Genomic DNA, 72,089 nt, shown 5'->3' with positions numbered 1-72,089 from the left:
GTGAATATGCAGAGTTGAGTCGCATGCATGACAAGCCAAGCAGAGTTGTCCAGCTAAGGTCAGGAGAGAGACTCTGGGTCCCGACCAGCGGATTGGATCCCCGGGATGCATCTCACCTGTTTGTGGGTCACAGGCAAACACACAGCAGTTGAAGACATGCCAGGAGGGTGGGTCGCACCTGCTGTCACTGCCCTGTGGTCAGTCTCTCTATTCAAAACGTCCTGTACCCCAATTCAAGGTAATGTTATAACACAGTTGTTCACAATCTTCATTTAATCCCTGATACAGGGAAAAGTCCAAAGTCTTTATGCTGGCATGCAGTGATCCTTTAAAATCTTGCACTAGGCTGACTCCTATTATTTCTTACAGAGACCCTCCATCGGCAGTTCTCTAAGAGTTGTCTGGGTGACCTTGGGGTACCCGATATTCTTTTGGTACGCATGAGGTAAAAGCATGGATGGACAGAAGATCCATTTGGAGTGTGGATCTGGTTGAAGGATTCAACGAGAAAAGCAAAACCAGGGACATATATACACATATATGTATATATCCAGATGTTAATGTGTATGTACACACACACACCTTTTTTATTTTTTATTTTATTTTATTTTGCGAGAGAGAGAGAGTGTGTGTGTGTGTGTGTGTGAGTGAGGGGGAGGGGCAGAGGGAGAGGGAGAGAGAGAATTTTTTTTTTTAAAGATTTTATTTATTTATTTGACAAAGAGACACAGTGAGAGAGGGAACACAAGCAGGAGGAGTGGGAGAGGGAGAAGTAGGCTTCCCGCGGAGCAGGGAGCCCGACGCGGGGCTCGATCCCAGGACCCTGAGATCATGACCTGAGCCGAAAGGGAGATGCTTAACGACTGAGCCACCCAGGTGCCCCGGAGAGAGAGAATCTTAAGCAGGTTCCATGCTCAGCAGGGAGCCCAACTCTGGGCTCGATCTCACAGACCCTGAGATCATGACCTGAGCCAAAATCAAGAGTCAGACACTTAACTGACTGAGCCACCTGGATGCTCCACTCACACACATCATTTTTTGGTGAACTTACTACAGAAGGGGGCTGGCCAAGCAGCCTGCACAAGGCTGTCCCCCATCTGAGGCTGCTGGAACCCCCAGCCTACCAGCAGGCCATCAGGAAGGAAGACGAGGAGGAGGCCGGAACCCACAGGCTAGAGCTGAAGCCTTACTAGGAAAGACACACTGAAACCTGTGTCTGTTCATGCTGTCTCTGATCTTGGTGGTCTGGGTGTCCTGGGGAAGCCCCTTCCTCAGGTGACTACAAACATGTAACCCAGGAGTCAGAGAGACAGAGGAAGACCTGGGCGGGAGGGCCTCCATGGGTAGTATTTGGTTGACTAGTATTTGAATAACTGGAAGACAGAGCTACAGAATGATGGCAAAGTGGTCATCACCTCCCTTCTGCCTCTAACTCTGGGGAGAAAATTTCCCTTAAAGCTCATCCCGAGGGGACTCATCCTAGAATGGAGATTCTGGGAGTGGTGTTCACAAAATGGGAGATGGACCAGTTGATTTTCAGGGGAACGTGGTTCTACTTCTACACTGCACCTAATCTTGAAGAAACTACCACTTGTTGATTTTTAATATAGAATCAAAGAAAAATATCACAGCCTTTTTTGGCTGTTAAAACACACCTCTCCTTACCAATGATCTATCTTCACATTTTCCCCCTACATCAACCAAAGACAACAATTGCCACAGTTTTGCAATGCAGAAGCAGATGCAAGAATCCAGCTGCCTTTTAGTAAGCCAGACATAACGAGATTTGTTAAAATTAAAACAAAACTCACTAGGTTTTCTTGGTGTTTTGCAAAATGTAGGTATTTTTCATAAAGAATGGGTTGTGTTAACGCATGACTTTATTTCTAGGGTTTTAAAATGAATTAATAAAGATTTTTAAATTTGTCAGTTCCAACTTCTAATATAGTAAATATCAATGGTATGAGCCACATGAACAAATTCAGAACTTTAGTCATTTTCAGGAGTGTCAAGGAGTCCTGAGACTCTCCTTCTGGAGAACTGTCACCCCACACCATGGAGGAAGTCATCCATTTGGGTCTCCAGTCCAGCCACATATGTTTTTCCTTTGCTCCGGAGCCCATGTTGCCTGGAAGGTTCTCCCCTCCCCTCCCCTCCTCTCCCCTTAGTGAACTTCGTGGCATTGTTCAGGGCTCAGCTCAAGGTCATGAGCCCCAGGAAGCATTGTCTATTCTGTCCTCTGGTAGAGGTCCTTAGTTATACCTGCGGCACCCAGAACCCCATCTCACTTTACGCTGTTCATCTCTGCAGCTGGAACACATCACATCACAGCCCCCTGGGAACCAAGCTGCGCTGGAGTGAGCCCCCCAAAGGTGTGTTGACTGAGTAACCAACTGTGCCCTCAGATCTGTGCTAAAGCCTGAGGTGTATACAAGGGTTCTATTAAAGACAAAGATGGAGGACGTTCGTAAATTCAGGCCAGTGGAGCTTCCACCCAGAGAAGCAGGCTGAGGACAGTCACTTTTCCTGAAATGGAACACACACAGAGTCAGAGGTCACTGTTGTGAAGGAATTTGGCAGTTCCACCTGACTTAGGTGAGATCAGAATTGTCGGGTATTTTCAAAGAAGTGGTTTCTTCTCTTTCAGTCAGATTTAAAATGAGTGGTGCTTGATTAAATATAGTTCATAATAATTTGCAATCAGAATATCAGTTGTCCGAGCCTGGTTAGAGGCAGCCAACCACAGAGGCCAAGGGTTCTGAGGAAGCCGCCCTCGGGGAGAGTCCTCATTCCACCGTGAATTAATGTGCTACCCTGGGCACCTATCTGAATTCCAGGTCCTCATCTGTGGACTGTATGAAAGAATACACACCCTGTAGGGTAGTTAGAGCAGTTAAATGAAATATTACTTCGACCTGGCACACAGGGGCATTAAAAAGATTTTGGCATCCTCACTTCCCTTCCCTTCTGCTGCCCAGCCCCTCATTGAAATTGCAAACTCCAATTTGTGGATTCAGCATCTGCTTGTGATGTTGTTTGCATCCTCACTTGGCAAATCCAGAGGAAGTATACTAAAATTATTCAAGAATCCTGAGCATTGGGTCCAAATCAGTGAGGTTGTTCTGGATACAAAAAGAAAATCTTTAAAAATTGACTTTTGAGATACTTTTCTATTTTCATTCAAGTTTTAACTCCATGTCTTCATCTTACACAGTCTTTCCCAGTGGCCCTGACCTACACGTTTCTTTCTTTTCTCTGAGGCTCTAAAATATGTACAATCTACACTATACAATTTAGCCCCTAGTAGAAGAACTTGACGTGTTCTCTGTCCCAGTAAAATGCGTGTGCACGTGGATACTGCTCAGAGTCCTGGTGAACTGTCATCCATCCACCCATCCATGTGTCCGTCCATCCTTCCATCCATCCATCCATCCATCCATCCATCCATCCATCCATCCATCCATATGTTCATCCATCCATCCATCCATCCATGTGTCCATCCATCCACCCACCCATCCATATGTTTTCATTCATCCATCCATCCATCTTATCCATCCATATGTCTATCCATCCATCCATCCTTCCATTCCTTTATCACACAGATATTTTCAAGTACTACCTAATACATGCCTGGCGAGGTACAGGGCCCTGGTTGATACCAAGATAAATAAAACATGGTCCCAGGCTTCAAAGAATGGGAAAGAAAAATACATAAATGGATCTTTTCATTAAAAGGAGATAATTGCTATATTTTACATACAAAACCAAAGTAAGGCAATATGACGAGTCACAGAAATAAGGAGACTTATTTGACAGCTATATTAAAAGAGAGACAAAGTAGAATCCAAATTAGAGGTAGGGTGACTCTCAGCTTCTGGCTTTGGCACATGGGTGAGTCATGGTGTCCCTGGCTCATCAGGATTGCTGAGATTGAGCAGGGTCAGAGGCCATAGGACATGGACCACTGGTGCTATGCGGGGTGGGAGAAGGGCTGCTTGTTACATGGACAGCACATACAGCACAAGAAGGGGAGCCATGATCTGTTTCAGAGGAGAGTTATTTCTCATAATAACAATGTTATTATGTGTTGAATGTCTCTAATGTGCCTGGTACTTATGTATGTTCTCTCCTTGAACGTCCTCAACAACCCAGCATTTTGCTATTACGAAATGTGAGCGTCAAGGACATAAATTTCTTGCCATAAATCAAGGAAAGTACCAGAGCCTGTGCATCTCCCCACTCTGCACTGAGGGGACACTGACTTTGACATGGGTCTGTGAGTCGGCTGCAAGGATAGGGAGTAAGCGCACGGCCCCTTTCTAAGGGAAGAGATCATAGTCTTCATGGGATATCCCTGTGAATATTTAGAAAGTCAGAGAATTAGGAAGATAAAAATTCTGAATCAGGAGAAAGCTTCGACCAAGAGTAATCAAATATCAAATCCCACATTCAGTGGCCAGACCCCAGGAAGGGCAGCAGTGAGAATTCGGGGTCCCTCCGTACACAGAATGATTTCTCCCCTCTTGACCCCTGTGAAGGCCCTGTCCTGCCCCTCCCTGTCACCCTCCACTTCAGTACACACCGCTTTCTTCTCAGGCAGGAAGTGAAAGTGAGCAACTCCCTCACAAGAGGTGCTTCTAATGGAAAGGGCACCTCTCTGTAGGGTCTGTGAGAAAGGAAGGAGGCTGACGCTTTTTCTGAAGAACAGAACCTTTTTCAGGAGCCCAAGACTCCAGGCACCCTCAAGGACAAACCATAAAGAATTCAAAAGAACTACGGTCAAACCATAGCCAACATGAACAACATCACTCCCCACCTTAGCTAACCTCACCTCTTAAGCAGAAGAGGTCAAGGGTTTTGCAACTGTCCCTGTGCTTTGGAGAATTACCAGGAGCTCTCATCTCCCTGGTATGATGATCTCCATGTCTGAGCTTTGGGGAGCCTTCTCCGGGGGCAGCCCAGCACCCACCCTACACAGGATGTGGTTGTCCAGCCACCATTTTGGGGCATGGCACAGCCCCACACACTGGCCTTTACAGAAGCCAGGCTCCAATTAGAGGACTGGAGGGCTCCTCCACTGGTCTGTGGAGCCAAGAGCTGACTTCACTGCACAAAAGATCAGAGCTACCCAAACAGGCAGCAGCCAGAACTCCCTGGGTGATATGGAGCTCTATCTGTGTCTGCCAACAGGAATCACATGTGGGGGATGTTTCCACCGGACTATCCCTCAGGAACATAGGGAGCAGGGCACACCCCACACCTGCTATCCCACCATGTACCCTGCAGGTTTTTCCTCCTCACACACTCCTTTAAGAAATGAGTTTGTACTGTTGCCCTGAGCCATGACTGAGGTCCAGATCATTCGGGTCCTTCCCATCCCTTCCCAGGGCATGTGGACATCACTCACCTGTCCCCTTGTTCTCAGGAGGTCTCCTTGAAAATCCACAGTCTCTGTGTATATTTCACTGCTTTATGTATAAGGCTGACTCCAGAGAGGTCCTTTTATTTCTCAACTGGTAAATTCATTATGAAATAATTCTTGGAGAGATACAGGCCACTGATTTTCTGCAATTTGCAACACCACACTTTAACTTGTGCTGAAAGCTGAGCCTTTTGGTCCTCTGTTTTAGAAGTATATTAATATTTCTGTGACCTTTACTGGATGGCAGTTGAGACATAGTCTTTTAAATAACAAAACCAAGAAAACCAATAATTTAAAATACCTATTACTGACCCTAGTTTGATGAGCAAATTAGGAGAGATAAGTCTTTTCCTAAAGGAAAGAGAAAGTCAAGAAGACTAGTAAGGTTGAAGTAGAATGATTGTAGATACATGAATGGCTGGATGGATAGGTAGGTAGGTAGGTAGATAGATAGATGAACAGATCAATGGACAGATGGATGGGTAGATGGATGGATGGACAGATAGATAGATGAACAGAGAGATGGACAGATGGATGGATAGATGGATGGACAGATGGATGGACAGACAGATGAACAAATAGAAGGATGGATGGATGGATGGATGGATGGATGGATGGATGGATGGATGGATGATGGATGGATGGACAGATGATTGATGGATGGACAGACGGATAGAGAGATAGATAGATAAAGAGATAAACGGATGGATGGATAGACAGATGGATACTAATATTATCAGACATGGATTCAGATTCATCTTCTGGATATGCGGTAGCATTTTATATACTTTTAAGTTCCATACTATATCTTAGGTAATTTACTTGATTACACATTTAGTCTGTATCTGATGATGATGACAATAAATGTGAGAGCAGAAAGCCATCTGTGAGAGTGTCGGGCAGCTGCATTGCCATGGAGCATGTCGCCAGCTATGAGGCTGAATGCCCCTCCATTGGCATTGGTGTTGGTCATGGTGGTTAGTACCTTGTAGGCCAAACCTGCCCTCAAGACCTGGATTTATTCTGAAGCCATGAGCCTCCTCTTTGGTGGGTCCAAGTGGCTGAGTGCCAGTGTTTTCTCCCACCACGTCCATGTTGTGTGCAGAGTTCAGTGTAAGGTGGACAGAAGCCCCAAGACCTGAGCCCGAGTAGAGGCCACACCACCCAGAGTCATGGTGAACAGAGAGGACAGAAGGGCCAATGTTCCCTTAGAAACCAGCCTACATCCTCCCCAGCATCTAAAGCGGCTGTGATCTTGCCATTTTTGTCTTGCTTCAGTGTTTGAATGCGGCATCGGCAATTGCTCACAGTGGTCTCAGCGCCATCTCACGAAGGACACACAAGACACCTGGCTGAAAATGCGACCATGTAGGGACCCTATCAGGGAAGACTTTTGTTGCCTTTGTCATCTTACCTAATTGAGCATAGACGAGTGGCCCTAAACCAGTAAATGCTGGGGGGGAGGGGGTGGGTATTTACCCAACATGCCAATTTGGGTTTGGACACTCTGACCTGCAAAAATTAGACCACATGATTCCAGGACCTCCTCTTCCCAGTCTCTCTGACTGGGGTTTCCCTTGACTCTGCTTTGACCTGCCCCGAAGCTCACAATCCCACCTGGGGGCCCAGGGCTGGCCTTGGAACCGGACCATCCCACTCCACCTCAATCCTTCATACAGATCCCCTGGACTCTCCCTGCCAAGGACCCTAATACCCAGGGACCCTGCCCCTGCCCCTCTGTCCTCCCCACTACATTGCCAAGTCTCCTCTATGTTGTATCTCGTGGCTCTGCCCACAACAGGCACATAAAAACGGACTGCCAACACTGGAAAAATAGATTTCTACTGACACTTCATCGCTTTATCTCCAAACTGTGAAAGCAAGGAAGTAAAGCTGCTTTTGTTTACCGTTCACAAGGTAGAACCAGTGGGGTTTGCCCTGGAAACCTACTCTGGGTGACTTGTGTGGGGGTGACACTCAGGAGATCTTCCTGTGCATCATGATCAGCAGGTGTGATGAGCAGGCAGCGCGACCTTTCGATGTCGGTGTTCGCCCATGTATGAGGAACTAGGTTTAAGGGATGGGAAGTGCTCTGATAACAGCCCTTGTGAGTGCGTTCAAAACCCCATCAGCACACACAAGTGCTTTGAGAGAACTGCAGTAGAGCGTCTGAATACCATTCGGAGAGAAAGCCCTGAGATGTGGGGCCCGGATCAGAACACTTGGCTTCTTGTGCAGGTTTATAAAGAAGACTTTTGTTGCCTTTGTTGTCTTACCTAATTGAGCATAGACGAGTGGCCCTAAACCAGTAAATTCTGGGGGGAGGGGGGCGGTATTTACCCAACATGCCGATTTGGGTTCTTCAGGTACGCCTACTAGATGCCCAGCACCTTACAGATTAGCAGTTGCTGTTTCCGCACCCCAATGTAATGAAATAATTCCCCTTTTCAGAAGGATTATGAATTTGGGTAAACAAAGGTCTTTTATGGTAAAGATACAGAATTAATTCTACCGAATCATTCCTTAAACGTATGTGTGTGTGCGTGCGCAGAAGTACACCCCTCTTACGATAGGAAGTCATATTCTTTATTTTGAAAAATGCCGCCTATTTTTTTAATGCAGCATAATGTTTTGAAACAAAATCATTCCATTGACCACACGAGGGATTTAATTTGTGCATTTGTATGAAAGATTATCCATGCCGGTACTCTCCGTAGCCTCCTCAGTGCAATCAGTGTTTAATGACTTTATCGACTGCTCCCGTTGGCTTGTTGACCCAGACCCCACAATATTGGCGAGGACCCCATGGGCTCCTGACTGCAGGCCTGGCGCACACTGCTGTGTCTTGGGGTACTTGTTGAAGGACTGAGCACGCCCGGGAAGAGTGTGGATCACCTTCACATGTTATGTCAGGTAATGAGATTCTGCGTACTCTCGGGGCTACTGTTATGCCTGTGTTTATAATTGTAATCACACCACCATTTCCATCATTCTATCAGGCCAGTGTTATTTTTCTCCCAGAAGCTGTGGCTCAGAGCAGTGAAGCAGTGAACCTGGAGACTTGGGGCCCATTCAGAGCGACTCTGAAACCCCTGCTCCTAGCCAGAATGCCTCCTTGCCTCCTGGGGGTTACACGAGATTGGCCATGAGAAAGAAAACACCACCTTCAAAGCAGATATTTTAAAAAATTGATCCTGAAGCTATATATTTTCCTCAGTTAATTGTAGCTATTTGGCATGTTTCTTCTTTAGCAGTTTATAGACTGTAATGCAGAACGCCATGATTCCTAGAGATGAAAATAATCCAGTCTGCCTGGGTTTCGTGGAACGAGTGGGTGTAATTTAGAAAATTCTCATTTATTAGAACATGGTCCTGGGTGGTCAGGTTGTTCCTGCTACCGGATCACTGGCGCCTCTACCCCCAACCACCTGCTTCTGGCGACACCTTCAGGGCGGGAGGGTGACCGACCACGAAGACCCACCCCATTTGCACTATACTGTCCAGGCTTGGGTTTTTCCCTACCGCGGGTCAGAGCTCCATCTGGTGCGTGAAACACTAACAAGAAACACGTTCAACATTTCAAATGTGATGTGACCTACTGGTTTCCCCCACCAGTTGGGCATCTCCTATCACAAGGATCTTAAAATCGAAACAGAAAAATCTGAAACTATGTGGAAAGGAGAAAAAGCAGGTAGAGAACAAGTGGTTCTCAGACATGCCACTTCCCAGAATGACTCAAGAGGCTCCGTTGGGTATCGGTTTTGAATGTGGAACCCTGAATCAAGTTTGTTAGCATCTCTAAGTTCATGTACTGATTTAATTCAGCCTTGAGCTTCCTGGCAGGCATGTGAAAATGGAAGCACTTTCCATTTTAACATTTTCCACTTGGGGCACCCATGTAATTTCACACCTATCTATATTACAAACCACCGAAGTTTAGAAAAGATTGAGGTGGGTGGCTTACATAATTCTCACACTCACACAGCAGTTCTTCAGGAGGGGCAAATGTCTCCTTGGCACTGAATTCATTAAAGGAGAAAAAAAATCTGAAAAACAAAATCTGATATTGGCTTTTTATAACTTTAAGTTTTCCAATTTTAAAGAAATACATGTCGCTGTAACAGTAAAATATGCAATTACCCTTAACGTGTTTTATATCTCCCCACATTATTCTGTGTATACCCATTTAAAATTAAAATAGGATAATTAAATACATACTGTTGTAAAAATCTGCTTTTTACACTTACCAGTAATTGCATGTACATCTTTCCGTGATAATAGAGACTTCCGTTGTCTTTTTAACACGTATATTGTATTTAGTATATTCATGTACTGCAATTTATTAAGTTTTCTCTCAATGGGCATTAAGTTGTTTCTAATTTTTCTGTCATAAATTGTCGTACCTTCAGTTTCTTTATATAAATGCATTTGCTCACTGGTGTAATCCTTTGCTTGACAAAATCCTAAAAGTAAAATTACTAAGTTTGAACCTTTGCCACCTGGAAAAGTTCTGGAAACAGTGCCAACTGCCCTCTGGAAAGGTGTTAACAGTGTCAGGTCCTACTCCTGGAAAACAAAGCTGTGGATCTTTTCTTACCAGCACCGATCAGCAGGTGGAACATGAAATACGACAGTCATGTCTCTAATACTCCTCAGGTGTCAATATATCATCTGGTCTTTGGCCACTTATATTTCTTATTTTTGAGTGTATTTATTAATATCCTTTGCCTTGTTTCTATTGGTGTAATCTTTTTTTTTCTCATCATGGACTGTCTTTAGAGTGAGGATATGAATTTTTGTCTGACATATTTTGCCAACAGGTTTTTCTTTAAAAAATTTCGGTGGTATTTTTTAAGTTAAAATAGTTAATTTTTTTCTTCATAATTTCTGGCTTTGGGTGCATCAGGAAAAATTTTCCCCCACCTAATAAACCAATTCTCCTGAATTTCCAGGTAACCTGACTTAGGCTGTCAGTTATCCACTTAAAGCTCTATTCCTTTTGATTTATGGGAGAGACCTGGATGTATTTTTCTGTTTTGTTTCCAAACAGTTGTTTCTGTATCATCTATTGGAACAAATCTAACTTGTACTCTGGGGTTTGACATAATTTCTTTATCTGTTTATTTCTAGATTTCCTCTTCTCTGTCAGGAGTATCATACTTTCATATTATTGAGTTTGAGTAACATATTTACAATATCACATTGTAATATCCTTATCTTCTAGAATAAGCTTATTGGCTTGCATTTTCTCTTACGGGCGAACTCTAAGACTTTCAAACACTATCTTCCACCTAAGTTTTATGGAAACTGCAGAGGTTCTCTGCGTTTGGGTCATCCCTAGGGATAAATAAAAGCCCAGAGAGTAAAGCTGTAGGCAGCCCATGCTCTGGGGAGAGAAGGCAACGGGCAAGTGGCTAATCCAAGGAGGCACAGATATGTCGGCTCCCAGTGCATCAGAATGACCCAAGAGCAGACTTCAGATCTTGAAGAGCAGTTGCATATCCCTCAGGCGGTCTTCCTTGATTTTTACAATTTTCATCTGAACTGCTAACCAAGGAAACCCGAATAATACAACTGGGTTGGTACTTCTATGTTGGCCTTGGATTCGAGATCGTGGTGAGCAGGATTTGCTTTTCTCTTCACAGGAAACAAGTCAGAACTAGCTATGGGGCAAATGGAGAGCTACTACCTTTCTTCTGCTGGACATGGCCTGGGGATGCTGCAGGCAAAGCCAGCATTCTTGCAGAAACAGCTGTGAAGGTGCTCACCTCAGCTTTGAGAGGTGTCCAGTTACCTGCACTATCGAGGATGGAAATAATTATCTTAGGCTGCAGAATGTCAAGATCAGGTGCTACTAGAGCTCTACCACAGAAAGGCCCAGAACATTAAGCAGGTGCCTCTGATCTTGAGCAGTAACACCTCCTGACAAAGTGGCCTGCCAGGGATGTTTACCACAAAATGTAATCTCTGGAACCTGCATTAATCTACTTCCTGGACAGGGCTAATCCTTCCCGTTTGTGTTTGGGTGAGAATCTTCCAGAGATGAAGATTTTTGTTATGGTCTGAGTTTTATTTTTTAACAGAATTGCTTGTTCTGAAAATAATTAAGCTACAAGATTGGGTTCAGGTGAAGCCATTCCTTTTCCATGAAGGCAAATCAAGCTTCCCAGGATGAATGGGCACGTGTCTTCCTGTTCTTTCTGGCAGAGAGGCAGCTCCTAGAGAGGGTCCGAAGAGCCAACATCCAGATCTACGGCTATCAACTGAGGCAGTACCCAATCCCCAAACAAACATAGCTGATTTTGCCTTTCGAAGGGATAAGCAGGGCTTACACATTTGCTTGAAGTTCTGTAGGATCACTATCTCATTCAGAACCTCTTGGGAGAAGAAAGCAGGAGAGAGACCCTAAGAAATACTTCTAAAAAGTCTAGGAACATAGGAAGAATTTTTTTTGTCTTTTGTCCATTTCTGTTATCCAATCTGTAGAGAAATGGAGGCACGGTATCTAAATTTGGAAAGCCTGGGTTCTAGTTCTAAGCCTACTAATTATTAGTAGCATGACCTGAGATAAATACTTCACTTCTCCTTGCCTTTGGCTGTTCATAAAGTAGCAAGGTACCTGTGAAATGCTTGCTATGGGTTTGCAGGATCAAATGAGCTAAGGTTTGTGAAAACACTTGTAAACTCTGACAGGATCTATAGATACGTGTACACAAATAGAAATAAACTTCATGTGTATAACTAAAACTACATTTGCAGGGCCAGAGGGATCCCGCACAGCCTATGTTCACTCTTGAGTGACTCTGGAGCTGGTGCTGTGTTTGGCCAAGGCCCAGGTGGGCCACACACGGATGCTAAAGTGGACGTGACTGGTCACAACTGCCCCTTGAGCCTCATGTAGCCTGGGGATGCTTCTTTTTCTGAAAGAGAAATATTACAGCCAGGCAAGAGATGATTTTGTCCTTCATTATCATAGATGTTGTCCTTGTGTGACACCATATCTGAAAAGAACACCACCACTTTCTCTCTCAGCCACTCAGTCTTCCCATTAAGAACATATGGGGTTTTGATTGGATAGTCTGTGGTCACAAAATCTACGATCTACCCTCTGCAGTTATAATCACTGCATTAACATGGCCAAGACATGAAACCTCTAGGTAGACCTGGCATTCCAACTCTAAAGAGGAATCTTCTGGAAATACAATGGCTGCTACTGATGACTTCCAGAAAATCTTGGCTGCCATCAGGGAATAGTGGCTCTCCAGGGCCGGGTCAGGCGAGTGACTGAGGTTGGGGCCCAGGATACTCTGCCTAAGGCAGAAAAGAGCTGCAGACCTCATCCGACCTCTACAGACACACCCAGAACATGCCTGGGTCTTTTATTTCCCCATTGCACCATATGCAGTGCCTCCCCAGGGCTGAGGTTTATGAGTCCCACTTGGAGGGCAGGCCTTCGTCAGTATCCTACAGTTCCCTGATGCTTCTTATTGAAAGGATTGTAGGGTTTTACAGTTGTGACCATTCGAGACAGCGGTGCCTGGTGACGGAAGACATCAACTTCCATTTCTTTCCGTAAGATGCTATAAAGGGGGTGGAGAAAAAAAAGAAAAAAATGACCCATAAAATATACATAAAAATACATAACCTCATCTGTTTTCCAACTAACAATACACATGTTCAGGAGAGTGAATGAGGGTCAGGACAGCACATAACAGAGAGACTGGGAATGATTAATCCTTGTGTGCATTGTTTCATTTATTTCTTTTATTTGCATTGAGTCTCATTTATTGCATTACATGCATTATATTGTAATCGGTTTCATTGACTGAAAATCTACTCTGTGCCTAGAGTTACAGTAGGTGCTAAGAATAGATAGAATAGAAAATGTAGTTAAAAGGAGGTACTCAAACGTTACAACACAAAGTCCCTATACTGGCAAGCCTGGGGCAAGGGGCCCAGAGAGGTAGAGGACTCGATCCCAGGACCCCAGGATCACAACCTGAGCCGAAGGCAGACACTTAACTGACTGGGCCACCCAGGTGCACCTTTTTAATGCTATGATTATCATGATGTCAGAATATTTTATTGTGTGGTGGAAAACATCTGTTGAAGTACAAACTCAAGCTTCTGTTCAGGTGGCATTCTGGTGTGAAGGAATGCACAGGAAACTCCGGACTGTCCTAGAAACAGGAATGAGGAGAAACCCCCATGTGCATTCTCTCGCTCTCCAAATGGGAGATTGACAACATCAGTCTCCCCCACCTCCTCCACCCCTGCCCCTCACTTCAATCTCATCCACTAATCTCTTTCCTTGCTATTCTGTGTCTCATCTCAATATCAATCTTAGGCACAGGTGGTGTTTTGTACACCTTGCTCAAAATGTGTTACCGGGACCACATGGACCACAACCCCTTGGCATTGACATTCAAGGCCTTAACTCCTTAATCCCAGACTACTGCAACCTCCCAGGCACAAAGATCCATGGCAAATGCACCAGCCCACCCTCTGCATGAAGGGACATCAACGGTCTTCAGTGTTCAGCCTCTCCTGGTGGTCTTACCAGCCTACATCTGGTGGGCAGGAGCACTGTTGACTGGCAATGTCAGAACGCAGACTGCGAGAGGTTGACAGAGAGTGGGCTGGGAGGGCATGGAGGCAGACAGGGGAAGGGATGTTTGCCTCTGAAAGAAGCTTAGGAGTGAGAGGGAGGAGGGCAGACAAAGGGATGGCTGCTCAAAGGGGACACCTTTAATTTCTACAGCAGGGAGGTGGCTGGGGTGGGAGGTGGCCAGGTTTCTTCCCAAGCAAGAGGGAGGGAGCAGGGTTGAAGAGGATCCAGTGCTCAGACGGAAGGATGAACTTTTGGAAGAGCAAGACCTCCTCTTTGGGGGGAAAGGAGACAGAAGCAGTGGTGGGAAGAGAGATTCTAATGTTGGGGGCAGGGAGGGGAGAACCCACCAGAACACTTGGAGATGGGCTGCAGGCACAAGCAGCCTGCATGGCCCCCCAGGGCAGTGCGAGCCCCTCGCACCGGGGCTTACCAGAATACCAGAGCCTGGGCTCGGGAGCACCTCTCAGAAACAACAGGAAAAACGCAGCAGATCAGTCAGACACCATCAGGAGGAAGTCAGCTCACTAAGTTCTCATGATACCAGAGAGAGACCTTGACTCCCACTTTCACAGGGAATTTTCAGCAAAAATACATTAAATATAGTGTCACAAAAATTGAGAGCTGATGCTTCATGAAGGAGAATCTCAAAGGCCCGATGTTCTCTGATCTCAAGGGCCAGGGGGCCTCCTCGTGTTAGAGCTTTTTAAAGTCTGACCGCCCCACTGTGCTTTCTCGCTGCCAAGCCCCAGGGCCTGTTGGGCGCCGCTGTTAGGAGCGGGCACAGGGATAGGGGTCCGGACACCCGGCCCAACAGAGCTCGGTCGCTTCCTTGTGAGTGACCCTCGGGTTGCTGCCACCATCTGTCTCCAGAGCCTATGTGTACCCCAAGAATAAGAACCCCAGAGAAGCCACCACAGAGGGTCCTCAGTCCCCACCCTGAGACAAAATGACAGAGCTGTGTGCAGTGTGGGGGGATGGTGAGTGTGGGGCTCACCAGAGGTCAGCAATGGGCCTAAACCTGAGCTTGAGGGTGTGGCCAAAAGACTCGAGTCCTTTTCCCAGGAAGTAACAGCAGTAGGAACATTAGGAACAGCGGGAACAGCAGTAGGAACAGCAGGAACAGCAGTAGCAACATTAGGAACAGCAGGAAGAGCAGTAGGAACAGGAGGAACAGCAGGAACAGCACCAGGAACATTAGGAACAGCGGGAACAGCACCAGGAACATTAGGAACAGCGGGAACAGCACCAGGAACATTAGGAACAGCAGGGACAGCAGTAGGAACATTAGGAACGGCGGGAACAGCACCAGGAACATTAGGAACAGCAGGGACAGCGGTAGGAACATTAGGAACGGCGGGAACAGCACCAGGAACATTAGGAACAGCAGGGACAGCGGTAGGAACATTAGGAACGGCGGGAACAGCACCAGGAACATTAGGAACAGCAGGAACAGCAGTAGGAACATTAGGAACGGCGGGAACAGCACCAGGAACATTAGGAACAGCAGGAACAGCAGTAGGAACAGCAGGAACAGCAGTAGGAACATTATAGCATTAGTAACAGTTCAGTAACAGTGAAGGATGGTTTTCCACTTGGAAATACAGATTTCTTTGAAATATAGTAGAACATGGAACTGCTAGATCACGTGGCCGGGGAAACGTGCTAGACCCACCAGGTATCAGAGCTGTGGTCTGAGACGTATGGGGCGAGAAGACGGATCATGAAGGAAGAAGGCAAGGGATCAGGAATGTTCACATTTGCCCTGGGAAGACATAACTGGGTCTGTCCCCTGTCATTATCCACCCAGACACAGTGTATGATTGCATCTTTGTGGACACTACGTCTGAACAACAGACATCAGAATGCATTTAATTTTGCAATTGTTTCTTTAGGCCCATCAGTGAAATAAAATCCATTAATTGTCTAAATTTCCATCAGTCCTGCCTTTGCAAATGGATCTGTGACTTTGGAAAATGTGTCCTGAGAGAAAACTGATTGAATGCAAAATAGTAGCCTTGGAAGCCAATGTCCTCCTTTAAAATGTTTCTTATCAGGTGACCCAGAGGTTCTAAGCAATCAGCAAACCCAGAATTTAGATCAGTTGATGAAGCCCTCTGTCAGCAGGCACTTCCCTGTGCCCAGTCACTGCCTGAGGAACCAGGTCCTGCATACAGGGTGTGCAATGATCTGGGTGCCCCACACGGCCCTCTTATGGTTCCATGGTTGTGTGGTGAGGGGCTTCGCATGTGGGATCCCTGGAATAAGCCAGTCCTTCCACACACAGCCTGGCCCGCAGATATCTATGAGACCAAGGGTCACAGCATGAACCCCTTCCTCTGCGAAGCCTTCCTTAGTGCCCCCCACGTGGATCCATGCGGATCCCCTGAAATCTTCTGTTTGCCTCACTGTCCTGATCTGTAAAATGGGGAAACAAGAGCATAGCCCTCACAGGGTTTCTGGGTTGGTGAGATGACTTGGTAAGTACAAAGCACTTGGATAGCCTGGTGTAGATGAAGCGCTCACCCATGTGAGTGACAGTATTAGGGTGACATGCGTCATCCTCTACTATGGTTGTGTGTTTCTTGCTCACGGCTAGACTCTGAGCTCCTTGCAAACTGGGTCTAGTTCTTGTGAATTCCTGGAGAACCACGAACTTGGTTGACCCAGTGAAAGCACATACAAATGAACCAGTAAAGGCGTGAGTGAACAAGAGAATAAATAGCCCGTATGAACTGACCACTAGGGCCCACGAGGCTCTCCCCAGTTGCCCCCTTTCAGAACATGTAAGAAATCCAGTGGGATGGCTTGGACTCTGCCTGAAGGTCACCTCCTCAGAAAGCCCTCCCGGACTGCCAAGCTAACTCAGCACCCTGTCCAGGCCCTACCTACTACACCTCCCCACCTTTTCTCCTTGGCAGCACATAGCACTCTCTCAAATCATTTTATTTCTTCAATTACTTCTGTGCTTTTGTGCTGTCTGTCACACCAGAACGTAAGCTCCTGAGAGCCGGAATCACGTGTGCTCAGGGCCTTGAATGGTGCCTGGCCCAGAGTGGATGCTCAATAAATGTTGGATAAATGAATGGATTCTCTACCAAAAGGAGCAAAGGCACCCTTTGGGGGAGAACCACCTCCCTCCTCCTCCAAGACACACAGGGACCTCCCGGGATAGTTTATTTATTTGCAGGAACCAGCAACTGGACCCCTTTAAGACCGCATTTGCATTTTCAAGACTGTGTCATGTTATTTGCAAGCCCAGGACCTCCATCAAACATTTTCAGATTTGAGTTATAATGAACAATAATGCGTTGCTTCTCTCTGGCAGCCCCAAATAACGGAGTCCACAAGAGCCTTCCATCTGAGATCTCCTGCTTTCGATTCCTAAAATGGTGTTTAAAAATACATGTGACTTTCAACAGAATGTTGTCTCATGAAAACTAAGGCGGTGATTCACAGGGAGTAAATATGTGGCTCATGCGATGGGTTCCCAGCATCCACCCGTGTTCTGCTGGTCACGCAGAAGCGTGCTATGGGGGCAAAGCTGTAAGTCCAAGAGGTAAAGATGTCGCTCACCTAACACACTTTAAGAATCTTCGTAGGCTCCTTTAGCAACAGCAGGAAGATGAACGCTTCTGTCTTTTGGACTTGACACCCCATTTTTAAAAATGATGTAAATTTACTCTTCATATGTAATTGTTCTTTAATGGAATAACCATAATGATGATCCCTCCCCCGACCCCCGCCTGCCTCCAGTGTCTCTGAGCACACTGAGTAATAGGACTCAGACTTACCGGTGCACTTCTGAGTCTGGTGATGGGGTTGTTGATGGAATATCAGAATTTGCCGGGTGGCTGGCTGCGAAATGAACCTTCCCGGTGTATCCTGGGATATTGGCAGAGCTGAAGGAAAGAGTTAAAAGAGAGGGGAGAGAGGAAATGAAAAGAGGCATTTGTGAAATAGTTCGGGTCACCAGCACCCACACATGAAAGTACAAAGGGCGACTCTGGAAATCGGGTTGGCAAACAGGAAAGGGTAGAGGCAGGGGCACAGTGACTCAGAAATGCACACATAGCCGCTCTGCTCTAGGACTGAAAAAACTCATTTCCAGCCCATGTTTTTCCTATTATTTGAATTTGCAGGTATTTTACATACATGATTCACCGCCAAGCTGTTTCCTAGTAATGGAGGACACAGGTTCTTTATAGAACCGCAGACCTGTCCTCCACACATGACCCTGTCATGCTGACTCCAGTCCTAGTCGACACACAACTGTGTGGGCTTTTTTTAAGATATTGAGAGAGGGAGCAAGAGAGGGAGCACCAACGGGGAGTGGCAGGCAGATGGAGAGGGAGAAGCAGACTCCCCGCTGAGCAGGGAGCCCGACGTGGGGCTCGATCCCAGGACCCTGGGATCATGACCCGAGCTGAAAGTAGACGCTTACCCAACTGAGCCACCCAGGCACCCACATAACAGTGTTTTTAACATAATATTTTCTTATCACCATTGTTGTACTGCATTCCTGATGTCGCGTAATTTCTTGAAATTTCACAGACTTACACAAGCATGGGCTTGTTCAGTGCAACCCCACTTACTCTTCTGCCTTTCCTGTCCTTCTCCCACCAGCGAGAGGGGAGGGAAGACAGCACGGGAACATAGGGGAAGGTTCTTCACTGTAGATATAAACTCCCTCTCTAGAAAGGGAAGCAAATATTCCAAAGAAGTATTTTAATAGGCAGTTCAGAGGCATATGTATCCTGACTAATACTTTTTGCCATCTTCATAGCACACAAATGTTTGAAGTGAATTCTTTGCTGAGGGAGAGGTGGGGCTGAGCTCCGGGGCAGGGCTGTGTGGGCTCAGTCCCCAGTGCTGCTTACAACCTGTGGCCGTGGCCTCCCCAGAGCCAGGGATGGTAGGGAATTTAAACTGTATTTCAAGGAGCAAGAACCCACTATGTGCAAATCCTGACGCTCACTCAGCTAGTACGTGATCTTTGTGGACTTGAACTGCTAGCATCCTGCGGGTGCTAGAGCCTCAGCTCATCGTACGTGTTTGGGAGGGACAAGGATGACCGCCACCATCGTTCATAAACCAGGAGCGAGGAAAGGGCCAAGACAACGGGCTGCCACTTCTGCTCAGTCAGTGGTTGGCACTTCCCATCCCTGGGCCTTTTCTTCAGGAGCGTGATATTTCTCGGGCGCTGGTCCTCGTTCGAGACGGATGCGCAGACAAAATGCAATACAATGACAGCTGCAGCAAGGAAACCTCTGTCCAGGGCGAACGACCAGTTCCTCTGTGGGTCTCTTGCTTGCACCTGCGGCCTTCCCCACCCCCCACACACAATAAGCCAAAGAAAACGTCCAGGATCCATTTGCCTTAGGAGAACGTTTTGAAATAGGAGGCTTCAGGGGAGTTGGTTCTTAGAGCAGCAGGTGAGGAGGCGGATGGAGGAGAGTGGCATGGGGATGTGGGTGTGGGCTCAAGGGTCAGGGCTCCGATTCGAACCCCACGACTCCGCTCATTAGCTCACAGGACTGCACCACAGACGTGGAATCTCTCAGAGCCTTACTGCCTCAGCCACGCAAGGGGGTAAAGACAGCAAACTCAAGGCCTGATCGTCTTTGGTGGGGAAAAGGTACCTGTTCCTGGGGCAGCCCCTTGGTGTCCCTCCGTGCTGGATCGTGGATTATAGCGCAGACCTTGGTGTTCCCTCCGCACATGGATCGTGGCGCAGACCTTCGGTGTATCCCCGGGCGTGGATCAAGGCACAGCCCCTTGGTGCCCTGCTCCCCACTCGTGGACCATGGATTGTGGCACAGACCTTTACGCATGGATCCTTTTATGCATGGAAAGGGCTCCTGACACAGCCCCTCCATGCCCCCCCACATGTGGATCGCGGCACAGTCCCTCGGTGTCCCTCCATGCATGGTTATCTGTTAGTATTGGAATGTTAGAGAAAAAATTATGTACCAGGCAGGAGTTGTACTAATAAACCCCATCTGTGTCTTGCAAGTGACAAGTCATAGCCTTGCTGTGACTATAGGTGATGATATACCAGCTTCCAAGCAGCAAAACAGGGACACCTAATGCTAACAGAGTGAAGGGACCGTGCATCAATGGTAATTGCAGAAGAAATTGTACACCTTATTGGATCTTGGGAGACTAGGAAAATGAGGTAGGGAGAGAGCAGGGAAGCCCACTGCATGGGGAGCCGGGCCTCTCTTCCACTCCTGACTTGCCCCTTAACCAACTGTGAGTTCTTCCTCCAGGGACGGAAGCCCTCTGGACCCCAGCCCAGTCCCCCTGCAGCAGGGAGAGAAACCCATCCACCTCTTCAAGGCTCATCCAGGGTAGAAGGGGGTTCAATGAATGTGAAGGCGGCCAGCAAATCTTCAGCACTTAGTAGGGGCTCAACTAATTGTAGTTGAAACACAAGATTTTAAGAATTTAAGATTTTAATGAGAAATTTACAAAATAGGAGCCTGATAGGTAGAGAAGGTGAAGTTTATCCAGCACAAGCAGCCAAAAAGATATTCAGACAGTGGCTTCCAAATGTCACACTGAATAACTCATGGGGATTTTTCAAAGGTACCCATGCCTGACTCCCAGCCCCCAGACATTCTGATTTAACTGGTAAGTGGGGTGTGACCTGGGAATTGGGGTCTTCAAAAGCTCTCGAGATAATTCTAGATAAGCAGTGCATCGAAGTTTGGAAATCCCCATGTCAGAGCTACATTTTCAGGTTTGTTGGAGGGACCTGGGTGATCAAATCAGCGTTGCCAAATTCTAGGCAGTGCCCTTTAGGATTTCCTGGAATTTTCTTGAAGAAGTGTGGCTGTATGTCAGAGAGGTAACCAAAAACAGGGCAAAATTATTCATGTGTCTGTCTTTCCCCCAAACATTCTATAAAGCTTCCATGCATGTTACAGAGGAAATCCCCTTCCTCTGCATGAGATGTTTTTTCCACTGCTTCTGAAACACCTGCAGAATTGAAATGCCTCTAAAGTCACGGCCTTCCATGAGAGCAGTTAAGAAGCCAAGATGGAGGCGAGCGGTCTGCCAACTGGGAGGAGAGCCTGGCAGAGAACATCAGACAGCTCCGCGTGCCCCATGGCACACAGGTTACTGCTGCGAGGTGGTATGACACACCACGCTATCATGATGATACGATGTTGTGTTACCTCACATCCAATAACAACAAACCACGAGCCAGGAGACATTAAAGAGAAGCCACTTAGGCTTAAGAAATGAATTCAGTTGCATAACAAACCAATTTTGAAATTTGGCCAAATATTTGAAAGCGAAAGTCCTCACCCACGCCGCTTCTAAATCTATTCCATTTACCCACCCCCCCCTTTGCAGGGACATCACGGGGGGAATTTTTTCCATCTTCAGTGCAACACGTTGACCTCCTGTCAAGAAGAGAATAGTCTCTGGGGGACACTCTGCAGCCCTGCTGCTGAGGGGTGACATGGGCTTTTAAATGTATTTCCAGATTGGTTCCGTGTTCAAAGACCCCCCTCCTCCTCTTAAGGAGAGCAGAGAGAAGCTGGAACTCATTTAAAAATAAGATAAGTCTTCATTGTTTGCCTTTGCTCCATAGCTTCTAGGCCTTTGAACACCTTCTGGCGTACTCCGATTCCCAGAGTAAACCGGGATTCTCTTTGCTATGGGTAGGTGGGAAGACATTATCGCCTAAATATGCAACTAACTGGCTTTGTTAAACCCAGCAAAATAAAATAGAAAATAAAGAATTTTAGAATATAAGGAACTTAGTGGGCTTCTTAGAAAAGGGAGCACAGAGGGTGTGTAATTAAAAGCTAAACAGGAAATGAAGAAGAAGAAGCTGTGGGAAGAGCAGGTTGTGTGTAGAATACAGGTCGTGTGCACGTGGGCTGGGATGTCAGCCCGCAGAGAGCTTCTTCGCTGTTCCCTGGACGTGGCTCATGCTCACGGGACCAGCCGCTGTATCCCAGGCACTGTTTTAAACACTGGCATGAATTCACTTAATCCTCACAAGACCCCGTTTTGTAGGTCCTAGAATCATGCCTGTCGTGCAGATGCAGGACCTGAGGTTTTAGAGAGAGTCTAAGGAACGTGCCCCGAGCCCTTCGAGCTGGCGGGGGCACAGGACCACCCCCACCCAGAAGGCCCGGATGTAAGGGGTGCCATCCTTGCCTGGATCCATTTTGGACAACCAGGGCCCGCAGCAGAGGCAGGACAGCCCTGCTACCTCCGAGTGGTCGCATTTACTCAGGACACGGGTGCACATGCGAGTTCAAGTCAATTCGACGATCTTTCATTGAGAGCTGTTCAGTGTCAGGTACACATCCAGGCAGAAATCAGCCAGGCCTGCTCCTGACACCTTTCACTTAATGAGAACATTTTTAAATGCACATGTAGAGGTTTGAAGAACCCAAGTGGGGTGAAGACCGCCAATGCAAAGTAACGGGGAGGGTGGGAGGGGGCGTATGAGAGGGATACAGAAAGAGAGAGGCATGGGGTCAGAGGGCAGAGGGCAGAGAGGCTGGTATTGAACCCTGGGGCTGCCCCTACCAGCCATGGGACCTTAGACAACAGAACTGAAGCTCTGGGAGCCACACTGTGTTCTGGTCAGGGGACCTGTGCCTCCCCTGGAGGGGGCAGGGCAGGGGGAGGGGTCAAGACTGGCCCAGGGCAAGGGGGGTGGTGGGACAAAGGCAAGGCTGGGCTTTCGGGGAGGGCCGAGACAAGGGGGCTGCAGAACATTCTTGGGGTGCCCACAGCTAGAGGGGAAAAAGAAGGAGGGGCCTTGAGCTTGGATTTACTTGTTTTGACTGTCGGGCGAGAAATCTAAGTAAGACCACCATCATTTTGGACATTGGGTTGTGTTTCTCAGAATGGAAGATATTTGGGCCCCAAGATCTGTTCAGGAATTACATTTTATTACCCTCATTGAGTGCCTACACTTGCTTTTCCTCTGTTCTTAGAATGTCCCCGAAGGGAAGGGAACACAGAAATAACCCAGAGGCTTTGAATGCCAACAGGGCTGGATGGAGGCTTCCCCAGACGCAAAGGCATGTCCTTGTGAGCAGGGCATGAGCTTGCCCTGGGGGTTAGGTGGCCCGTCTCTCAGTCTCTCCTGAAATGAGTGCTCTGGGGCTCTTTACATCATGCCCTCCAGCCTCAGCCTCCTCATCTGTAAAATGGGGACCGTACCTGTTCCCGCGCCTCTGGCCTCATCACACAATTTTGAAAAACAAATGAAGGAGTAGATGTGAAAGTCCTCTGAAAAGGCAGAAGTGTCGGCTAAGGTAAGGAACTACTATTCATAGCCTCATTCTTGAACCTGGGTTGTGGTAAGGTTGTGTGTGCGTGTGTGTGCGTGTGTGTGTGTGTGTGTGTGTGTCTGTTTTTAAAGGTGCAGCATACCGCAGTGACTGACAGGAAGGCCCCGCCTTCTTCCATCTCAGACCTTGGTCCTCACCTGCCTGAGGATCCATTCTGGACAATCAGTGGTTATCTGCAAATGCTTCATCGCAGAGATGACTGAGGTGAAGACACAGTGAATATGAAACCGTGTAGTCTTGAAATGAAGGATTACAGCCTCGTGGAAGACAGCCCAGTGGGGGAGAGGGGGGCCTGGTGGGTTTGGGAAAACAGGCCAGTGGTGTGGCTGGAAAGCACCAGGTGTGGGGGCGGGAGGCACGGGTTCATGGCCGGCTTCCACTTCACTGGGCTGTGTCACCTGGGCGGGCACCTCTCCTTCTCTGAGCCTATTTCCCTGCTGGTAAAACCAGGGGCTGGGCCAGGTGAGAGGCATTACCTAAGACCCCAGGTCCATAGCTCCAACAGCTGGTCGTTGGCAAAAGAAAACCCACTTCCAGCATTTCCTTAGGAAAGAGCAGAATTTTATGCCTTTGGATCCTGACTTTGCACAGATACACTGTTCCATATCATTCCCACAGTTAGGTGCTTTGCACCGATGACTCTTGAATGCAAAGCATTTTGGAACGACATGGAATCACAGATAATTACTAAAAGGAAACAAACTTCTCATCAACCTTGTTCATTAAGCTCTTGCAAAGAATATAGCTCTTACATTCAAGAGAAGGATAAAAAAATCATATTTGGGGGGAAGGGGGTTTCCTTATGTTAGTTTTTGCTTTATTTTTTTTGCTTGACACAGATTCTAAGTGAGGAGTGACTTTTTTTTTTTAATTCCTGAAGAGTAACCTGATCCAGTAAACAGTACATGTTTGTTGAAGGGATGAAAAAGCCGTTTTTCCCAAGCTTTAAGATATCCTGTTGAACCCAATGGATATTGTGGATTCACTTAGTTCCTCGACTATTCTCAAGTTACAAGTGAGGAACTACAACGAAAACTGCATTAATATTGTGAGTTCCTTAACTGTAAATGTTTTGTAATAATCGGGCACTCCCACAAATTAGAAGATATTTCAATTTTAGTAAGAAAACACTGTTTTTAGGGATTTATTCTACATATATGCATGCATAATTGTGCAAAGGTGTATGTGGAGGTATTTATTGTTACATTGTTTACAATAGGAAAAATGTGTACTAAGTCCTTGGCCTCTGTAAACTATAATATAGCCTTGTTTGAATATCAGGCAGCCATTAAAAAGGTTTTAATAGTCCTGCATAGTGTCAGGGAGAATGTGTATTGTGTATTTCAGCTTTACACACACATGTATGCACACAACAGTACACAGGGACCTATACTTTTCAGACACTCATGTGTGTGGTGGAGAGTAAAAAATATATCAAGCTTTTAATTTTGGGGTTGAAAATGGAAAAGACATTTTACTTTCTGCACTTTAAAAATATTTGATTTATTGTTACAGTGAAAAGATTTGAGAGATTAAAAAAAAGATGTCTGGTAAGCTTTAACACTAGCATCAAAGGAGGGCACAAATACTAAGAACAAATACTTGTTCTGTAAATCTATATAAAATTTCCAAAAAAATGAGTTTGTAACATGCTTAAGAATGTTCCTGTGTTTTGACTGCAGAATTCACTTCGAGGAGTCTCCCTTAAGTAAAGATCCCAACTCATAAAATGAGTCACATAACAAAGTGCTTGGTGGCAGTATTTATCATAACAAAAAAATGCAAAGAATTTGCATATGTCACCAATCAATTGAGTGAACTAGTCATTGACAAACACATCTACACAAATAAAAATTATAATGAGTGCATAATACATGTAACTATGATGCTGTTGTAATGTTAAGGTGGTAAAAATTTTAAATGTAATATGACCCTAGCTAATGAACATATGAAAGCAAGACTAAAAGCTCATATGACTGATGGGACTATGTCAAAATCTTAATAATGGTTTGTGTGAGAGTGTGGTTATATTTATGACCAATGTCTCTATACTTTTTTTCCATAATGATCAGATTCGGTTCTACAATAATTTTTTAAGCTCTTTTTTAAACAATTAGTACAATCACCAGCAATTTTAAAAACCCTGGCCACGTCAGATGACTTGGTAACCAGAAAACAAAATCTGAAATTAAGGAAGGCAATTTGAAAGACAGTCACTCTTTTGGAAGACTGGTGATCCCAACAATGGAACCACCTGAACGAAGAGGCAGAGGCCTTGAGCATCTGTATTCTGGCTTCTGTTGAAGAAGTGGGGAGCCACAGGGCTCGCCTACCATGATTAAGTCTCACGGATCATGGGGAGAATCCTGAAGATAATATCATGAAGACAATTTCCTTTAAGAAAGTTTAAGATGAGGAAATAAGGGAAGAGTCATATTTGGTTTGGAATAAAACGGCACTCTATATTCTGAACTTGGCACAAAGGTAATTAAGTTCATGTGTTCCTGGGTTTGGGATTTTATGCAAATGGAATCATACGGTGTTGTCTTTTAGCTCAATGCGGTTTTGTAAAAACAACAAAGGATTTTGTTTAGAGATCTGTATGTATGTAGTAAAACTATCAAGCAAAGTAAGTGAAGGATAAACATGCAGTCTGATGGTGATGACTTCTGGGTTGGGAAGGGGACCCAGGTGATGAAGTTAGGAGGTACAAACAAGTGGCTTAAAAGATAATTAGTAAAATATTATCTCTTTATCTAGGCAGGAAAACACATGCATTTATGTGTTATTTTACTTTCTATGTTACATAGGACACTATATATTTTAGTATCTATCAATATTTCATAATAAAAGTGCAAAGCATTTCTTTGTGTTAAAAGGTTAAGATTACATGAAAAACTGAAAGCTGATGGAAAGAAGAAACTTTGCAAGGTTGGTGGCCCTCTAGTGCCCAAATCGCACAAATACAATTAATGTCTTCAAATCTTTTCCGAGATCCACTCATACTTTCATTTCCTTAAAAACAGAAATCAACAGCAAGACCAGGGAGAGTGGCACGGTCCCAGAGTTATTCAGGTTAGACGGTATGTTTTACATCAAATTCTTAAAATGCTGCCAGGCTGATTTTCACTGTCTTTGAAGAATGACCCAAGAGAGTATGTTTCGACTCTCTGGCAAGAATGTTTCATAAAATGTTTCAAAAATTAAAGATACATTTCAAAAGAAAAAGAGTATTAAATTTTTATACCTGTAGGATATTTTTAAATTGGTTTCATCCCCATGTCCTTCTTTTAAAATCTTTAGAATTACTACGTTTAATAGTACTAATTTCCTTACAAATTTTGAGGAAGAATCACACTAACGAATCCTTCAAGACCTAGCTCAGACGTCACAGGCAGCCTTTGGGTCCCACGGGTGAAAGACTCTCTCTGTGCACCTGAGCTTCGAAAACACGAAGCTAACATTTTCGGGGACTTACTTCATCCTGCTTTATATCATAATCATTTGTGTACAGCTCTTATCCACCCATCAGATGCTTGAGGTACGCCAGGGCAAAGTCTCTGTCTTTTTTATCTTTATGTTACCAGTTCTTAACACGGTACCTGGAGAATTTTATAGGCTCTTTTGTCTTTTCCTTTGGGTGCCTGATCTAGAGATTTAAGTGAGATAATTTACACAACTATATTTTAAAACTGAAGTTAGATTTGAAACATATGTTATAGTTCGGCCAAGCAGTCAAAAAAATTACATAGACAGAATGGATAACATAGGGAAATGTGAGATTATTGTAGGTTGGTTAGAGTATTGCATCTAACCTGCAACAGAGAAATGCAGCTTGTTTGCATCATGGGCACAACTGACATTTCGGAAAAAACAGGAATCAACTAACACTGAAAAATACTGTCGTGATTCACAGTTCGGCCTTGCATGAAATGTGCAAATTTGTCAGTCATCACAGAAACTGATGGGAGAATATCCATGACATTCAGCGACTCAGTGACATAATGAAAGGAGCACAGGATTTCAACATCCAGCAGCGTCTGGTGGATCCTAGGGAAGTAACTTCTGAGCCCTACTGTTCCCATTGGTAAAAGCAAATATATATACATATTATATATAAACATGCTACATATATTTATATAGCTTAATATATTATATGATAAATATATTTTTATATTTATATATGATATGTAGTGTGTATTATATAATATTATATATCATATAGTACATGTTTTACATACAATATATTATATTATAGCTTATAAGTTATATAACTTTTTTATATTATGTTTTATATTATATATGTTTTATATATGTTATATGTTATATTATAAGCATATTATATATAATAATGTATTATATATTACTGTATATATTATTTGTATATTATAAAAATATATGTGATATATTTATATTATATATTATATAAGATTATAGAAGAGTATAAGTATACATAAGTATATATATATAAGATTACAGAAGTGTGTAAATATATATAAGTATATTATTATACAATTTTATAATATATAAAATATATTTTATATAGATTATGTGAATATATTTTATATATCTATAAAACGTGGAATATAAAATATATCACATGCATGTATATCCAGGCACCCAGGTTAGTCAGTGCACAAAATTGTGATCTCATTTGTGACAAGTGCTTTCAGACAGCTGCTGTCTTTCTTCTTAAGCTATGTCCCTGGTGGCCGTCTTTTCTTTCTCACTTATGATAAAGCCCATCACCATGTTCCATCCTTAACGGTAACATAAGGGGAGTAATTATGAGTGGAACTCACCGACTTGTGTTTGTATAGAGCGTTTTAGAGGTCCGAGGCTTGGCGACAGATGTGATGTCTCCGAAGGGGTTGTCCACGTCATCAGCATTTGTGGACTGCACGTAACCGCTGTTTAATGACAGGGAAAGAAAACGTGGGTTTCTTTATAAGAAAAATGGACAAAAAGATCAACAGGGTCCTAACATCCAAAGGAAATCTTATTTGCTAAAATAGATCAAAAACTGAAAAAGCAAAATAAATTAATAATAATCACGATGATGGAAAAATTTGCCTTAAAAAAATAAAGGCAAGAGATTTTCCCATTTTCAGAGTAACAGTTGCCAGGCCCTCATGATCTTAAGTTTGGGCCAGAGTGGGAGTAACAGGTGGGTTGTGTTTTTTGGTGCCGAGAATCAGGCTGTCTCTGCAGCCCTGGGTTGGCTCCCTCACTGGAGAAGGGGATCAAGCCTGGGGTAGGGCAGAGACCGGCATCTGCCAGAGCCACTAGGGCTCCAGCTGGGGACAGAAACTTAGTTGGAAAGACTGGTCACCTCCATCATGGAGCAGTAATGAGGGAGGGGAAGGGCAAAGGTGAAAGACCCATCTTCTTGGATTCACTTTGTTCCATGGCCCTATGATCTGAATATTTATGTTCCTCCCATATTCCTATGTTGAAATTCTAATGCCCAAAGGTGATGGTAGGAGGAGGTGGAGGGAGCAGGAGGTGGGAGGAGCTCGGATCATGAGGGTGGAGCCCTCCTGAGTGGGATTAGTGTTCTTCTAAGAACACAGAGCTCTCTTGCCCCTTCCACCCTGGAAGGACAGGTGGAGAAGTCTGGGACTCAGGAGAGAGTCCTCTCCCCGCCAGGCTGGCACCCAGATCTTGGGCTTCCAGGCTCAAGAACTGTTAGAAAGACATGTCTGTTGTTTATAAGCCACCCAGTCAGTGACGTTTCAGGATAGCAGCCCAACAGACTCAAACACAAGGTTATTCCTCAACCCAAAGCGGAGAGGACCCCCACACAGTGGACGATGCAGGTCCTTGCCAACTATGGAAAGCCAAATTTAAATTTAGAAAAGTAAGAAGAGACATTTCCTGTACTTCAGTGTTAGCGAGCACATTGCATCTTCCGCATCGAGTATCAAAGCCTTTCTGGTTGACAACATCCAATATTAGTAACACCCAGCGTATTTTACTTCGTAAAATAACCAATTTGGGGAAACAGAAAAATACCACTCCCCCTTTCTTTCTTTTATCATAATCGTTAACAGATCTGTGATGGAAGTCCTGACATTAAGCAGGCTGTGTGCTGGCAAAACATTAGAAATCTGTTCGAAAGTATAAGTTGTCTTAAACAGTGAATTACAAACATGAGTGAGCTGAAGGCAGCTACAATTTAGATGTAAATCTAGTAATTTTTAAGACATTTAGAAACACTCTCACTTACGTATAAAGAGGAATGTATTTGCTTCTGGAACTTGGACTCACGCTTAGAAAAAAGAGAAAATAAGGACAATGGAGTTATTGACATTAACTTAATAAGCATCAAATTATTACAGTGTTTCTCTTATTAAGAAGAGCAAAGTGTTAAGATACCTCATGGGAATTAACCTCTAAGAGTTTGTAATTTTAAACTGAGGTGATTTAAAGATGTAGTTTTAAGTGAAAATCAAAAACAGAACAAATTGACTCCAGCTCTCAAGGAGTCGGGTTTGCTCTTGGTTTGCTCTCTGTAGCCCTAATTTAGAGCCTTTCTTCTTGGCTTTCCCTTTTGCCGTACGCTTCCTTCGGGACTGGACGGGCACTATCTGGCAAAGCCGGACCCCCGATTTTCTTAGACACACGGAATTTTTATGTTGAATGGCTCCTACTGACCATCCAGTCTAACTCTCCATGGTATACAGGAAGCAGTCCAGGGCACGAAGTTCTGTGACTCACACGAGATCACAGTTATTTATAGCATCACAAGGAGCTCCAGGTTCATTTTGTATTTTCCCTGCTCCAGCCCCAGAATCGGCCATTTCTTTAGGGGTCTCAAAATTTCTTTTCTTGGAGAGTGGTGATTAAAAGCCAACATCTGGGGGCACCTGGGTGGCTCAGTCAGTGAAGCGTCTGCCTTGGGCTCAGGTCATGATCCCGGGGTCCTGGGATGGAGCCCCGAGTCTGGCTCCCTGCTCAGGGGGGAGTCTGCTTCTCCCTCTGTGCATCTCCTCTCTCTCTGTCTCCCATAAATAAATAAAATCTTTAAAAAAATAAAAAATAAAAGCCGACATCTGGGTGTTGGTTATGCTTGTGGCTGCTGGGGTAGGTGTCCCTGCTCCTGGGTACTCCGAGTGGACAGAGCTGGGGACGGACACGAGTGTGGGCACCTCTACAGACCCACATGTGTGTGTGTATTTCTGTATCTGCTATCTGTATATAAATTACAGTAAGCCTGAGTTCATAGGATCCCCCCGATCAAATCCAGTGCCACAGGGTTCATGCATAGCCTTTCTTCCTTACTTATTCGTATTTTCTCCTGACAGTGTGAAACCTGCTTCCTGTTATCTAGCAAACATTTCGTTTTGTTCAAACCCATACATGTAAGCAGTGTTAGAATCACCAACCCATTTCCCTGGGGAGACGCACACACCATCTAGAGCATAGCACTTATATACAATTGGTTTCATCTCTAGCCTTACGTTATTCCGTCAAAATACTGTCTCCAAACTTATTTAGGACCATCCACTAAAGTGTAGTTACGTCACTGATTTGAAACATAGATTCTTTTGCCACCATCCGCATTCCATCCTGGATTCCCCCAACATCTGGCACGTATGGGTGCATATATGCATGTATTTATTTCACTTTGCATTCAGGAAAATTTGTTCTTTTTTTTATTTACAGGTTTTATTTATTTATTTGACAGAGAAAAAGAGAGAGAGCATGAGCAGGGGGGAGGAACAAGGGGGGAGGGAGAAGCAGACTTTCCACTGAGCAGGGAGCCCGATGTGGGACTCGATCCCAGGATGCCAAGATCATGACCTGAGCCGAAAGACGCTTAACCGACGGAGCCACCCAGGCACCCGGTGAAGTTTGTTCTTTTTAGTGAATAGTTCTATTGGTTTCACAAATACAGAGTCAAGTAACCATATAGAGCAGTTCACTACCCTAAATGTTCCCTTTTTAGGCTCTCTGTATTCATCCCTTTCCCCCCTTCCCAACTCCTGGCTGCCATTGTTCTATTCCCATCCTGGTAGTTTTGCCTTTTCTAAATGTCATATAAATGGAGTCATACAATATGTGACCCTTTGGGTCTGGCTGCTTTCACTGAGTAAAATGCAGTTAAGATTCACACACTCTATTGTGTGTTGCATTTGGTTTTTTCATTGCTGAGTAGTATGTCATTGCATGGGTATACTCTAGTATGTTTATCCAGTATGTGCTTTCCCACTGGCCTGTTGAAAGATATCTTGGTGGTTTCTAGGTTTGGGCATTATGAGTTGAGCCACATAGCCATTCGATTATAGGTTTTAGTGTGGGCTCCTAGGAGCAACATTTGCATAGAGGAAGGGTCAGGGTGAGCAGCACTCTCAAAAGCTTGGAGACATGGCAATACTGACTAAGACATACAGCTTTTCACTGATCAAATGATTTCCTATTTAAAAAGTGCAATGGGAGAAGACATCCAAATGGCCAACAGACACATGAAAAAGTGCTCAATATCGCTCCGCACAGGGAAATCCAAATCAAAACCTCAATGAGATACCACCTCACACCAGTCAGAATGGCTAAAATGAACAAGTCAGGAAACGACAGATGTTGGCGGGGATGCGGAGAAAGGGGAACCCTCCTACACTGTTGGTGGGAATGCAAGCTGGTGCAGCCACTCTGGAAAACAGTATGGAGGTTCCTCAGAAAGTTGAAAATAGAGCTACCATATGATCCAGCAATTGCACTACTGGGTATTTACCCCAAAGATACAAAAGTAGGGATCCGAAAGGGTATGTGCACCCCGATGTTTATAGCAGCAATGTCCACAATAGCCAAACTGTGGAAAGAGCCAAGATGTCCATCGACAGATGAATGGATAAAGAAGAGGTGGTATATATATACAATGGAATATTATGCAGCCATCAAAAGGAATGAGATCTTGCCATTTGCAACGACGTGGATGGAACTGGAGGGTATTATGTTGAGTGAAATAAGTCAAACAGAGAAAGACATGTATCATATGATCTCACTGATATGAGGGATTCTTAATCGCAGGAAACAAACTGAGGGTTGCTGGAGTGGGGGGTGGGGTGGGAGGGATGGGGTGACTGGGTGATAGACACTGGGGAGGGTATGTGCTCTGGTAAGCGCTGTGAATTGTGCAAGACTGTTGAATCTCAGATCTGTACCTCTGAAACAAATAATGCAATATATGTTAAGAAAAAAAAAAAGAAGAAGAAGAAGGTAGCGGGAGGGGAAGAATGAAGCAGGGGAAATCGGAGGGGTAGACGAACCATGAGAGACGATGGACTCTGAAAAACAAACAGGGTTCTAGAGGGGAGGGGGTGGGAGGATGGGTTAGCCTGGTGGTGGGTATTGAGGAGGGCACATTCTGCATGGAGCACTGGGTGTTATGCACAAACAATGAATCATGGAACACTTCATCTAAAACTAATGATGTAATGTATGGGGATTAACATAAGAATAAAAAAATAAATAAAATAAAATGTGCAATGGGGGCACCTGGGTATCTCAATCAGTTAAGCATCTGACTCTTGATCTCAGCTCAAATCATGATCTCAGGCTCGTGAAATCGAGCCCCACATCATGCTCTGTGCTGGGCATGGAGCCTGCTTGAGATTCTCTCTCTCCTTTTCCCTCTGCCCTTCCCCCCTTCTCTCTCTAAAAAACAAATTAAAATTAAAAATTAAAAAATTAAAAAGGCAATGGATTCATATAAACGGGAATACAAATTTTATCATCTGGGTGAACTATTTGCTATTTCACCACATGATATATAAATAAAAAGATGCTAATAGTGTTCTTATTAGTACTCGCATAATGTAAAAGTTGGCACCAATGATTTGCATCTTGGTTCTTTTATTTACTTATTTTTTTAGTTAGATAAATGTACTTTTAAAAAAAAAATATTTACTTATTTATTTATTTTTTGATGTCGTGTTCCATGATTCATTGTTTGCATATAACACCCAATGCATCTTTGTTCTTCTAAAAGATATTTGATTGTGACCACCAACAGTTTCAGCTTGCTATGTTTATGAGTCTTATATTTTGTGAGTGTCTTAATCTTTAAAAAATTATTACCTTTCAACTTCTACCTTGGAATCTATTTTTTATATTGGGATGTATTCCACATTTGGCAAAACATTTTAAATAATCTTTATCAAAAAGTTTATACATTATTTTTAGAATATGGCTTGAGAAAATCTACATTTGCTGACAAGACAACATTCTTCTCAATATTTTCACCATTTGCAATACCAAATGCAACAGTTAAACGTGATTATGATTCTGCTTATTTTCACTTCATTATTCTTTTTTCTCTTACTGATATAAAAATTCATTTCTAAAGGGCAATATAAGCTGGTTTTATTGACGTAGTACAAACATTTGAAAAATGTTGTCTTTGACATTATTTTTCCATAACTGAAATTTATCAAGAACTCTCATTAATTTTGCCGACTACAGTTAAATATCTCCTGGACTTAGCAATTAGTTGTGGATTAGGTAAATATAAAATTAAATGTACAAGATTAACCTTCCCATTGAGGTGATGATCGAATCTCTAGGAAAGAAAAGATAGAATAATCTCACTGTGGACATGTGCTTTTCTTATGCATTATCTTTGTCTTACATGATTCTTTATAAACATCTGCAGTATTTTTTGCAAAATACACAGATCTGTCTAGAGTTCCATATGATTCATTCTTATATTTTCTATTCTATTTAATTTTACAAAATGGTGGTTGTGACTCACTACCAATGGGTTGCAACCAACAGGCTACACTTTACTCATTAAACTACTTAGTAGAGTCTACTCATTAACCTGCACTAGGGTAATTGTTCAGTCATGTGGAGAAATGGATCCCTCATTCACACCCTAAACCTGAGTTGATTTCAAGTGGTTTAAAGAAATAAATGTGAAAAGCAAAGTGTTTTTTAGAAAAAAGTTAAGAAGAATAATATATTACTTCTGGGTAGGGAAAGATCTATTAAAAAGTCCATAAAAATAATAAGACATGGAAGAAAATATTGATGAATTCAGTTATATTAAAATTCAAAACTTCAGTTCAGCAAAGAGCAGTATAAAACAGAAAAGTCACAGATGAAAAGGAGATACTTTGATGCATATTACCAACAAAGAATTTTTTTCCAGAATAGTAAACATAAAAATTTATACAATTAATACATAAAAGACAAGGAACCCAACTGCAAATGGGGAAAAATATATGAACAGGTAAGTTAGAGATGTGAACACCCAAGTGAGTCGTAACCTACAAAAAATGATTATTGGCTATCAGGTAAATGTAAGTGAAAATGATAATGAAATACAATTTCATACTCATAAGATTAGAATTTTTTTAAACTTGAAATTCCAAATGCTGGCCATGATGTGCAGTGGTGGGAACTCAAGCGCTCCCAATGGTTTAGCCCATAGGTATAAGGCATCTGGAGCAGAATGTGCCGATCTCTAGATTATAAGGAAGGCACCCTCTTGATGCCGCAATTGTAGAGGTAAATATGTATATAAAATCTAGAAATATTTTTGTGCTTGAGTACATGAAGAAATGGGGACATTGTTTCCAACTGCAATAAAATCAAAAAATAATTAAATTACAAGAATGGATAAATAAATTGTGGTATATCCATACAACGCAAGACTATCCAGCAAGGAAAGTGAGCACCTAGAGATCTAAATGCCAACTTGTATAAATCTCACAAACACAACAATGAACAAAAATGTTCAAGTTGTATATATATATATAATGCCACTTATATTGAGTTTAGAACCATGGAACACAATGCCATATCTTGGTTAAAAAGAATACATGTGTTTTAAAGGATTATAGGAAGGTATGAAATATGAAACATCAAATCCAGAATGATAGTGATCCCTAAGGAAGAACAGAGAAGCTCTCCATTATGTTGGTAATGCTCTATTTCTAAAACTGGGAAATGCTACACAAATTGCATCATATTCTTATTTGTATGTTTTGTATATATTAAATTTCAATTATTTATTCAAAAATAAATTTAAAAAATAAAAAATAGATGATAACCTGGATGTGGGTTGTAGTGAGAACAAAAAATAGGAAGAAGTAGTGACATTTTCGAAGACAGAAACATCAGGCTTTTTTAGACTGCATGCACAAAATTACTTACGTGGAAGGAATAATAATAAAGCCATAGTTTCTAGCATAAAATAAAACACAAAATAACTGCTTGATGCAAAAGTTGATAGAAATGTTACAATCCTTTGAAGTCCATGGATTTCACAACATTATAATTCTTTATATCAACTTATTCATAAAGCACTCCTTATTTTTAAATGGTTTTAAATTTTTGTGGGTTTTTTTTTAAAGAGAGAATGTGGGGCGGGGGGCAGAGGGAGAGAGAGAATCTCAAGCAGGCTCCACGCTCAGCAGGAGCCTGATGCAGGGTTCAATATCAGGACCCAGAGATCAAGACCTGAGCCAAAATCAACAGTCGGACGCTTAACTGACTGAGCCACCCAGACGCCCCATTCATAGTCTAAATTGTAAGGAGGGTTAAGAGAAAACAAGAGAAAGCAGGCAACACTGAGCAAGTGAACGGGACTTGGGTTCTCTTTCCCGTCACAGGGATGGAAGTCTGAGGTCTCTGGAATGTTCTCCAGAGGATATGCCCCTCACCCCTTCTATAAGCCATGGATGGGAGCACCAGACGTATCAGTGAGAGATCTGTGATAGTGAAAAATTTACTGATGAGAACACAGGGGGATAAAACTTACAAAGTAACTGGCTTGACCGGTGTCAAGAAAGATCTTGTTTGAAATCTGTCCCAGAGTCCACCAACCATCTAAAATCAGCAACAAAATGAATGACATATTTAATGAGCAAATCACATCATGTCTTGTCTATAAACTCCTGTGCTCTTAACCATCCGCACCACATCATAGGCAAGCCCCAGGCTCCCAATGGAAAGCACTCTCCAAACCTGCTTAGCAACAGAGGGCTTTGCCCCAGAGCCCCTCCTGGTCTCTGCTCTGCCCTCAGACCCTTAGTTTCCATTAGTTTTCACACAGCTGGAATCTGCCTCATCATCTACGTCCTATAGACTGAAGCCCTGTGAAAGGTCTGATTTTGGTTTTCATCTCAGAACCTGTGGTCACTTGGCTCTGTTTTTGTCCACCCTCTGCAGCCCCAGGCTGTTCTCCCCTTTCCAGCCCCATCCAGACCCTGAGCTTTGAACTTCATCTTGCCAGGAAGGACTTTGGGTTCTGGCATAATTAGATGCCAAAGCATATGTTTAAAAATGATATAAAAATATTTTCAAAAGATATAATTTTCAAAAGATATAAAAATATTTTTAAGTAGTTGAGAGATCCTTAAAAACAGCTGTAAGAATCCAGGCACATTTTCTGTCCTCCGACTTAGTTTAGTTTCTATGGGCAAATCCTGTGCCAAGACTTTATATTATAGCCACATTGTTTCTCTCTTGCTGCCATTTTGCTCTGTAAAAGCTGACAAAGATTTTCAAAATAATGTGGGCTTCTTACCCTGTGGTTCTGAACCTCTTAGGAGTCCGTATTTAGCACCATATTTATATATAACCATTTTCCTCTTTAGTGCTATGTGTTTTACATAGGAAAGAGCTTTGTTATGAGAGGTGGTCCCCAGCCTTGTCAGACTTCCAAGGGATGAGGAACAGAGCGAAAGGATGAGAGATTCAATGCAAGTAGGAGGCGCTTTGCAAGCACAGAGCCAGGGTTGGGAGGGCAATAGTGAGGTCCCACATTAAGACCCAAAGGATTCATGGGACTTAGCCTGGAAAAAAGGGAATGCTGAAGGGAGTGGAATACTGTTTGTTCAGAGGATGGGGTTTGAGGAGCAAGAGGAACAGGAAGGTAAGGATCAGGCTGAGGAGGGGCCATGGGCAAATAACAGGACGGGGGACATGTCCTGTCAAAGAGCATGGATTTCACTTCCTCAAAAATGAAGGGTTTTAATCAGAGGAGTGATATGAAGCGATTCACACTTTAGGAAAAGTACCCTGGCTGGTGGTGTGGATACAAAAATTCACGTGCTGAATTCTTGATGTTTGGAAATGAACACAGAGGGGTGCCTGGGAGGCTCAGTCGGTTAAGTGTCCAACTCTTGATTTTGGCTCTGGTCATGATCTCAGGGTCGTGAGATCGAGCCCCATGTCAGGCTCTATGCTGAACGTAGACCTGCTTAAGATTCTCTCTCTCCCTCTGCCCCTCCCCGCCCTCTCTCTCTTAATAAAATAAAATAAAATAAAATAAAATAAAATAAAATAAATATGAAAACATACATCTGTGGAGACAACCAACTATGCTTTGTTTTGCTAGAAATAAGAGCTCTATGATTCATGGGTTTTCCCATTCTGTCTCAGAGTGCAGAGGTTAGGCTCAATTTCAAGAACTGTTCTCAACACAGGTTCTCTGATGGAATCATAATTATTTCTCCATCCCTCAGTCCTCCTTGTGCAGTTTTAAAATAAACACAGTCATTGCAAAGGACTTTTGAGACAGAGGTAGTTTTTAAATAAAATTTTAAGAAGTGCAATACAGGTAACATTGAAGTATTTGAGGTTATTGATGACTTTTTTTTTTTAAAGATTTTATTTATTTATTTGAGAGAGAGAGTGAGAGAGAGAAAGAGCACAAGAGGGGGGAGCAGGAGAGGGAGAAGCAGACTCCCTGCTGAGCAGGGAGCCCGATGCGGGACTCGATCCCAGGACTCCAGGATCATGACCTGAGCCGAAGGCAGTCGCTTAACCAACTGAGCCACCCAGGCGCCCTGATGACTTTTTTGATTATGGCACTTTCAAGTCTATAAATGTATATATTTACATGTTCTTTCCATGTTTCTTACAATAAAATGAATATTCAAGTTTTGGGCTTCAGTTTAGAAATAAATGCACTGTTGCAAAAATGCAACATTATATATGGGAAAAGGCATTATGCACATGTAATTGAGGTCCCTAATCACTGACCTGGGTTATTGATGGGGCCCCTTCATATCTTTTCAGTGTAAAACATTGTGAAATCAGGTCAGCAGCTTTTTCCACTGTTGTTTCTTCTGGGTCGGGTTTCGGTGGTAGCATCTTGTCCCAAGGAACAACTTCATAAGCTCTGTGAAATTATTAAATAAGGACATAGTATGAAAAATACATATTCAAATGGTATGAGTCCTAGCAGTATCATACCCTGTGGCAGGCAGAATTCGATGGTGTCCCCCATGACTCCTGCCCCCTGGTGTACATGTCATATATAACCACCTCCCCTCTGGTGTGGGCAGAGGAATGAGTATGACAAGATACCACTCCTGTGATACTTTGTATGTCAACTTTATATGGCCAAGGGATTGTGCCTATATATTCAAGGTCCCTAATCAGTTGAATTTGAGTTAATCAAAAGGTGGATTCTCCTAAGTAGGTCTGACCCAAACAGGTGAGCCCTAAAAAGAGATAAACATACGGTAGACACTTTGCAGCTGTCCTTAAAGAAACACCTCATGAGCGGTGCCTGGGTGGCTCAGTCGGTTAAACGTCCAATTCTTGATTTCGGCTCAGCTCGTGATCCCAGGGTCCTGGAATCGAGCCCCATGTTGGGCTCCGCACTCAGCAGGGAGTTTGCTTCTCCCTCTCCCTCTGCCCCTCCCCTTGTTCATGCTCTCTTTCTCTCAAATAAATAAGTAAAATCTTAAAAAAGAAAGAAAGAAAGAAAAAGAAACACCGCATGAGCCCCCCAGCTTTAATGAACTGAATTCTGCCGCGAATCCGATTGCTCCTGGAGGACAAGGACCCAGCCCCAGCTGACACTCTGATTCCAGCCTGAGAAACTCTGAGTATTGAACCCAGTCGGGGCACACCTGGACTTCTGACTGCAGTCATGTGGTTTAAAGCTGATAATTTGTGGTCGTCTGTTGCATGGCAGTAGAAAACCAATGCATTTAATTATATGCATCTTACAGTTCACACACAAAAAAATGCATTTGACCTTCGCAGCAGGGCAGAAAGACCATTCTTTAACTTACAAATAAACAAACTCTGGCTTAGAGAATAAAATTTATTTGCTTAAGGTTGCTCAGCTACTGGTGGTCGAAGTCAGGATGCTGATGCAGATTCTCAGCCCCTGAAGAGTGAGCCACATTCCCACTGCCCCACACCAATGATCCTGATTATCAAAGTCTGGGCCGTGGTACCAGGAGTCCAGCCATCTTAGCAAAAGCAAGCGTTATACACACAGAATTCGGATCTAAAGGTACCGTCTTGGATTTCAAGTTTTGAAAGTTTTGTTTTATTGTTTTAGACAGACACACATGACAGATACAGCTAAACAGACTCCAGTTTGATTCTGAAGGAAAACCAAAGCTCCCTCATTCACGTGGTGGCATCCGGACAGGATAGATGGATAGATGGCCATCCCCGGTGTCCAGCATCCTGCTCCTACCCTGCCCAGCCTTGGTGCAAAAGCTGAACGCTCCGTCCCACCCTGTCAGCCAGCCTTCTCCTTCCAAATAATTCCACTCCTCTCAGTTGGCAAACAATTACCAGTGATCCTCATTCCCTCAACAAATATCTATTCAGCGATTACTGTATTTCAAGCACTGTGCTCGGGGCTTGGGATAAAAGCCTGGATAAGAAACAACATAAACATTTTATTTACCACATAGGACTGATGTGATGATTCATTAAATTAATATTTGTGAAATTAAACACCATGGTGATGTCTCCACAGTGTGTTCACTGTTGTGTATATGTTTTCAACTCACTCACTCTGAAATTACCGTGGCCTAAAGAAAAGCTAACTCTTATGAAATACTTTTAATTGTAGCGAAAGCTTAAATGGTTCATTTGTCTCTCTCTTATTTTAAATGATTTTATTTATTTATTTGTCACAGAGAGAGACTGAGCACAAGCAGGGGGAGCGGCAGAGGAAGAGGGAGAAGCAGGCTCCTGCTGAGCAAGGACTAGATCCTAGGACCTTGGGATTATGACCTGAGCCACAGGCAGATGCTTAACAGACTGAGTCACCCAGGGGGTCCCTAAAATGGTGCATTTTTCAGACAGAATATCTGAATGGTATTGTCGTAAGAAATTCACCTGAGTTGAATTAAATTTTGCAAGATGCATCTCTGTTTGAGCCTCTGATGCATTTCACGAATATTTTATGGAATTTTCCATACAGGTTTCACAAGATTTTTTTCCCCTATGAAAACTTTTATATGCCGTGTTTTAAATAAGACTATCGGATAGTATGATTTCATACTTTGTATTGTCAAAAATCCTTATATTCTGAGCAAAGGATCATGAATTTAGCCAAATCAGCAACTTTTTCCAAGATGACCACTGGAATTTTTTCTGAGAGACACCAAGATAAGAATACGATAGGGAATGAAATAAAAACCAGAGAGGAAATTATAGGCCATTTCGTTAAAATCCTTCATTTTTAAGATGAGAAAGGTGAGAATTGGGTGTCTCACTACCCGCCCCCAGACTGCAGATGCTTTCCATAGAGCTCTTTTCTCAACTTGCTCTAAGACTCTGAAACACAGCTCCATACCCTGTTTCTTTCTTTCTTTTTCTTTCTTTCTTTCTCTTTCTTTCTTTCTTTCTTTCTTTCTTTCTTTCTTTCTTTCTTTCTTTCTTTTTCTTTCTTTCTTTCTTTCTTTCTTTCTTTCTCTTTCTTTCTTTTTTAATGTAAATGAAGTTTATTTTGCTTTTTAAGTAGTGCTCTTAAAGCATTGCAGCTTGGTAAATAGTGTAAATTAGTACTTGTTTTTTCATGACTTGCTAAAAAGATGCAGCCTGTTCTAAAGGGATAAATATTTTCACCACTTCACTTGGAGTTAATGAAGACTCACACATGAACAACACTCTTCCTAAGGAAAACAAGAAGCTGTTGCCAACACACCAACGAAAAGAACTGTGTAAAAATGATTGTTGCTATACTTTTCCAGTTGTTTTACAAGGAGGAGATAAGGCACACGATCTTGCTACAAACTTGCCATCCAGACTTGTAATACTTGTGGTCTATGCAGAGGGTTCTGTCCAAGGGACGTGAACTTCAGACAACGGGGCACTGTAACCCTAATAATGCATTTGGTTGACTGGTTATCTTTTCTTCTGAAATATGGGTTAGAATGAAAATAATTCCTCATTAAAAATTGACATTGTTTACAGAAAAAAGGTTGTATGATTTTGCATCAGAATCTCCAAGTATATGTTGAAATAGAATTTGCCTCCTCCCCCATCTCAGCCACAAAATGGGCAAGAAGTACAATTCTTTAAAATGCCTTAATTTGGGGCACCTGCGTGGCTCAGTCGTTAAGGGTCTGCCTTCTGCTCAGGTCATGATCCCAGGGTCCTGGGACCGAGCCCCTGTGTTGGGCTCCCTGCTCAGTGGGGAGTCTGTTTCTCCCTCTCCCTCTGCCCTCCTCCCTGCTTGTGCTCTCTCTCTCAAATAAATAAACAACATCTTTTTAAAAATTCCTCAATTTTCAACTTCCTGAAAACTAAATACAGATGATTGAAACCAAAGCTTACAGAATGGCAGGATATTTCACAGAACATTTCTTATACACAAAACACATAAAGGGCTACTAAGTGACATTTTCATTAACAAATTGGCATCATTTAGGTCAACAAGTATCCCAATGCTGATTTCTTCTGCTAAGGAGACTTGCAGAGAAAAAGGGAGAGAAAGAGAAAAGAGAGAGAAAGCATGACTTCTGATTTTAATCACACATTTCACATATATTCTTTATATTTTTATAAACCTTCTGGGAAAATATCTACTCCTAAGTATATTTCATGAAACTGATGGTGGGTGAGGCTGAAATGTGAGGCACATCTGCTGGGTTCAGCCCCTGGGGAAGGAAGGACTTTGGAGGGAATGAAGTGCTTTGCAGCACCCACACACATTGTCAGGTCCCTATGCTCACGGCAGCCACCCCCGGACCCCCGCTCCTCCACTCTCTGTGTTTCTGCTGATTTCAAAGCCCACTGGGCAACTGCAATCATCTCTTCTCGGGGTTGACTGTCCTTGACCGTTTGCACAGTTTCACTGCCTCCTCCCCGAACACCCTTAACGTGTGTCTGCCAATTCACACTTGTTGCTAAGCCATGACCCCTGCACTTAATTTCTCTAGCTGCTCTTCCAAACCCCAGACCCATACACCCTGTCACCTACTTGACGTAGCCACGTGGATATCTAATGAACATCTTTATATTCAGCAGGTCTAAAATGGACTTCTGACCTTTCCCTCCAAACCCACTCCCCTGTGTCAAAGTAATGGCAACCTCAGGCCATCTGGCTGCTTAGCCCAAACCCTTGGATTGTCCTTGACTCCTATTTCCTTGAGATTCATTACCTGCAAACTGGAAATTGTGTTGGCTCTACTTTCAAAATATATCCAGAAGCCAACCGTGGCTGACACCTTCCTACCAGCCTCCCCCAAACCGTCCTTACCTGACCTCTATAGACGCCAGCGGTACCCTGGCCTCCCCCTTCTGCCTCATCCGGTTGTCTGGGAACACAGAGGCCACCACGTTACTTTCTGAGAGTCTGATCTTGCCACTTCTCTGCTAAACCTTCACTTCCCTCAGAGAAAAAGCCCTGGTGTTTACAGTTGCTTAAAGTGCCCCTGGACGTCTGGTTCCAGACACTCCCTGCTTTTTCCCATCTTCTCTTTCTAATTCCCCTCTTGTACTCTGCTCTAGATACCCTGGCCCGGGTGCACCCCTGACTCCATGCACATTTCTGACACAGGTCTCTGCATGGTTCTGCATTCCCTCTGCCTGGAAAATGGTCACTCCAGAGATCTGCAATCACTTCCCTATGCCTTCTGAGCTTCTCTCAAATCCCATCACTGAGGAGGACCCCCCCCGCAGACCTCCTTCACTACTGAAACCTCCTACCCTTACACAGGATACCCTTGATGCTCTTATCCTGTGCCATCTTTTTTATGTTTCCATAGACTCATTACCTTCTAAGATATGAGCTATTTACGTGTTACGTTTGTGCTTATCGTCCATCTCCCTTTAGAATGAGAGCTCTTTGAGAACAGAGATCTTTGTCTGCTTTATTCCCTGATGAACCTCATAGCCTAGGGCACAGACACACAGCAAGAGTTGAAGATGGTTTTTGACTGAGTAAATGAACTCCTTCAGGCTTTCTCTGCTTTGGTTTTCTGTGATGCTATACTCTTATCTTCTCCTCTCTCTAACCATTTCCTTTCTGCTTTGGTTTTATTCTTCTATTAAACATAGATTTTCTTTAAGACTCTCCCTTGACCTCTTTATTTTAGCCATCAACATGAGTGAGTAAGTATCTGCATCTGATGCTCTCTGAATGACTCATTGAAGCCAGGACACTGTGGATACAAAGGGGATGTGTCATGAAAGATGACACAAATACTTTATTTTTTTAGTTTATTTTTTTTATTTTTTAAAAGACTTATTTATTTATTTATGTGGAGGGGGAGGGGCAGAGGGAGAAAAGGGAGATGGAGAGGGAGAATCTCAAGCAGACTCCCCGCTAAGTGCAGAGCTACACATGGGGCTCAATCTCAGGACCCTGAGATCATGACTTGAGCTGAAATCAAGAGTCGGCTGCTTAACCGACTGAGCCACCCAGGCGCCCCTAGAAGTACATTTTTAAATCAAAGTTCTATTGGGAAAAATGCTTACTTTTGAGTCGAGGACTTGTAAAATGAGTCCTTTGCACTGTATTTCCCGTTTGGTTGTAAAAGCGGTTCTCCATCCTCCTAGAAGGTGTGAATAATAAATTAAAGGAGATCAGATAACATGGGAAGTGCTCATGCTTTCTACGCATGTGGTTTCTTGTTTTCTCTGTCCCTACTTTTCTCCTGTCATAGCACCCCGTGGGTGGACCAGGTTTAACACTCCCCTACTTCCCTCAGTTGTCTTGAAAATTTACATTCTCTGTATAATCTCCCAGTGATTAAGTTAAAATTGACAAAATGTATATTCAAGTTAACAGAAAATCAATTCTTTAGGAGAAAGCTCTTGAATTTTAAATGTTGGCAAATGATGTTTTCAGCACCATGCAATTCAAACATCTTAAAATGTCTTGTCTCTCTTGTCTTCTAATGATAGAAGGACATTAGCTCTGCAATATTTCCCCCTTCCTATCTTTCATCTTATTTCATTAAAATGACTTCTTATTATAACTGTTGTCAGGGACTATTTATTTAAAATTTCCACAATATTTTATCAGTGGTTCTTTGCCTGCTTTTACTTCTTGTATTCTATTTGGTTTTTGTTTTGTTTTGTTTTAACCCTGTATTCCTGGTTCCATTCTCTTTGGCTGAAGTTCTATTTTCAGTCATTCTTTCAAGGATATGAGCTTCTTCTAGCTCAGTTTTTTAACTAACTCATCCTCACCTTTCAATACTGTTCCAGATGAATTTAGAATTCTAATTTAATGGTTATGTTTATTTAGTAACCTAAATACATTTCATTGACCTCTGGCCTGTTATCGTTACTTTGAAAGTACACGGATGATGATGGTCTGCAGGTATTCTGTGTCCCCCCATCCTCATCCTCTGGTAATATTTAGGATATTTGTCTTGGTTTTCCCATGAAGAAAATTTGTTTAGGAGAAGATCTATTTTTTTCATCTGGCTTAAGATGTGTTATGTTTCTCTAATCTGAGAATGCCTAACTTTCACCAATTTGGACAATTCTCCATTGTCCTCTTTACTGTCGGTGGATTCACTTTATTCTCTTATGAAGTGCCCATAGACAAATACTAGACTTTCTTGTTCTGTCCGCTTAGTGTCCTAACTTTTGCATCTCTTCATCCTTAACTTCCATTGTACCGCTATGCACTTTCCAGTTCATACTTCCTTCTTCCCCTGGTTCTAGTCTCTGTTTAAACCTGGTTGTTACATATTTTTTAATTTCACCAAGGCTACATCTAGTGAAATCATTGTAATGGTTCTGTTAGTAGGATGAATTATATATATATATTTATTTATTTATTTAGAAGTGTTTAGAAGTGTTTTTAGGGGCGCCTAAATTTCCTGTCTTGTGATTATGAATATATTCTCCATTATGTCACTGAGCACAGTTACAACAGCTGTATTAAAATCCCTGTCTGATAATTCTAGCATCTAGCATGTTCCCATGTGAGCTTATCCCATTTTCCACGGTCTTTGTGTGTTGAGTAATTTTGGATTGTATGTTGGACGTGGTACATTTTATGTTGAGGAGACTCTGGATTCTGCATTATTCCTGACTGTATTTTGGATAATAGTCGGATCTTAGATCAGTACCTTGTTTGCCTTTGATAGAACTGCTTAGAGTCTGTTTTGAGCAAAGACAGTCCAGGGATCAGGCAAAGACTTGGGATGAGTTCATACGTGGCACTATGGCTCCCTCCCCAGCTGCCTCCCGTTTTGGTTTCTTTCCTTTAATTCTTGGGTCATGCTCCATTCTTTCACCTCTTTAGGTCAGATAGACAGAGATTTCTATTGAAATTTTAACCACTCCAGTTTCCTGAATGTAGCCAACCTTCAGGCCACAAGGGGAAAATCACTCCGAGTTCATCCTCTAAGTTTCAACTCTGAAATTTGCCTGATTTTGTTCAATCACCAGAGGTCTTGACCCGATGGATTTGTATTTCATCAGAGTCTGGGGTTGTTACTGGTGGGAGGGTTAGGCTATTAGGAGCTTACTCTGCCACAGAGGACACAAAAATGTTTAATGATTTTTTTAAGAGAAATAATTGATTTTAAAGAATCTGATTTGTTTCCTTTTCACATCTGCCTGTTCTCCGTAAGTCCTGTTCTTTCCTTAGAAATTTAATTTCTTGAAAATTAATGTATATTCAGATGGTTCTATTATCTGAGGCTCCTTGGGAGAGATGTCCCCCTTCTGTTGTGCCCGCTGATATCCTCTCACAAGCAACCCTTTTCACATGCAGAGTATGATTTTGATGGTGGTTTCATCTAGGGAGCGCTATTTTCTTTGGAATGCTGCCTGTCAGTGCCACTTTGTGGAAGTGTTCCCTCGAAGTATTGCTTATTGTTTCTGGGTACAAAAGATTTTCTTCTTTTTTTTTTAATTTTAGGATGTGGTATTCCCACACTACATGTGTACTAAGAAATCATGATCCATGTATCCACGTGGTACAGACCAGAGTTTCTGTTTCCTCGTGGATAATATATTGTATTTTCCAATTTATTGTCTTGGTCAGGTGGCCAACTTCCCTCCCGTGTGTAAAGATTTATTCAAATTTCTACTCATTGCTGAGATAGCCCTTTGTGGTACCTGAATTTACACAGAAAACTCAATTCCAAATAACCACCATGAGATTTCAGATTTCCTATGTAGGTATTAAAATCCTGGCCCACGTACTCTTTGGCTTCAGCCAAATCCAGTTTCATTCCCCATTTCTACAGTAAAAGAAGCCCATTTTTATTTGGACCCATGACCTTAGATTAAAGATAACTATTTCACAATTCCTTTGTAGCTAGTGCAATATTGAGTTCTGCCAACATCATTTAAAGTGCTGTGTGCATTTTCTGGAACAAGTCCTTAAAAGGGGGAGGATATCTGTCTTTGATTTTGCTTCTATCCTTCTATCCTGATGCCCAACAGAATGAGTCTAGGAAAATATCATACACTAGAACTGCAGGCTAGTCCAGGACCTTTGGATTGTTAGGTAAAAGAGAAACTTCCATAGTGTCCCAACCACAGCATATTTGGGTCTCTGTTACCCAAAGCTATACCCATGAAAAACGTAATTTAAGTTGTACATCTATTTTTAGAACTGATTTTCTCTTCCTTTCTGGAGACTGGATCTTCCTCTCTCTTCTCTTGCCTTTGAGCTCAGCTAAGTATTGATTTTAAAATACATGTAGCATTTCAGTATATCTGTAGCATCTCAGTGTATCTGACGTGATAGAGAGGATTTGTGGAAAAAGCTCATTCTTTGACAATTCTGAAAGAAATCTTCTTAATCCTGAATTCTAGAATTAGGACATTTACATATAGGAAAAGGTATAGCTATTTACTGTACAATTTAATCAATCAGTTTGACTTAAATTAGAAACTCATATAACCAATATCTCAGTCAAAATACAGAATATTTTTGCCATCTCCCCAAATACTTCATTTCTACTTTCAGTCAATCTTTACTCCCCATAGGCAGCCACTATTCTATTTTCTATTACTAAAACTTAGTTTTGCCTGCCCTGCCTGATCTTCATGTAATTGGAATCAGGAGGTATGTATTTTTTTGAGCCTGGCTTTTTTGCTTACTAATATTGCCTTTTAAAAAAAGATTTATTTATTTATTGGGAGGGGAGGAGTAGAGGGAGAGGGACAGAGAAAATCTCAAGCAAACTCCCTGCTCAGTGCAGAGCTTGTCGCCGGGCTCTATCTCATGACCCTGAGATCATGACCTGAGCTGAAACCAAGAATTGGATGCTTAACTGACTGAGCCACCTACATGCCCCTTAATGTTGGCTTTTAATATTATTGAAATTCTCCCATTTTCTGGTCTATATCTCCCGTGTTCTGGTTTACTCTTTTTTTATTGAATACTATTCCGTTCTATGATCTGTTAATCCATTTTCCTTTCTATTGATTTTTTGTGTACATATTAATTAAGCTGCTACAAGCATTCCTGTACAAGTCTTTTTGTGGACACATACTTTGATTTTATTGGGTAAATACTTAAAAATAATATTACTGGGTCATGGTATAGATGTGTCACTTTATAAGATATGCCAAAGGTAAGAGAAGTCCAGTTGCTGTCTGTCCTCACCAACATATGATGTTGTCAAGCATCTTCTTCTTTTCTTTGAAAAAAAGAATTATTTCAAATTATACACAGATTAAAAAAAGACTGAGGCAAAGAATTGCTTATTTGCTCTCTTTTTACATAATACTATCTCCTTGATGGTTTTCAAGCATCTTAATTTTAGACATTCTGGTAGGTATTCAATAGTATTCCATTTTGGTTTTTATTTGCACTTCCCTCACAAATAAAAATGTTGAACACCTTTTCATGTGCCTATTGGACATTTATATATCTTCTTTTGTGAAACATTTATTTCAGTCTTGAGGATCTTAAAAATCTTTTTGTTATCAGGTTGTGGGAATTCTTTATATATCTTAGCTCACAGACCTTTCACAGATATTGCAAGCATTTTCTTCCAGTTTGTGGCTCATATTTTTATTTTCTTAACAGTGGTCCAAAGAGCAAAAGACTTTAATGTTAACAGAAGGAATTTTTTTCTAGACATAGTGATTTTGACGTCCTCTGTAAGAAATCTCTGCCAACCAACGTTGCAGATATTTTATCTTGTATTTTGTTTTAGAAGTTTCTTCTTGCTAGCTTTTCAGTTTAGGTCAATGACCAGCACAAAGTAATTTTTGTGATGGGATGAGAAAGGGACAAAGACTCCTCTTCCACATGGATGTCCAGCTGTTCAGAAACTATTTGTTGAAAATACTGTGTGTAAGCCATTGAACCGTCTTGTTACTTTTGTGTAAAAACAGTTTATTTCTGGACTCTCAATTCTATTCAGTTGATTTCTCTGTTATTACACCAAAACAATACTGTCTTCATGCAGCATTACTGCGGGTCTTCAAATCAGGTAGAATAAGTTTCCTACTGCACTGTTTTTTTCAAGATGTAAATTAATGTAAATTTCAGAGACAAAAGCAACTTTGCACAAAAAAAGCACAGAAGAATTCTGTTAGGGAAAGCACTGCAACTGTTTGGAGCTTAATTTGAATATTGGTATCTTAAAAAATACTGATTTTTCCACTCCATAAAAATAATGTATATCTGAATTTATTTAGATCTTCTTTTATTTGTCTCAGCATTTTGAAGTAGTTTTTAGTGCAGAGTTTTGAATGTCTTTTACTAAATTTTTCCCTAGTATTATAGTTTTAAAAATGTTATTGTAGTGGTATTTTTATAATCTTACTTTCCAATTTCTAGACACTAGAAAAAAGTTATTTTTTTTTGTATTTTGGCCAATCATTGACTGAGATAATAATTTATATATATATTAAAATTCTGTTAATAAAGTAAATCGCACTCATTGATTTCTGAAAGCTAAGCCAACCTTGCAATCCTGGGATAATCTCTATTTCATGATGTATTATACATTTTATATGTTGTCAAATTTAACTTAGTAAAATTTCCTAAGGATTGTTTTGTTTGTAGGCATATTAGACTGTACTTTCTTATTGTAATGTAGTTTATATTTCGGTGACAGAGCTCTATTGTCCTCAGTGTATTATTTGGATATGATGATATTATTTGTCCCTTAAATATTTGATCTTATTCCTTAGTAAAACTACCTCGGTCTAGAGTTTTTCTCTATTTTTCACAATTAAAAGTGTTCTGATAATCAACAAAACTATTTTCATAGATATAGGTCTATTGAGGATTTCTCCTTGTGTCAGTTTTGGTAAGCTGTGTTTTTAAGCCATTTGTTCCTTATATCTAAGTTGTCAACTTCATTGGCATAAAGTTGTTTATAATACCACTTTTTAACAAAAAATACATTGTACTGAGGTATAGTGTACTTGCAATGAATGTAATCTATTAACTCATACAATATGATGAGATTTTGCAGTTATATACAACCATGAAACCACCATAACAGACAAGATTCAGAGCATTTACATTTTGCTAAAAGATTTCTCATACCCCTTTGCCAGCCACATCTCCCTCTCCTCCAAGGCTAGGGCACCAGGTGATCCATTTTTTGTCAATCTGTATTGGTTTGCATTTTTAGAATTTCATTTAAGTAGAATCAATGGCATGTAATAATTTGCTTCTGACTACTTTCATTCAGTATAATGATTCTGAGTTTCATTCATCTTGTTGCAGGTATCATCAGTTTGGTCTGTTTGATTGCTAACCACTATTCCATTGTATGGATAGGCCACAATCTGTTCACTCTTTCACTTGCACATAAACATTTAGTTGGTTTCTATTTTTAGACTGTTATGAATAAAGCTGTTATCAATATGTATGTCCAAGTTTTTGCGTGGGCATATATTTAAACTTGTCTTGGGTAAATAGCTAGGAGTGGAATGGCTGGATATGGCTGGCATTGGTATATGACGACCATCCAAACGGTATTCAAGAGTTTCCAAACTAGTTGTACCATTTCGTATTCCCAGCAGCGGTGTGGGAGAGTCCCACTGTTCTGTATCTTTGTCACACTTGGAAGCTTCAGTTGTTTTAATTTTAGCCATTGTAAGGATATGTTGTCTTTTAAATTATATTTACTGATAACTCAGCATGTTAAGTATCTTTTCACTGTTTATTTGCCCTTCTTCTATTTTGTGTGTGTGTATGTGTGTACATACGTGAGTGTAAAGTGTCCTTTCAGATCTTTTGACCATCTTTCATCTGGTTGTTCATCCTGTTCTCTTTAATTTTAAGATGACTTTATATGTTCTAGATGTATGATTGTGGGTATTTTTCCCATTCTGTTTCATTTTCTTAATGATGTCTTTTAAAAATCCAAGTATTTCAAACGTTTTCTAATCTTAATTTTATGTTGAGGTCTATTATCCATTTCAATTTTTTTGTATATGGTAATGTAATAAAACTTGCCTTTTTTTCCCAAAAGGATACCCAGTTGTCTCAGTAATTTATTTTCTTCTCCATTGAAATGTCTTGGCACATTTAAAAAAGAAAATCAGTGGCAACATAGGTAGATGCCTCTGCTTCTGGACTCTACTTTCCATTGCTCCATTTGTTAATCACTTTGCCAATTGGTACTGATTATTGTAACTTTATAGTGAGACTTAAAATCAGGTAGCACAAATCCTCTAACTTTATTCTTTTTATTCAAAATAGTTTTAGCCATTTTAAGTTTTTCATTTCATAGAGATTTTATAATCAGCTTGTAAATTTCCACAAAACAGCTTCTTAGGATCTTGATAGGGTTTGCACTGAATCTACAGATCAATTGGAGAAGCATTAAAGTATCAACAAGTCTTCCTGCCCATGAACCTGTTGGTTTTCCATTTATTTATGTCTTTGTTAATTTATTTCACTCAGTAATGTACCAAAGTTCTCAGTGAAAAAAAAATGCATTTTTTAAAAATTAAATCCTATGTAGTTTTTGGTACTATTGTCAATGGAATGTTTTAAACTTTCATTTTCCAGTGTGTTTGCTTCTGATATGTAACATTACAATTGATTTTTGTACATTTACAATGTCTTTGCCTCTGATAAATTCAACGATTACGTCTAACAATTGCTTTGAAGATTTCTGAGGGTTTTTTGCAAATATCATCATGTCAGGAGCACCTACGTGGCACAGTGATTAAGCAGCTGACTCTTGATTTAGGCTCAAGTCCTAACTCAGGGTCATGAGATCAAGCTCCGCCATCAGGCTCCATGCTGAGTGTGGAGTTTGCTTGAGACTCTTTCCCCCTCACCCTTTGCCCCTCCTGCTCATGCTTTCTCGCTCTCTTTCTTTCAAATAAATAAATAAATCTCAAAAAAAAAAAAAAAACAAACTAAATATCAGCATGTCATCTCTACACGAGAGGGATTTCATCTTCCGTTCCAAAATTTATGATTTCTATTTCTTTTTCTTGCCTTTCTGCAATAACTTTCCCCTCCACTAAGTGGAAAATGATAGTGGTAATAGCAGGCACTTTTTCCTTTTTTCCTGATATTAAGGAAAAGACATTCGGTCTTTTTTCATTATTTACTTTAGCCTCAGGTTTTTCACAGATGCTCTGTATCAGACTGAGGATGTTCCCTTCCGAGTCTAATTTGCTGAGAGTTTTGTGCATAAATGGCCATTGATTTTCTCCCTTTTGTTGATAATACTCTTGGTCATTTCTGATACTTTGCTTCTCTGTATGTATTTTATAAAGAACTTGTCAAATTCCATAAAAATACAGCTAAGATATTGATTTGGATTTCACTTAAACTACAGAACAACTTAGTAAGAAAATAGGGATGATTTTCCCATCTTACACTTCTATTTCTATTTAACAGGGTTTTCTTGTAGTCAGCATATAGTTGGGTATTGATTTTTTATCCAGCATCAAAATTGCTGACTTTCAATTTCATTGTGTTAAATTGTATTTAATATAATACCTGACATAATTTGGTTTAAATACAGCTTTATTTACTGTTTGTTTCATCTGTTCTTTTGCCTTTTATGTGACTTTCTTTTGTATTATTTGAGATGTTTTTTTTTCTTTTTTAAATTTCATTTTGTCTCCCCCTATTAGCTTATTGCCTATGATTGATTGATTGATTGGCTTCTGTTATTACTGTCACTCTAAGACTTATACATCTTTAATTCTAGGGTTTAAAGTATAATATTACACCACTTCATGAATAGTGTAAAAAATTACAATAGCATATGCCTATTTTCATCCTGACCTCCCATGTACTTTTGTTACACAATTTAGTTCTGCATGTGTTATACCCCCAAAATACATTGCTACTATTGTTGGTTTAAAGAGTCAATGATATTTAAAGACTTTCAAAGTGAAAAATAGTGTTTTCTATTTACGCACATATTTAGCATTTCTCTTGACCTCATTTTCATTCCATTGTATAAACTCAAATTTCCACATACACCATATTCTTTTGACTAAAGAACCTCCTTCAGGTCTGTTGGCAATATGTCCCTCAACTTTATTTTCCTGAAAATGTCTACTCTGCCTTTCTTTTTGAAATTTATTAATGCTGCTTTTTAAAAAGAAGATTTATTTATTTATTGAGAGCACAAGCAAGAGAGGGGCAGAGGGAGAGGGAGAGAGAGAATCTCAAGCAGATTCCCTGCTAAGCATGAAGCCTAATGCAGGGCTCAATCTCAAGACCTGGAGATCATGACCTGAGCCAAAACCAAGAGTGGGACGCTTAACCGACTGAGCCACCCACGTGCCCCACTAGTTAATGTATTCTTAATTAACTTTTTTTGATATTTAAAATATGTGTTTCCATATTCTTCTAGCATGCACAGATTCTGACAAGAGCCTACTATCATTCTTATATGTGTTCCTCTGTATTTAATGTATTTTTTCCTCTAGCTGTTTTAAGATGTTCTTTTTATCACTGTTTTCCATAATTTATGTGCATAGTTTCCTTTATCTTTATACAGCTTGGCATTTGTTGAGTTTCCTAGGTCTGTATATTTATAATTAGTTAGGAACAACACGGGCCATCGCTTGCCCATTTTTCCCACTTTCCCTTTTTTCTGGGACTCCAGTTACATGTGTATTAAACAGCTCGATATCATCCCACAGCTAACTGATACTTTATTTATTCATTTCCTATTTCATTTTGGATAACTGTTGCTATGTTTTCAATTTCGTTGATCTTTTATCCTGCAGTATCTGACCTGCTCTTAAAACTATATCCATTTATGTGTCATTTTAGATTCTGTGTCTTTCATGTCTCAATGTTCTCTTGAGTCTTGTTTACATCACAAGTTTTCCCTACCTCCATGGTTGTGGTTTCCTCTGCCATCTGAATATATGGAGCATATTTGTAATAGCTGTTTGCACACATCCTTGTCTGCTTGTTTCTTCGTATCTACCACTTCCAGGTCCAGTGATAATGATTTATTGTTCCTCCTGACTATGGGTGATATTTTCCTACTTCTTGGCATGAAAATTACTTTCCTTTGAGTCCCTATTTTGGATCTTAGGTTATTGGTTGCTAAAACTTGTTTTGTTCTTAAATAGTGTTAGATTTTGCTCCAGCACAAAGTTAAGTAATTAAAAATCAGCGGGGTGTTTTGGGGGCTGCTTTTAACCTATTCAAGCAAGTCCACAGGAACCATTAGAGTAGGGCTAATTAAGACTGACTACAAAAGTGATATCCTTCTGAAGATTCTGCCTGATATTCTGTGTTCTACAAGTGGGGACCTGGACCATCCCATGCCCTGTTTGAGCTTCAGAGGACAATCATGATCCTGCAGTGCTCTAGAGAACATCTTTTCTCAACTTTAGTAGGTTCATTTTGTCAGTGCCCAGATGAGTGCTCACAGACGTGCACATTCTCTTGCCCAGCTCTCTGCAACTCCCTCCTCTCTGGTACCATAGTCTGCAAACTCCGGATGCCTTGGACACCCAGAACTCCAATCTCTGTCTTCTCAACCCAAGAAGGCATGGACTTCGCTTCCCTGGACTGTAACTCAGAAACTGCCTCCAGGCAGTAAGCTGGTGAAATTGTAACGTTCACATGGTTATTTTCACTCCATTAGACATTCCAGTCCTTCACTACCTTTTGTCCAGTGTCTGGAAACCATTATTTCTCATATTTTGTCCAATTTATTATATGTTCAAGGCAGAAAAGGAAATGGAGCACCTGATACTCCATCTCCTCTACTTCATTAATGTCTTTTCTTATTTTTTGTTTTAAATTTCTTTTTGTACTTTCTTTTGGTTTACTTTGCTGTTCATTTTCTAGCTTTGGAGAAGGAACTTTCATCCACCAGGAAGGGTGCTACCAGCATGTACTGGGCAGAAGCCAGAATGCTGCCAGTTATCCTACATTGCACACAACAGTCTCCCATGGCAAAGAACTGATCCAACCCAAAATGTCAATGCTGCAAGGCTGACAAACCCTGGTTGAACCTACTAATTCCATCCCGTTGATTTGCTTTTCTTCTTCAGGAATTCCATGCACATGTATATTGTTTCTTCTTCCATCTTAACCAGTTTCACTCAGATATTTTTAACTGACTCTTCATCTCTTTTTTTCTGTTGGATGCTTTCTTGCCTTTCCTCAAAGTCCCTTATTAAAAATTTTTAAAAGATTTATTTTAGAGAGAGAGAAAGAAGGTGAGCAAGTGTGTGAGTGGAGGGAGGGGAGCAGAGGGAGAGGGAGAAAGAGACTCTCCAGCAGACTCCCCATAGAGTGCGGAGCCAGACGCGGGGCTTGATCTCACAACCCCAAGACCATGACCTGAGCCAAAACCAAGAGTCAGATGCTTAACTGACTGAGCCACCCAGGTACCCCTGTTCCTTCTTAAAATTTTATTTGAATCTCTTTTCCCTTTCGCACAGTGTAATTCTTATTTTCTGAATGAAATTTCCATTTATTTTTTCACTGTCAATTTTATTTGTATTTATTTTTTAAATTTCTGTATGAAGACAGCTTTTCATATCCTCAAATGATTTTCTTCTGTTTTGTAGTTGATTTGGTATTTTGTATTCCTATTATTTTGGTGCTTATTTTGATTTTTCTTTTGACTCTTATTTTCATTAAAGTATTTTGATTTTTATTTTCTGTTTTGTTAGTTTCTTTAAACATTTATCTGGTTTTCGTCCATTCATTTGATGGATTTGGTGTGGTTTGCAATATTTTTAGTTCAATGCTGCCCCCTTCTGTCAGTGTAGCAAAGTACAGCACTTTCTCTAATGAAGCTGTTTTCTTATGGCAGGTGATTGTTACCAGAGGGGTTGTGTAACTTCTACTCAATTCATTCCTTCTGTCTTTCAGAATATTAATTGTTCCTCTTGCCCTCATTTTTTTTTTTCATCACCCAACCTCCAAACGGTGACTCTTTCCTTTAAACTTCTCTTACACAGTCAGTGCTGTTCAAAGACTGCCACCTCAAATCATGGTGCTTTTTAATTCCTTCTCTGCAGAGATTTCATTCTGTTACAACATATTCATTTAAGATTACATATTTTCCTCTAGGCATTATTGTACCTCATTCCCATACACTTTGCTACTATATCACTATTATCATTCAGTTCAAGATATTTTCTAGTTTCCTTTATGATTTTTCTTTGGCCCATGACTCATTCATAAATATATTTTTACATTTCCAAATACATGATTTTCTAGGGTGTTTTGATGTGTCATAATGGTCTTCTGGTCAAAAAACATACTCTGTATGATTTAAAATATTTGAGTGATGTATACAATTGATGAATCACTATATTGTACATCTGAAACTAATATAACACTGTATGTTAATCACACTGAAATTAAAATAAAAAAATAAATAAATATCTAAGCCAAAAAAAATTTAAAAATAAATATTTGAAAAATTTCTCATTGTTTTATGGTACAGTATGTGGTCATTTTTATTAATGGTCCTTGCAAAAACATGTATTTATATATGTCTATTAGGCCAATTTGTTAATTGTGCTGTCTTATTCTACTATATGTAGTTTTGTCTATACTAAATCCCCCAATATCCTGTTCTCCTGTTAATTGCCACACAGTTTACAATGACTCCTATCAGCAAGAGTCATGAACAGATATTTCAGTGCCTTTACAGATTAAAAAAAAAAAAATCTATGTTTAGCATAGAGGTCACCCAAATCCATCTAACATTTTTAATGTTATATCCTAATAAGTATTGAATCCTTGCCAAATCAACTGCTGCTACATGATCGGTATAATTTCCGTATCTTTTCTGGAAATCACATATAAACATAAGTAAGAATAAGAGCTATGTTAGAGACAGAACGAACAAGCAAGTAAACCAATGGATCTACTGTTAAAAAGCTTTTGCACAGCTAAAGGAAACAGTCAACAAAACCAAAAGACAACCGACAGAATGGGAGAAGATACTTGGAAATGTCTTACCAGATAAAGGGCTAGTATCCAAAATCTATAAAGAACTTACCAAACTCAACACCAAGGAACAAATAATCCAATCAAGAAATGGGCAGAAGACATGAACAGACATTTATCCAAAGAAGACATCCAAATGGCCAACAGACACATGAAAACGTGCTCAGCGTCACTCGGCATCAGGGAAATATAAATCAAAATCACAATGAGATACCACCTCACACCAGTCAGAATGGCTAAAACTAACAAGTCAGGAAATGACAGATGTTGGCAAGGATGCGGATAAAGGGGAAACCTCCTACACCGTTGGTGGGAATGCAAGCTGGTGCAGCCACTCTGGAAAACAGTATGGAGGTTCTTCAAAAAGTTGAAAATAGAGCTACCCTATGACCCAGCAATTGCACTACTGGGTATTTACCCCAAAGATACAAATGTAGTAATCTGAAAGGGCACCTGCACCCCAATGTTTATAACAGCAATGTCCACAATAGCCAAACTATGGAAAGAGCCCATCAACAGATGAATGGATAAAGAAGATGTGGCATATATATATATATATATATATATATATATACACACACACACACAATGAAATATTATGCGACCATAAAAAAAATAAAATCTTACCATTTGCAGTGGATGGAACCAGAGGGTATTATGCTAAATGAAATAAGTCAGAGAAAGACAATTTTCATATGATCTCACTGATATGTGGAATTTGAGAAAGAAGGCAAAGGATCATAGGGGAAGAGACGAAAAAACGAAACAAGAAGAAACAAGAGAGGGAGACAAACCATAAGAGACCCTTAATCTCAGGAAACAAACTGAGGGTTGCTGGGAGTGGAGGGGGGTGGGAGGGATGGGGTGGCTGGGTGATGGACATGGGAGAGGGTATGTGTTGTGGTGAGCACTGTGTATTGTGTAAAACTGATGAATCACAAACCTGTACCCCTGGAACAAATAATACATATATGTTAATAATAATAATAAAGAAAAACAAAAAAATCCCAATGGATCTACTGTCAAAAAGAAGGGATATAGGAATACAAAATCACATCAATTTTTCACTTCTAAAAAGTATACTAAATTAGAATTGACAACAATTCTTTTAAAATATCTTTTATTGTGAACTTCTCAGCAATTCACAAGATTTGTCACATTCACCTGTGTCCTGTGGGTATTGCACTGATACAGTTGCTGGATAATGTGTGGATAAGATTGGTCCTCCTCTTGTAGAGACAAAGATTCTGAAATCTGTGTGTTCTTACTGTTCATCATCAGGGAGACAATTAATTCTTCTGAACCTGTGTCCCAATCTTCTCTAGCAGTATCTGAAATTTATGCCTCCTCGTTTTCTGGTGGTTCATATTACTGTTCATCATCATTTTGGTTTATCATAGATACCATAGTATAATCTTTCATTGGTGTCTGGATTTTTCTTCAATACACCATCTTTTCCACTTCCTGATTAGTCTTTATAGGCTGCCACTTCTATATGTTATGTATCTTCAATTTCTTTATGAAACGTTTGTTTTCAGAGCCTCAAATCTATCATTTACACCATTTTCTCAATTACACCATTATCTCAAAGTAAATCTTTATAGTAGCTATTCTCTTGCTGGTGTGTCTTTTTTCTATTTCTGTTCTCTACATGTTTAGTAATATTTCATAAAGAAGGGACTAAATTTGCTATTTAACTTCATCTTTAGTGTTCTTGGAATCTGATTCAATGGGAACCTCTCTACTAATATTCCTCTATTCTATCTCTAATATCTGTAATATTTACCTCTGTGGTAAAATTAGGATGGGTAATCATGAAGGAAGAGATGGGGAAAGTAGAAATAAATCTAACACTACAACCGCAGATAAGTTCGCAGGCAGATCAATTTTCGGAAGGGACATACAGAAATGGAAACTGATTCCTTAAAAGTGTTCATATCTTTATTGCTAATGGGTATGGGGTTTCTTTTGGGGGTGATGAAAATGTTCTAGAATTAGATCGTGGTGACATTGCTCAATTCTGTAACATAAGAAAAAACACTGAACACTCTAAATGGATGACTTTTGTGTGTATGAAATATATCACAATAAAGTCATTTTTTTTTAGGAAAGAAAAACCTTGAGATATCTGTATACCCCTTGGGGTCTTCAAGTCATTTAAATATCAGGCTTTAGAGACTATACAATCCACACAGAAAAATGGTTAATAACACAATCCTTAAATTTAGAAAGATGCCTAGGTTTAAATTTTGGTTTCATACTTACTGTGGGGTTAAAAGTCAATTAGTTAATGTCACTGGGCATTAGCTTTCTCAGATAAAGTGGGGATAACAACACTGCTTTGTCCAGAAGCAGGGATGGAAACAGGATTTTTGCTCAAGTCGTACACTATAGGAGCACTCTAGGTGAAGAGTAGGGTAGAACCAGGGCAAGAGGCTAGTGACAATGTGGTCTCAGCAGGATCCAGCTTAGATTTAGATCTGTTTCCTCAAGGAAGTCGGTCAGCCGTGGGCCAAAGTCTGAGGGGACATTGGGGCAGGATGCAGTCCTCCAGGCTGGTGGCTGTCTGCTGTTGTGTGGCCACCACTCAGTGCCCCTAGAAGAGGATGCCCTTGCCAGTAAAGGGCGTCTGGGTTGGGCACTACCAGCATTTACTACTCATTCCTCCCCACAGTTTCGCTGTAGGAAGGCACAAGACGAGACACAGTACACCATCACTGTGAAGGTCCACACAGCTCCTGGCACGTAAGAAGTACTTTATAAATGGCAGCTATTTTTTTGCAGGACATAAAATATCAGACACACGGACAAAGAAATTAATTACAAATATTGTATAGCGCCATCCAGTCAGGAAATCTTACCGTACATGTTGCTTCTTCATCAAATGAGAACGTGTGATTTATTGAGCATGCTTCATGACGAGGTGGTAAAGGAGTAACTTTGAGTGGGCTTGTCCAACCTGAAAACAAAGATGCATGTGCTTTGGGTTAAAAATGTGATAGAGGTTTTTTTTGTTGTTGTTGGTTTCTTTTTCTTCCACCAGAAATATTTCCTATGAGAAAGCCACACTGTGTGATGTGAACTGACATTTCAATGGATTATATAACAACTTTTCTTAGCAGTGAGAACTGAATAGCTCTGGAATTTACATGTTAGGATAATGGTAGTAGTGCAGAATTATTTGTTACTACTCATTATTTGAAGAAGTCTGTTGAGTACTATGAATCTGCAGATGAGCATGTAGGGGATGTATTAGGGATGGTGGCACCACAGAGGAGTCTGGTTACTATGCAGATAAGTTATCTAATGATAGAAGTCCTAAGAGACTAGCGAATATGCACACAGACTACAACAAATATTTACTGTGTTGTAAATGGAAGTAGATGCGTACACAAAGACAGAAGAGGGGGTTCCTGGTTTTGAGGTGCTCATGAATAAGTGGAAAATACAGTCATGTTAGTAGATAGCTTCAGGGTCGTGTAGCAACTGTAATAATACTTGTTCTCTGCGCGCTGTGGGAGTGCAGAGGAAGAATACTAGCCCAGCTGGATTGTGGGGAGTTAAGAACATCTTCCTGAAGATAATATTTGATCAAACCTTGACAAAGGGGAAGTCAGGAAGATTAGAGTCTGAGAAAGCCTCGATACACCACTGTTGACTTGGAAGACAGAGGAGGCCGTTTGCGAAGGGGCACAGGTAGCCTCCAGGACGAGGGTGTCCCTGGCTGTCCGGGACGGGGAATCTGACACCTCCAATGCAAGGAACCGGGTTCTGTACAACCTGAATGAGCCTCAGGTAGATTTTTCCCAGACACTGCAGGTTTGGGCAGTTAGATCCTGAATAGAAAGCCAGTTGAGCCTGCCCTGTCTTCTCACAAAACTGGGAGCTAATAAATGGGTTCTGTGTGGGGCTGCTGAGTCTGTGGTACCTTGTCACAGCAGCGAGGGAAAATAGAGGTAGAGGCAAGAGGCGAAGGCAAAGTGAGAGAGGCAGTGCTGAATCCCACGATCATTCCAGGTTTGAGAATAAGGATAATTCTGTCTGTGATCCAGCTGACTGAAGGAAACCCTCAGAAGACTATTGTGCCAACAGCAGCAGGATGGCACTTTGAGGTTCCACTGAAGCAGCTGCTTTGGAAAAGGAGGAAAATAGGAAAACAACAGAACCTAAAATTTGATTTTTAGGCCAGAGTAGGAGATAGGGGGATAGGGAACAGGACATTGAATTACAGCTATGCACCTCAGGGCAGGACATCCATGCCTAAGTATGATGATGTCATTTCCCTTACCTCGTTTCAGTGTCTCCTGCTGCCAAACAAAGCACGCCAAAGCCGAGCATCTTAAGCAACCATTCGTTGTCTCCCAGTACTCTGAAGCTGGTCTGGGTGTTGTAGGTCATGTGCTACAGCTTGGGATTGCTCAAGAGGCCCAAAATTATCTCACTCACTGGCTGGCAAGTGGGTGTTGACTGTTACCAGGGAGCTGAGCTGGGTCTGCTGACCAGTGCCTTGTTTTTTGTTACTTTTCTTTCCCCCTATGGGCCTTTATAGAATTTTCACAAAATAGTGACTGAGAATCCAGAGGAAGATCCCAAGAGGTCCAATCCCAATTTGCAAGTACAAAAAAAAGTCTCCACTTGCAGCATGGTTGCTAATATAGGTGAGAGCCCAGAATCAACATGGGAAGGAAACAGACCTCACCTCATGGTAGGAGGGTGGCAGGCACTCACAGGAAGGAGTGAGCTGCCAAGGGTCACCTTTGGGACCAGCAATTACACACCTCCTCCTCATAATGCACCATCTCACTTCACCACTTTCACGCCACCAAACAAATATCAAGTCCTTTGTAAAGGGAAGCACTGTGCTATTTCTTCACTTATTAGAGATGTAACATGTTTGAAACTGATATTTTCATCGTGAGTTGGTTTTGTATGTAACCCATGAAATTGAGTGAGTTTGGAGGGATCTGCCATGAACACTATTTTTCCATAGGCCCTATTATTTTTATTATAAAACATTTCTACAATGTTTTAAAGAAACAAAACTTTAACAGAAAGATTTAAGGACTATTCTATGTATATTTTCTTATTCATGTGTTTTCCCTCCTCTAATGGTTAGAAATACATTTTTCAACATCTAAAATACCGTTGTTAGTGGTCTTCTCTGAGTTTTCTTTCTCCATATAGCTAAAGATAGGTCAATTTTGTTATTTTCGAAGAACCAGGTTCAGGTTTAGTTGATTTTTTCTACTTCTCTGTTCTCTACTTTATCTATATGCACCAAACATAGACCTTCAATATATATGATGCAAATATTGACAAAATTTAAGGGAGAAGTAACTCTACACTAGTAATTGGAGACCTCAATATTTTACTTTCAGTAATGGATAGAACAACTAGACAAAGATCAATAAGGAAATAAAGAACTCAAACAAAAATCTGTCACAAAAGACATATACAGAACGCTTTATCCAACAGAATACCCAAGCAGAACACATATTTTTCTCAGGTGCACATGGAACATTCTATAGAACAAATTATATCATAGGCCATGAAATAGGACTTTATAATTTTTAGAAGACTGAAATCATGCAAAGTATATTTTCTGATCACAATGGAATCAAAGTAGAAATCAACAAAATGGAATGAACTACAAACCAATATATGAAAATTAAACACCACACCCCTGAATAACCAAAGCAGAAATCACATGGAAAATTAGATATCTCGAGAAAAATGAAAACAAAAACACAATACAACAAAAGTTATGGGATTCAACAAAAGTAGAACTAAGAGGGAAGTTTATTGGTATAAACACTTATCTTAATGAAGAAAGATCTCAAATGAACAACCTAAATATAACTTAAGGAAGTACAAAAAAAAAAAAAGAAAGAAAGAAACTAAACCCAAAGCTAGCAGAAAGAAGGAAATAAAGATCAGAGTAGAGATACACAAAATAGAGAAGAAAAAAACAATAGAATCAATGAAAGCAAGAGGTGTTTTTTTAAAATATAAAAAAGAAATTGACAAACATTTAGCTAGATGGACTCAGAAAAAAAAGAGAAGACTCAAATAAACTAAAATCATAAATGAGAAAGGGGACAGAACAACTAATATTTGTTGGAGGAGTCGTCAAGAGGATGTGACTACCTGTGAGCTGGACTCTGGCATGGGAGGCTTCTCACCCACTCCCCTGTCCTAGAAATGTACTTTCTGCCCACCGTTCCCCCAGCAGGAGCTGTTTCAAGAATGTAGCCCAGAGTAAGGTGTTGTTGAGACCATCTGGATGGTAATATGAATGAACCCTGTTAAGGTCTTTATACAGACTTTTAGGATTCCAAAAGCCAGGTGTGGAGATCTACTTGTCTTGCAGCCCCCAAGACAAGCCTTGTATGTAAGTTCTCTTTCTTATTAAACCTGCCACTTACCCATCTGGGGTGACCTGCCTCTTTATTTGTTCTCTCTCTGCCCTCCACGTATGAGGGCCAGTTTTAGATTTCACCCAAAGAACTCCTGAGGTTGCAAACTAACAAATTTACAGAAATAAAAAGGATAAGAATGTACTATGAACAACGCGCACCAACAAATTATGTAACCTAGATGAAATAGACAAATTCCTAGAAACAGACAACCTACCAAGACTGAATCATTTAGAAACAGAAAATATGAACAGATCTGTAACTAATAGGGAGAATCAATAATCAAAAACTTCCCAACAAAGAAAAGCTCATGACCAGACGGCTTCACTGGTGAATTCTACAAAACATTTAAAGAGAAATTAATACCAATCCTTCTCAAACTCTTCCAAAAATACTGAAGAGAAGGGGATGCTCCCAAACGCATTCTATGAGGCCAACATTACCTTGATACCAAAGTCAGACAAAGGCACTACAAGAAAACTACAGATCAATATCCCTGATAAATACTGATGCAAAAATCCTCAAAATACTAAAAAATAGAATTTAACAACACATTGAAAGTATTATACACCATGACCAAGTGAGGTTTATTCCTTGAATGCAAGGAATTGTATTTGTGCATTGTTGGTGGCAATTTAAAATGGAGTAGCCACTATGGAAAACAGTATGGTGGTTTCTCAAAACATTAAACATGGAATTACCATGTAATTGAGCAATTCCACTTTTGGGTATTTACCCCAAAGAACTGAAAGCGGGGTCTTGAAGAGATTTACACCCCTAAGCAGTATTATTCACAATAGCCAAAAGGTGAAGCAACCCAAGTGTCCACCGATGGATAAATAAACAAAATGTGGTATATACATAAAAAGGAAAATTATTTAGCCTTAAAAAGAAATTCTGGTACATGCTACGACGTGAACATTTTTATTCACGAGGACATTATGCTAAATGAAATAAGCCAGTCACAAAAAGACCAATACTTTATGACTTCACTTATATGAGGTTTCCAGAGTAGCCAAATTCTGAGACAGAAAGTAAAATGGTGATTGCCAGGGGCCCAGGGAGAAGGGGAGGAGATAGGAAGTTAGTATTTAATCGGTACAGTTTCTGTTTTTTAGATGAAAAGTGTTAAGGAGATGAATAGTGGTGAAGATTGCACTTAATACCAATGAACCATACACTTAAAAATGGTTGATTGTTATGGAGTAAAAGTTTGTATACCCCACCCCCCCAATTTGTATATTGAAACTTTTACCCCCAATGTGATGGTATTTGAAGGTTGGGCCTTCAGGAGGGAATTAGGTTTAGATAAGGTCTGGAGGGTGTGGCTTATATGATAGGATTACTTTCCTTATAAAAAGAGGAGGAGAGACCAGAGCTGTCTCTCTCTCTCTGCCTGGGGAGGGAACAGCAAGAAGCAGGCCCTCTGCAAGCTAGAAAGAGGGCTCTCACCAGGAACCAAGTTACCCTGTATCTTGATCCTGGACTTCCCAACCTAAATAAATGCCTGCTGCTTAAGCCACCCAGTCTACGGTATTTTGTTTTAGCAGCTTGAGCTGAGACAGTAGCTAAAAAAGAAAAAAGCAGGAAGATACACAAAGAGTTATAAGTGTTGATCTTAGGAAGCTGAATACAGGAAAATCAAGGCTGTGATAATAGGCAACCTCTATTTTTCCTGTGGTAAGGAAGATGTGTCATCTCCTGTAAGGAGAGGCAAAAAGACCAAAGAAAGGTTTGAATATAATTAGGATAAGTTTAGAGTACTTGATTAGTGTATGAGAAAGAAAGCCAACTAGGAACAAAAAAGTACCGAATCCAGTTGTCTAGACAAAGTTGGAATAAAGCAAGAAATTGGCAATATAATCTTTTGTGATATCGTTTTGGTATTTATGAAAGCCCAATGAAAAGCATATTCATGTGTGATATAGTTAATTTTACAAAGACATTCTTAGAATGTATTCGAAATTATGTGTATTTAGATTTGCTAAACACCGAAAGTACTTATTATTTATAATTAATGATTATTTCCAAGATCTACAAAATCACTGAAAACCTAGGACAAATTATATTGAACCAAATCATGGACCACCAGTATTACTCTTTGAAACTGTAATAGCTAATATTAACAGCTACTATTAATTGAATGCTTTAACCAGGTTCCAGGAATTTTGTTAAGTGCTTTACATGTCTTAATTCTTTTAATCCTTACAATTGTATAAAAGAAGTACTCTTATTGCCAAGGAATTGAAAATTCTGGACTTTCTAATAGCTAACATTTATTGGTGCATTCCTCCATGTCAGATATCTGTACGTGAATTATATTAGTCTTCACTATTACCTTATGAAGTATTACTAGTATGTAAATTTACAAATATGGATACACAGGCATGAAGAGCCCTGGGTCATAGTGCAAGTAAGCCTTCTACCAGGACTCAAGCCCAGAAAGTCTACTGAATTCTGTTGTACTGATCCAGGTAGTGAGTACTATACTTGGTTCTGAATTGTTGGTGCAGTCTGTTAACCCTGTTTTCATTTTACGTTAGCTTTAATAAATTATTTCTTCAGCCTCTAATTTGTTGTAATAATGTTTTGAGAGTCCAATCTTAGAAAAACTTACAAACCAAAAATATTGTTCTTAAAAACTACATAGGCTAGGGTTTACTGCTTACAAGCAAAGTGGTATACTTGTCTAAAATAGGACTACTAGAAAAAACTTCAATTCCTTTAAAGACATATTCCTGACAATGACTACTATTTTACATTGAAACATTACCAAAAGAGTGAGCTCAAGCTCTTTTCTTCACATACTGTCCCCTTAGGCCTCTAGTCTATGGCCAGATGCACCAGTGGAGGGGGTGCGGCCTCTGGCATAGACAAAGCTTAGCTCTTGCTACAGCATTTGGTCTTTTCCTTTCCACATGCTCAGAGATGTTAACCTCCCTGTACTTCCTGCTTGCCAGACACACCTCCATACAAAAATACACCATGAGGCTTTCCTTTGGAAGTGTTCCTTCCTTTCTGGACCAGGCCTGTGACACTCTCTGGGAGTTCTCACAGAGAAACCGTAAGATATAGCTATCAGTAAGGGGTCATCAATTCTGTGTCCAGGACTGTGGAAGGGTTGCTTCCTAACAGACCCCCAAATCTACTTTCAAGTACCTTCCCATTTCATTTCAGCTCCTGTGACCTCTTTATAACCACCAGCAGATTTGGTTTTTCAAGGGAGACAGATAGATATGGAAGCATGCTACACGATTATCAAAACGAAACATATATGCCCTTCTGGAAAAATTAGGTTAGCCATAGGTCTAGAATAAATTATCTGATACACACTTTGTGTTGGTCACTTATCCTAATTAATGCACTTTTTAAAAAACTTTTTTTTTTACGAATAGGTTTATAAAAGGCTAATCATTCTTACTAGTTTTTCCTTACAATCTATAATTTAAGAGTTCCTTATTCACTTCTTTATAATTTTATGTGAAATTTACTGCTAAATACTCAGACTTATATCCACACTCTTCTCCCTTGTTTGAAGGTTTAAAAATTATGAAGTCCATGTCACTTTACTTACCTCCAAGTCTTGCTCTGATGGAAATGTCTGGTATTGCCCTGGAATTCCATCTCCTGTCCTGTTTTAGTTCTTCTAATAAAATGTTTTGCCTTTTCAGTGTTGTTTGAAATCCTGTGTCTGGCCTGGGAACTCGATGTTGCGGTTTCACATCACTGGAATCCACCAGGCTTGGTATGGTTCTGCCAATGCCGGGCTTTAAATCAGCATCGCCACCAGGACTCAAAAACCCGGAACAGGCATCACCCAAGGGCACATCATCCCGAAGTGGAAATAATGGATAATCTCGCCCATATGGTGGGGGATAAGGATAGTGTAAATGGTAGTCTGGCAGGACGGAAGGGGGATAAGGGTGAAATTTAAGAAAAGTAGGGTTGCATTTCTTTTCAATTCTGCCATAGTTATGTCTGTCTTCAACTCCTTTCACAAAAGGCATGTTCATTTTCCTTAAGAGATTATGGTAGTGTGGGTAATCTATATTCTCAACAGCCTTTTTTCCTGAAAGGATGGACCTTTCAGAGATACTTATCTTTCCAGGTTTGGACTGTGAATCCATATCCATGGCCTTTCTCTTTAGAATTTTGGATGACTGTAAATTAAGTGCTTCTGAAGACTCCTTTCTATTTAACTATAAAACTTATTATGTCCAATAATTGAGGATTGGTTAATCTAACATAAAGTTACTGAATTGGTTTTATAAATGTTGATAGTTTTTTTTTTTTTTAAGGTAAATATTTTTTCTCTACCAAAAGAAGTATAGGGCAGTAAGGGACCAGGACAGAAAAAGCAAAACAAGAATCCTTGTTGCTTGGCAACAGCTAGAACTCTAACACATTGGACCATTTACTATATACGTCATAATTTAATTCTTAGGAAAAACAAAAATAGCCGTTAGTAATATTTTCATGATAGTTTCTTTCCCACTGTTCATTTGTTACTTATTTTTAAACGTTTCCCTAAGTTGAACTTTTATAAGTAAATGATATTCACTAAAGAGTATAAAGCAGTTAATCAAGTAAGAATATATTTTTAAAGTATATATCTGACTAAAATTTACATTATAGATATAATAAATTACAAAACTCATTACCTAAATAAATGTAAATTTAAATGCAGTGCAAAGAATGAACAGGTATTATACCATAGTTAATTCAGTGCACCTAATTTTTAAGAAAAATAAGTAATTAATATTCAAAGTACAAGTTCATCTTTAAAATGTTCTAAATTACCTTACCTTTTGGCTACCAGTGTACAGAATAAGACCAATGGGATTTTTTAACTCATTTCAGAAAACTACAATAAGGTAGGAGCTATTAGGTCACATGTAAAAAAAAAAAAAAAAAAAAAAAGTACCATTACTATATTGGTCATTTCAATGAGATAATTTGGACTTGCATGAAAACTGCTACCACAGGAATTCCAAATATTGGAATTTGGGCACAGGGATCACACCATCCCTTCTGGGGTAAAACAAAACCAAACCACCAAAACAAAACAAAACAAAAACAAAAACAAAAAAGCCCACGCAAACATGAATGAGAAACCTACTTTCGTATTTCCAGCACCTGGCTTTCCATCTTCAGATTCACAGCATACATGAACTACAATCTCCAATGTAACATCCTATTCTCAGGTCGAATATTAGGAATTTACACAGTAGATGAAGGTAGGAGGGACTGATGAACTGAAGCAAATTCTTTTATTTTTTTTTTTTAAGATTTTATTTATTTGCAAGAGAGAGAATGAGAGACAGAGAGCACAAGAGGGAGGAGGGTCCGAGGGAGAAGCAGACTCTCCGCCGAGCAGGGAGCCCGATGCGGGACTCGATCCCGGGACTCCAGGATCATGACCTGAGCCGAAGGCAGTCGCCTAACCAACTGAGCCACCCAGATGCCCGAACTGAAGCAAATTCTCGATGGCAGAAAACAAAGAGTCAATGACAGTCAAAAGTCCATCTGGTATTGTGCGGGTTTACCTGTTTATAAAAATTAACAGGAGCTTTAGCAGGGCATATACCTAGACGTAGTGACTGGGCACTATTCAGTAATATGTATTTATTGGATGTGCTCAAAAAACCTACAAGGTCTTGACCAGAATGCTGGCTAGATCTAAATCCTACTAAAACATGCTCGAGCACAGTAAGTTTATTTTTTTAAAGATTTTATTGCTATTTTAGAGAGAGACAAGAGAGACAGAGGGGCAGTGGGAGAGGGAGAATCTCGAGCAGACCCCATCAATCCCCCCACCCCAGCGGGACTGATCCCAGGGCTCTGAGATCACGACCTGAGCCGAAACCAAGAGCGGAGGCTTAACCACCCGAGCCACCCAGGCGCCCCTCCAGCACAGTAAATCCAATTCAGAACCTTCTACAGACAAGAATCTCTCAAGATGTAAATCTACTCAGTGGAATAAACAGGACTGTGTACAGTTTACCAAACGATTAACACATGCATAAAAATAGCCAGAAAACTCAAGGAACATCCCGATCCTGGTCCAGAACGAGCCCCATTTCTTTCTGCTTATTCTTTCCTTGCTCCCTTTTCTCCTCCTTCCTTCCTTTTTTAAATTTATAGCCATCTGAGCGCGTACTGTGTGCCAGGAACTATGTTTTGGTTGAGGTTAAAACGGTGACGAAATGGCCAAGATCCTCGCCTCGAAGGGTCAGACACGAGCTCGGAGGTCCGGCCCGCTGCCGACAGCGAAGGCAACGACGCCCGTCATTCAGCGGCTCACACCCCCCTCCGGTGCGCCGGCTTCAGCCGCACGAGGTGCGTTCGCGCCGTAGCTCCGTTCCCGCCGAGCCCGTCCTTCCCGCCGCGGGCCCGAGGCACGACGCTCTCAACACGTTCCGGCCGGAAATGCAGACAGGCGTCTTCACGTACTTCACGTACAGGCCGAGCGCCGCACGGAAGTCGACCCGCTCTGTCCCGCCCACTAAGCCTCTCTGCGGGGCTTACGGGTCTGACTTCCGGCCGCACCGCTGCGCGTGCGCAGACCCCCACCCGGGGCCCATCCATCCACGAAGCTCAGGCAGGTGACGTCGAGGCCAGGCAACCCGCGAGGGCGGAACGCGCGCTCGCGCGCTCGGTTCCCACAGCCCCCGTGCGGAAGCTCGGGCCGCCAGCTCCGGAAACGGCCTCTCTCGGCCCACCGACGGGCACTCAAAGGGGAGGGCGCGGGCTGTGGGGTCCGCGGTTCTTCTCCAGCACCAGAACCTTCGGCAGGGCCCCTGATTGGCGCCCAGGTGCCGAAGGACCGCTCACGGACGGCACGGACGGCGGCGCTGCGGCCCTCCGTTGGCGTCGAAGCACACGGCCCAGGCGACAGCCCGCCGCGCCCCGCCCCCGCCCCGACGGAAGTGGCGGCCCGTCCTTCCGGCCTTCCTTCCGGCCCGCCGCCCGCCGACTTCCGGCCGGCAGGTGGGCGCGCGCCGCATAACGATCTTATGCGCCGACGGTCGGCAGGCGGCGGCGGCGGCGGCGAGTGGATGGAGGCCTCGGCCCCCGGCCGGCGGCGGCGGCGGCGGCGGCAGGGCTGGCGGCGGGCCCCGGCCGCGGGCTCCCCGCTCACCTGGGCCGCGGTCGTCCTCCTGCTCTCCGCCTTCGTGGCGCGGGCGTCCCCGTCAGGTGAGGCGTGGGCGCCGCCGCCACGGGCTCCGCGGGGCGCCCCTCCCGCCCGGGGCTGGCCTCCCCGGGTCACGTGCGCCCGCCGAACCGAAGAAGCGCCGGTACCGGCCGGAGGGGGTGTGTTCGCGTAAACCCTGCAGAAGACCTTGCGCTCGCGCGTGGTGCCGGTGACCGGAGAGACTGTTGCCGCTCGGGCAGAAGCGCTCCGGGACAACCTCCGAGCACGGTGTCCAGTTAGCCTGGCTGCGAATCGCCTCCCTGGCCCGCCCCCCGGCTGCCCCGCCCCCCCCCCCCCCCCCCCACCCCGGCTGCCCCGCCGACCCCTCCCCCCCTCCCCCCCGGCTGCTGGGTCCCGCAGCTCCCCCTGTCGGTGGTAGTGACAAAATGCAGGGAACCCTGGGACGGCCCAGTGGATTCGGGCGAGCACACTGAAGGGAGGGCTTCAGCCGCCGTCGGGCAACCGAGGAGGTTTTGGCTGCAGTATTTTGTGCTCAGATGTTAGACTGTAAAAATGAAGTATTGGATTAAAAAAACTCAAAAGAGATTTGGTCAAAATGCTAAAAACTGTACAAAGGAGGAGAAACGAGAGCGCTTCTCCAAGGAAGTAAATGTGGAAGGATTGTGGAGGAAGGCATGGGATAAGGAGGAGAAAGGAAAGAAGTGGGAGTGAATGCGTAGTCGTTCTGAGTAGGCGAGAGCTGATGACCTCTAATTAGCCTGCAGGAGAGGATGCTTCTTGGCCATGGCCCATGGTATTGCACCAGATAGGGTCGTGGGGGTGGGGGGTGGGGGGGTGGCGTGTGCGATCTTTAGATCCAGTCGCAAGATGAGACCTGAGGACAGAAGACCTAAAATAGGCAATGCCTTAATTCTTAAGCGCTGAGTAGTAAAGATACTCACATAGCATTTGTACCACCTTCCGTTCAGTCCCTACAATAATTAGCTGTGAATCCGAGATGGCAGTCTCATTTTGCAGATGAGAAAAGCGGAGATGCTAGAGTTTAAGGTGACTTTCCTAAGGCCAGTAAGTGGTCTTCTGACTTTGAATATACCCTCCTCCCACTCTGTTAAATGTTCTTTGGGTGGATGCTGTATTCCGTTTTTTTTTTAATACTGCTCCTCCTACCACTTGGTCTGTGTACACGCTTAGGTCCATTTGCTCATTCAACAATGACTGAAGAATCTCAGAATATATCGTATTTAACTACTATTTAGTTTGTCTTATGTGCAGGATGCTTGGTACTGATTCTTGATAAGTTGACATAAACATTGATCCTACTATTAATGGATCCTGCTATCAATAGAGCTTATAATCTAACGAAAAATTATATACGTGCCTAAAGAGCTATAATACAATACAATGTAGACTGCCACGAAAGAGGTGCTGATGATGGAAGTAAGGGAATATGGGAAGTGATAAGGACAAACAAGGTTTGCAGGAAGAGGGACTTGTGATTTGGGTCTTGAAGCGTGGGGGATTTGGATTTTGGAAAAGAGTATTCTGAGTGGTTGTAGAAAAAATCCTGAGATGAGG

The 72,089-nt window shown here is 41.8% G+C and overlaps 2 protein-coding genes across 3 annotated transcripts in view; one reads left to right on the top strand and one right to left on the bottom strand.

Moving 5' to 3' along the window:
* Positions 1–12,770: 12,770 nt before the first annotated feature.
* SPATA48 (spermatogenesis associated 48) lies at positions 12,771–67,491 on the bottom strand. Its single transcript, XM_035026553.1, has 9 exons — positions 66,933–67,491; positions 59,804–59,901; positions 44,057–44,133; positions 38,357–38,495; positions 36,129–36,196; positions 29,592–29,633; positions 28,165–28,272; positions 17,825–17,932; positions 12,771–13,002 (listed from the first exon to the last, which is right to left on the bottom strand). The coding sequence occupies exons 1-9, from the start codon at positions 67,489–67,491 to the stop codon at positions 12,879–12,881; spliced, it is 1,323 nt and encodes a 440-aa protein (XP_034882444.1). The 3' UTR covers positions 12,771–12,878.
* A 2,826-nt stretch (positions 67,492–70,317) lies between these two features.
* ZPBP (zona pellucida binding protein) overlaps positions 70,318–72,089 on the top strand; it is a 139,688-nt gene continuing 137,916 nt past the window's right edge. For both annotated transcript variants that reach the window (XM_035026471.1, XM_035026472.1), the window contains exon 1: positions 70,318–70,555. In XM_035026471.1, the coding sequence (XP_034882362.1) occupies positions 70,375–70,555 (181 nt within the window). In that variant the 5' untranslated portion in view covers positions 70,318–70,374. The remainder of the gene's footprint in view (positions 70,556–72,089) is intronic.

The sequence above is a fragment of the Mirounga leonina genome, unplaced genomic scaffold (genome assembly GCF_011800145.1).
Source record: "Mirounga leonina isolate KUSES-001 unplaced genomic scaffold, KU_Mleo_1.0 Mir_199, whole genome shotgun sequence".
Classification (NCBI taxonomy): domain Eukaryota; kingdom Metazoa; phylum Chordata; class Mammalia; order Carnivora; family Phocidae; genus Mirounga; species Mirounga leonina.
The sequence above is the reverse complement of the archived record's forward strand: the minus strand, read 5'-3'. Positions and strand labels throughout refer to the sequence as shown.

Bases quoted from the DNA above. Each gene is read 5' to 3' on its own strand.
- SPATA48 (XM_035026553.1), bottom strand. From the start codon at position 67,491: ATGGATATGGATTCACAGTCCAAACCTGGAAAGATAAGTATCTCTGAA. The intron at 28,273-29,591 runs GTAAGTGAGAGT...GTCATTAAACAG, and splicing joins AAATACATTCCTCTTTATAC to CGGTTACGTGCAGTCCACAA. The intron at 17,933-28,164 runs GTGAGTTCCACT...TCTTTCCTTCAG, and splicing joins CTCTATACAAACACAAGTCG to CTCTGCCAATATCCCAGGAT.